Raw genomic sequence first — 71,453 nt, 5'->3', positions numbered from 1 at the left:
CCATGCCCTGCTCCCTTGGGAGTTTAGAATCAAAGTTATAGGATATTTGTCTGACTTACTAGTTATCTATTTTATATACAGTAGTGTGTATATGCCAATCCCAATCTCCCAATTTATCCCTCCCCCTCCTTTTCCCCCCAGTAACCATAAGTTTGTTTTTTACATCTGTGACTCTATTTCTGTTTTGTAAATATGTTCATTTGTACCATTTTTTTTAGAGTCCACATATAAGCAATATCATACGATATTTGTTGTATAGCACAGGGAACCCTATTCAATCCTCTGTAATGACCTATATGGGAAAAGAATCTAAAAAAGAGTGGATATATGTATATGTATAACTGATTCACCTTGCTGTACAGCAGAAAGCAACACAACACTGTAAATCAACTATGCTCCAATAAAAATTAAAAAACAAAAAACAAAACAAAACAAAAGAATCAAATTAATAGGATTTTCAAGTTGTCAAGGTCATTTGAAGCCATGTAGTACAACTTCCTCTTTTTACACATAAAGAGTCTGAGGTTTCTGTAGCCTATGTGGAAGGGCCTCGTGCAAAGACCCACATCTCGTGGTTATTGCGAGTGTTAGAGCCCATGAAACCCACAGCCCTGTTTTCCCTGGTCTTATCTTTCTGTCCAGAGACTTTGGACTTAACACGTGATACTATTCAGATTAGAGGCCTGAGGGGCAAAGGCCCCTGTGGGTAGTTTTGCAGAATGAATAGGGAGAAGAGGAATACAAAAAAGGGAAACTGTTTTTAACTCCTGTGGGAATTTTCTGAGGTGTGCTTTGAAGACTGTGCTTTACCAGGAATCCTACAACAATCCAGCCCCCAAGAATTCCTGCCACTTTTGTTTCAATAGGGTGGACATTTTCAGCAAACAGTCAGGGTGATGCATGAGGCAGGTAGCGAGAAAGCAGTTCACTTCCTCCCCTGCCTTGCTTAAGTCATGCCCAGTAAGTGAGGGCTCCAGTGGGACTCAGAGGCTAGTGTGTGCAGGAATGAGCTGGGCTTAAGCTTTGACCTGTTAGTTACTGGAAATAATCCTCTGACTGGAGCCAATAAATGTTGTAGGTTTGCTATCATTCCTTGGATCTGAGAGTTATTCATTATAATTAAAATGTATTCTTAGTGTAACATGGCTGGTCTCTGACACTAATATTTTACTTTTAAGTGTGGCAATCTCAGAGGCAGAATAGGCTTGTGACCCCCTTCAGTAAAAGAGCTGCTTCCTTAACCATTTGAAATAAAAATTGGGAATACGGAAATGGCATTCTTGTCATTTTATCTCCTTTGTTTCTTCATTTTGTGGGGTTCTTCTGTACATACATTTCTACTAACTTCAAAGAGCAGATCCTGAGATTTTTTTTTTTTTTTTTTTTTTTCTTTTTGCGGTATGCGGGCCTCTCACTGTTGCGGCCTCTCCCGTTGTGGAGCACAGGCTCCGGACGCGCAGGCCCAGCGGCCATGGCTCACGGGCCCAGCCGCTCCGCGGCATGTGGGATCTTCCCGGACCGGGGCACGAACCCGTATCCCCTGCATCGGCAGGCGGACTCTCAACCACTGCGCCACCAGGGAGGCCCAGATCCTGAGATTTGATGAGCTATTAGAAGTTAGCAGAAAAAAGTACAGGACAACTGCTTTTAGTAATTTGCACGTTTGGAGGGACATGCTTTCATACACTGTATTGGTTTCCTAGGGCTACCATAACAAAGTACTACAAACTGGGTGGCTTAGAACAACAGAAATTTATTGTGTCATAGATCTGGAGGCCAGGAGTCTGGAAGCAAGTTGTCAGCAGGGCCTTGCCCCTTCTGATGTCTCTAGGGAAGGATCTGTTTTGGGGCCTCTCTTCTAGTTTTTGGTAGCTTCTGGCATTCCTTGGCTTGTAGATGACCATCTTCTCCCTGTGTCTCTTCACATCATATTCCCTCTGTGTCTGTGTCCAAATTTCCACCTTTTATAACGACATCAGTCGTACTAGAACAAAGCCTACCCTAATGACCCTATTTTAATTTGATTATCTCTGTAAAGACCCTGTGTTCAAATAAGGTCACATTCTAAGGTACTAGGGGTTAAGACTTCAACGCATCTTTTTGGAGGGCACAATTCAACTCATAACAATACAGTCTGTTGAAATCGAATGGAAGTGATACTCAACATTGCTGAGCTACTCAGACCCAAACATTCTGACCGGGGCTTTTCACCAGCTCATCTGAGGCCCGCCTTTGCTTGGTGTGATGCTTACCGCAAGTTAGGATCCAACTGTGTGTTTAAAATTAGTGGTCTTGAGGTATGTGCTGGTGGGGCTTGCTGTTTTTCTTTCTGCCCTTTCTGAGTTTCATGTGCAAGTGAGACTGCTCAAAAATTAATGACAATGGTGTGCTTGTGTTGTACTCTAAGTCATAAGATTGTGGCTTCAGGCAGAGCTGCAAGAGTGGAAAAACAAAAATGATTGCATATTTTTGGAAATTTCGTTGTAAAATAGACAACTTTGTGTTTTGTAATTACTATATTCTTATCCAAAGTTGCTAATAATGTTTTTTCTTTTAGATTAAGCATCCTCCTTTCTTTAAAAATAAGAGCTAAAGATAATTCCTAATTATATATCTTCTAATTATGTGAAAATGTCTACGTTTCAAAAAAGGTTTTTATGGCTAAAATGCAAGAGGATACAAAAATTATAGTATTATTTAAGGACTCTGGAGGCATTTCGATCCACTTAGCCATATTCCAATGTATGGAAACATTTGCTTTTTTAGACCTGAAAAATCAGAAACGTATGAATTTGCAAAATGACACATCTCAATGTAGTTAAAACTCTGTTCGCCATTTTATAATGATCACCCAAGCAGCCCCAGTACTACTACTTATACTGCTACTAATGCTGATACTACTACTAGTAATGATAACAGTTGATGTTTATTGAGCATATATTGTGTGTCAGGCACTGTTCCAAGTGCTTTGCCATGTTTTGATTAATTTCACTTCCAGAACAACTCAGTGAGGTAAATACCATTATCTATAATTAAAGAAACTGCGGCCCAGAGCTTAACATTACACAGTAATGGCAAAGCCAGAATTCAAATCTGGACTCAGAGCTCTTCCTCTTAATCATTAAAAAAATCTTCTTGGGGGCTTCCCTGGTGGCGCAGTGGTTGAGAGTCTGCCTGCCGATGGAGGGGACACGGGTTCGTGCCCCGGTCCGGGAGGATCCCACATGCCGCGGAGCGGCTGGGCCCGTGAGCCATGGCCGCTGAGCCTGCGCGTCCGGAGCCTGTGCTCCGCAATGGGAGAGGCCACAACGGTGAGAGGCCCGCGTACCGCAAAAAAAAAAAAAAAAAAAAAAAAAAATCTTCTTGGGCAGAACATTCCAAAGTCTATGCCACAGAACACCAATTTTATTAAAAACTCCTGAAAAAAAAGAAAAAAGGAAAACATTTACATAGTTAAATACATGTGGGAATTGCTGCTATGTAGACTCATAATGTAGTCTATATTAAAAATTGTGAGAATTTTCCCAGAAAAGAAACCTGTATAACAGAATGTAAGACTGAGGTTTCAATTAAGCACAAGATAAAATAAATACAAAATTCCCAAGGGAGTTGCTAAGTCATCACATACAGACTGTACAAGCCTAGTATCTGGGAACCTAGTCCATAACTTGGATTTTTTTCAGAGAATAGAGAGGTTTTGTAAGATTTTCTTGGGAGAGACTAGTAGCTGTTCTATGGGGCCCCAAACTTTTCCACTTGGGAAAGTTGCTACCTCCTATACCAGCCTGGTGAACAAGGGCTTAATGGGACTACTTGAAGAGCTTAATGTATGTCCCCATATGCTGGGGACACTCCAGGCTAGAATTGCTTCTCTCCTGGGAAATGTAGATGCAAAAGTTGGCACATCATCACTTCGATGCCCAATCTGTATGGAGCCAAAGATGTATGGGGACAAATGTTTCTTTGCTTCCCCTGGATCAAGGGTGAGCTGGTGTGGAGTCTCCCAGTTGATGGACTAGGGGATAAGCGGGGTAGGCATCCTGAGGGAATGAGGAGTATCCTTCAAATCTTGAGAATTGATGCTGGAGAGGTCCCCTATGATGGAATGTTCAAAGAACCCCTAACATTGGCCCATATGAGTCACCTTCACCATCTCCCATGCCCAAAGGACATGAAGTCATTCAGCAAAGTAAGGACAAAAATTCCTTACCTTTTCTCCCTGCTTTCACCTATGATTGCTAGATAAAATACAAGGTCTTCAGTTAAATTTGAATTTCAGGTGTACAATGAATTTTTTTTTTTTTTTTTTTTTGCGGTAAGTGGGCCTCTCACTGTTGTGGCCTCTCCCGTTGTGGAGCACAGGCTCCGGACGCGCAGGCTCAGCGGCCATGGCTCACGGGCCCAGCCGCTCCTCGGCATGTGGGATCTTCCCGGACCGGGGCAAGAACCCGTATGCCCTGCATCGGCAGACGGACTCTCAACCACTGCGCCATCAGGGAAGCTCCAATGAATGCTTTTTATTATACATATATCCCATGCAATATTTGGGACATGTTTATATTAAAAAATATTTGCTATTCATCAGAATTTCAAATTTAACTAGGCCTCCCATATTTTTATCTGTTAAATCTGGCAAGCTTATCCCACCCCACCTTTCCCCAAAAAGCTGGTGAGTAGGTGAATGGTGAAAAGAAAGAAAGAACAGAAGTTATTATGTTTTCTGAATTAATGCTCTGATTCAAAATTTAAAGCGCTTCCCCCCAAATAAGTAGAAAAGTCAAGAGACCTGCCAAGGTCTTCAGGCAGGGGCAGGGGACAATTACCATAATGAATAAATTTGAAAAGATTAGAGAAGAATAAAAAATAAAAATTATATTTTGAGTACACCACACATCTTCTTTGTTAGAGGATCCAGGTCTATTTTACTGACTTTATTGAGCTGTTCCTCTCCAGGACCATAATAACTATTAGCTTTTCCTGGAATTTGTGCTCTTTGGAACACATTTTGGGAAATTCTACTTTGTTTTATAACTTTGTGGTGTCATCAACTAAAGTAGTATACTGGAGAATTCTGGCAAAACTGCTGGGGCAACTTTGAGATCTTTTAAGGTTTCAAAGAAAACCCAAATCAAACGGGCTTAAAACAACAAGAGAAGACAACAAACAGGCTTAGGTTCAGGTGACTGGAAAGTCCAGATGTAGGGAGGAGTTAGGGTTCATTGATTTAGCAGCTTGGCCATGCCAGTAAGAACTCAGTTTTTAAATTGGCTGCAAGTTTCAATAGAGCCCAGATGGGAGAGAGCAATGCTGAGCCAGCATTCTGAATAGCCTGGCTGGCTGGTCACAGGCTCACCCTGTGGTGACTGTGGCCAGGGGGTGGAAGGTACTGAGGACCTGAAGTCTGTGAAGGCTTTTCCATGGGGCTGAGAGTGGGTTCAACTTTTACCAAAACACATGAGCTGTGCTTTGGGAAGAAGCAGATAGAGTACTGCCTGGGGGTGAGAGTAAAGCTTGTGAATGGATTCTGGCTCAATCAACAAATGTCCAGTACAGCTGAGAATTTAAGTTTCTGTCATTGACTGCAGGCAGAGGTGATTCTCAAAACTATTTAACAGCCTGTACCCTTGTGGGCACCACTTCTGTCTGTGCAGGAGCCTGTCTCCCAAAGCCCTCCTGCTTACAAAGTGTTAACCCTTGAGTTGGTTGTTGTTGAAGGGTCCAGGAGCTCCTAGAGAAGGTGACTGAAGGCCATGATAGGTGAGCACTCAGAGTACTCAAGACAGTGGCTACTTACCACCTGGAACTGAAATATATCACTATCTTAACAGCATTTATAATTGTACCCATGTGTACAGGCTCAATGAACTTTTAAAAAGCGCAAAGGATTTCTGCTTCTGAATAAGACCCTTCACTTAATTTCCTCATTTGAAAAATGAGTGGGTGGAAGTAAATGATTTACAATTCCTTTGAAAGAAATGTTTATGTTGTATTCTATAAAAAATTATATAAATAAGCCTTTAATTTGATCTATCATGCACATTGTGATATGTCTGTATTAAACAGAATATTATAAATTTTATAATTATAAACAGAATGTTATAAATTTTAAAAGGCAGAGAACCAATTTCCATTTGAAATTTGGCACATGAAATTTAACTGACTTTGAGTCTGAATTTAACTAGATTTTTACATTGAAAATTTCAAATACATTATTTCTAAAGGTCATGCTTTCATTGTTTCTCACTTTCTGTGTTTTGCAGTAAAGCAAGGGAAAAAACAAATCATTTAACATGTTAAAAAACTCATGTTTTTTTTAACATGTTAAAACTCCTAGAGGAAAACCTAGGCAGACAAAAATAGCAGCAATATTTTTTTTGAAGTCTCCTAAAGGAAAAGATACAAAAGCAAAAATAAACAAATGAGACCTAATTAAACTTAAAAGCTTTTGCACATCAAAGGAAACCATTGACAAAACAAAAAGACAGCCTACTGAATGGGAGAAAATATTTGCAAATGATATGACTCATAAGAGGTTAATATGCAACATATATGAACAGCTCATACAACTCAACATCAAAAAAAAAAACCCGATTAAAAAATGGGCAGAAGAACTGAATAAACATTTTTCCCAGGAGGAAATGCAGATGGCCAACAGGCACATGAAAGATGCTCAACATCACTAATCATCAGGGAAGTGCAAATCAAAACCACAAGGAGATATCACCTCACATCTGTCAGAATGGCTATCATCAAAAAGAAGACAAATAACAAATGTTGTCAAAGATGTGGAGAAAAGGGAACCCTTGTATACTCTTGGTGGGAATGTAAATTGGCTCAGCCACTGTGGAAAACAGTATGGAGGTTTCTTAAAAAACTAAAAATAGAACTACCATATGACCCATCAATTCCACTCCTGGATATATATCTGAAAAAAACAAAAACATTAATTTGAAAAGATCATGCAACCCAATGTTCTTTGCAGCATTATTTATAATTGCCAAGGTATGGAAGCAACCTAAATGTCCATCAACAGATGAATGGATTAAAGAAGATGTGATATATATATATATATATATATATATATATATATATATGCAATTGAATACTACTCAGCCATAGAAAAGAATGAAATTTTGCCATTTGCAGCAACGTGGAGGGACTTGGAGGGCATTATGCTAAGTGAAATAAGTCAGACAGAGAAAGACATATATATATCACTTATATGTGGATCTAAAAAATATAACAAACTAGTGAATAAAACAACAAAGAAGAAAACTCACCGATATAGAGAACAAACTAGTGGTTACTAGTGAGGAGGGGGAAGGGGGGAGGGGCAAGATAGGGGTAGGAGGAAAAAAAAGGGTTATTATGGGATTATATGAAATCATGTGTGTGAAACTTTTGAAAATTGTAAAGCACTATAGAATTTAAAGCATCTTTCATTCAATTAAAAAAATAGTGCTGTTTTGAATTTAATGGAAAGCAGAGAGGCACAAAAACAGAAATGGCTGAAGAAAAATTAGAGTTAAGATGGAAGCCACACATTCATGTGAAGATGGTTCAGTGGCTGAAGTAATCCAATCACGGCAGCTGCTGTTGGCAGGGTTCCCCAATGGTGGAGGATAGGGAGGGAGTGGTGGCCACGAGGTCATTCCCCTCTCCCACTGGCTCAGTGCCCTCACAGTGCAGAGCTGAAGTGCAGTTGGAGAACATGAATTTTTCTCCCAGTCTTCACATGCCTGTTCTAACTCTCCCAAGAGCTAAAATAAATTTATTATTTAATAAATTAAAATAATTTATTTAAAGAATAAACGAGGATGCTGCTTTTTTGGGTCTGCATGTTTAGGTATTTATATATTATGCCTAATTTATAGAGTTATATGTAGTTTATATAACATATATATACTTCAACAACAACTTGATAAATTTTAAGTCCTCACAATTAACTTACTTTAAATTAGTTAAAATATATATTTGTGTTTATGCATATAGGATTAATAAAGAATATAAAACCAAAACAGACATTACTGTCTGACCAACCTCAACAACTCCATGGAAAACAGTGTTATTTAACAGGTTAGAAACTGAGGCAGAGAATGTCAGTAACTTGTGCTTTGTTATGGTTTCCAACTCAAATTTTTCTGATTCTAAAGCCTTTATTGTTTCCCACTACATCACATTATAGTTTTGTAGTTATGCCATTATTTTAAGGCATTCTTCCTTTAAATTTTCCAGGGAAGTGGGAGAAAGGTGCAAATAAACTCTAATAATAGCTACAATATTACTCATCATTATAGTACTGAGAACTATTACCTATTACCTAAGGTGTCATTCAGGACTTTTCTTAAGCCAGCTAATCAAGATACTTCTCAGAGGCACCCTTTTATAATTCTCTGCTTTATATATGACTTTAGCAGTATGAAAACGTATAAAATGCTTGTTATTCCACTGTGTAGAATGCTGCATTTTGACATGTCTGAAGGAAAGCATTTCCCAAAAGAATTCTTGAACCCTCAGAAAATTTATATTCTCTCAGAGAAAAAAATTTTTTTTCTTCACGTGTTAGTTCCAGTTTGCAGAGAAGCAGCCCTCATGACAAGAGTAGGCAAGAGATTTACTGGGAGATGGAAGTAGAGAAGGTGGGGAGAGACCCTAGGACTGAGATGGAGGTTTGACCCCTACGGGAAAAGAGATGGAAGGAAGGTGGACTGGATTAAATTAAATGTGATAATACATGTTAACCACTTAAAAGTTCCTTGGTACCAAATGAATACTCAGTAAACAGATTTCATTCTTAATCTCCATTTTTAAAAAGTCATTGCAATGAGAATTATAGATATTTATTACAAGTCATCTTCCCTGTGCATTTTTCTTGCTAATAGAGCCGTACCGTTACAGTGGAAAACTGACATCAGGCCAGTGGTTCTCCTTCCCTGAGAGCTTCATAAACAATTTTTAGATGTCTTCAATACTAGAAAACTTTCTAGGTAAATCTGAATGAAAGAGAAAAATGTTAAAAGTCAACATTCATCCTTTTAAGACTGCTCAAATAGAAAGTTCATTACTTTAGAAAAATTTCACTTGGAAATATTTGCACTTTTCCAGAAATATCATATTATTTTCAGATGTTTTAGAAGAGAGCATTTGGAATAAGTTGGTAAGTCCCAATTTATTCCAAACGCTATCATTCTATTGAACAAATTCTAATTTGCACTTAATTGAAAAGTTTAAATATTTAAAAATAACATAAAAACTGCATCTATGTACTCAAACTAGGCTGACATTTGACTTAATGGGCAAGTCAATTTAGCAGAAGTAAATTGAAATCTTTGAACTAAACAATGACTTGCTGCATTTGATATGAGAACAAATATGATTTGGTTGAGATTTAATTTGATAAGGCTTTGTCCAAAGTTAAATCATCCCAAAGTTACGGATATGAAATTTAAAATTGAATATGACATTTAAAAAATCCCTATTTTGCCTTTAGAGGAAGAGGCAAAGTTGTACTGAAATATTAATATGTGTTTTATGCCACATGTGACATTTATTCCAGCACTCTTTATTTTAAAGTTTAAAAAAGAAATACATATTCATTACAGGAAATGTATTCATAAAAATGTAAAGAAAAATAAATTAAAATGAAAAAGTGAATTTGTCCTTGTTTCTACTATCTAAAAAAACCATTATTAACATTTTAATATACTCCCTAAATAAAGTGAGCTGAGGTAATTATTCTTTGCTGTTAAAAAATAAATGTTTTAATACTCGAGTACCATGCTCTCTTATTCTTAAATATTATGTTTCCTTTTCTCCTTGATTGTGGGCCAGTAATTTTTAACCTTATTATCATTTTACTGCCTAACATTCTTAACTCCGCCTCCTAAAAATGCTGGATGGTAAATATTATTTCTTATTTAATGTAAATTTCAATCAAGTTTTTACCTTATGTTTGGGGCAGTTTATACTGTTCCTAATTTGAGAAACTCCTGTGCTTCTCAAAACTACATTTGGGAGTACCTACTAAAATTAGGAAGTCATTTATACAAACATGTGGTCTGAAAAGTGTAAACAAAGTTCCTGAAAGACAGGAGAACTGGCTACTGAATGTTTTCTGCACACAGACCAGTGCAGCTTCTTGGCGTAACAAATAACACTTAATAAGAAAGATGGTGAAACTTTAAACCTCTGGACCGGTTTAGGCTGCATTGCCCACAGACACACAGTCTATAGTATGAGCTTTGGCATTAGATTTACTTTTTCTTCTTGCTGTGGGTATATTCTAAGAAATCAGGAACTAGAAAAATTTTCAGGGATAAAGAAAATGAGACTATGATTCTTACTTAGTACGTATATGCTCTTGAAAAAAAAATATTTTCCTGTGAGAGCCACTGTCATAAGTGCTACTATCCTTTAATGTGGGGTTGGGTGTGAGGGGGAGTAAAATAGGTAACTGTCCATTTCTTACACGAGCACATATTTGTTTTTCTAGATAAGGATTTTAGTGACTATTGGATGGAATATGCCATTTTGGGTAGGTCACAATTAAGAGATCATGGTAAACATGTTACAAGAAAATGTTTTTCTTTTAAAAAGAAAAGTATTTTTAATAAAATGGGCTTCCTCACCCCTCAAGCAATGTTAGTCATGAATAGGCAAAGGGTTTGGCGATTTGAGATATTTGCATTGGAAAAAATAAGAAATACAGTTTGAATTTGAGAAATTATTATATAGAGAGAATAAACTAAACCAAGAGAAGGTTGTGATGTTGAGTCTGTTAAAGAGCCTGGGAATCAGAGGAAAAAAATATGATGATGTGGAAAAAGCATGAGCTTTGGAATTGCATAGACAATTCTAAATGGGTTTAATTGAAATCAGGTTTCATTTTTGGTTCAGTCCATTAAGAATTATGTGAAATTTGATTTCTTTGAATTCTATTTTCTCCATCTCTAAAATGGAGTTATTTCTCAACTATTACTTATCAAGCTCTTACTATGTACCAGTCACTTTTGCAAACAATGCTGCAGTAAAAATGCATGTATGTATATCTTTGCACTTGGCCATAATTACATTCCAGGGTAAAATCCTAGAAGTGGATTTCTTTTCAAAGATGTTTCTAAATATCCTCTAGAAAGCTTAATCAAATTATTCTCAATCAATAGTCCAAGAAGTCTTGCCCACACAGCACACCTCTTATCCTGCTCAGCTTCAGTATTTAATGTTTAAATCTTTGCCAATTTAATAGATAAAATTATATATACATATATATATATATATATATATATATATATATATATATATATATATATATATATATATATATTTGTGTGTGTGTGTGTGTGTGTGGTACGCGGGCCTCTCACTGTTGTGGCCTCTCCCGTTGCGGAGCACAGGCTCCGGACACGCAGGCTCAGCGGCCATGGCTCACGGGCCTAGCCGCTCTGTGGCATGTGGGATTGACCGGGGCATGAACTTGTGTCCCCTGCATCGGCAGGCAGACTCTCAACCACCGCGCCACCAGGGAAGCCCAATATTTTTAAATTTTAATTTGGCCATCTTTGATTATTCATTTTGCTAAATATTTTCACAAATTTACTGTCAGTATTTTTTCTATGTTTGAATTATATAAGTGAAGTTACTGTAATTTGAAATCCTAAAGATTGTGTAAATTATGCAGTTCTGCATTGACTTTTTTTCAATTCTTTACTAATTTTAACCTATTTTATATTAATGCATACAAGTCAAGTTTGCATTGCATTACCTTCAAATCCTCTGAATCTGTTTTTGTGTGTGTGTGTGTGTTTTTTTTTTTTTTTTTGCTTTAAACATGAAACCACGGGCAAGTTTCGTTTCTCGTTTACCACCTCTCCACCTGAGTTGTCAGTTTTGCTTTTGGTCTAAACTGAGGGTAAGCAAGAGGGCATCTCATTAAATCACAGTCTTTGGGCAAGGTTAGAGTAATCTACTTTGCATATCCTTTTTAGTTGTTTGAAAATAAATTTAAACCTGATACTGTTCAGTTGTGTTCTTATGTTTAAAACACACTTTTACACCCAAAAATCTTTAAGGGCAATAAAAGTATTTTCATTTGGGGATGCCAGTGTTGGGGGTGCACATTGTACATTTCTTTAAAGAAATGTGATGATATTTAGGAAATAACCCTATCAAAATGGTAGCTACATGAAGTGACTTGTGTATGGACAAATAGGGGCTTTTCCCTGAACATTGGAAAAGATCAAAGAAAGTGATTTGACTTGTTCTTGGGGGCAGTACTTCATTCTTTGATTCAAAAATAACTCGGGGCTTGTAAATTCCATGAGGAAACAAATTCTACTTCTACCTCTTTAAATCCTCCAGTCTAATAGTGCCGTATATATAGTAGTTGCTTGTAGGAATGGGCTACTTGTTCAATTTTAATAGGATATTCTCATCCATTTATGTTTTTTTTTTTTTTTAAATGTTGGGCGTAGAAGTTTAATTAATTTATTTATTTTTGCTGTGTTGGGTCTTCATTTCTGTGCGAGGGCTTTCTCTAGTTGTGGCAAGCGGGGGCCACTCTTCATCGCGGTGCGCGGGCCTCTCACTATCGCGGCCTCTCTTGTTGCGGAGCACAGGCTCCAGACGCGCAGGCTCAGTGGTCGTGGCTCACGGGCGTAGCTGCTCCGCGGCATGTGGGATCCTCCCAGACCAGGGCTCGAACCTGTGTCCCCTGCATTAGCAGGCAGATTCTCAACCACTGCGCCACCAGGGAAGCCCCATTTATGTTTTTATTGTAACTGTTGATATGTTTATTTTTATATATGCCATTTTATTTTGTATTTTCTATTTACTATATTTTTTCTTTGCTTTATTTTCTCCCTTATTGCATTCTATCAAGTACTTTAAACTGAATATTAGCAACAAGAGTCAATAGATGCTTATCAGCTGTGTTTGTACATTGTGTTTGTGTGTGTGAGACAGAGAAAGAGAGAGACAGAGATGGAGATGCGGGGTCGAGGAGAGGGGAGAGAGAGAGAGAGAGAGAGAGAAGTTTTGTGAGTGAGTGCAATACGCCTGCTTCAGAATCCAGTTATAATAAGGAACCCCTCAGTCATAATAACAAATTTGTGGCTGACATAGTGCATTGTGTACAACAGACACTTTGCATTCACAGTTTGATGGTTGAGATATTGAATATTTTCAAGGAACTCCACTGGTCTAGGCATAAGAGTCACAAGATTAAACCATTGATCTATGATGGGATGAGTAATGACTGACTTAACTAGCGGGTCAGGCCAAACACCTAGGGTTGACATCTCAATTCTGTTTTATTGTCTACACATCATGCAGTGTCTCTGAGGAGGTTAAACTTTACGAAATTCATATGGAGTAAATTATATGCTACACTGGAATTTGCAGATTTAAGAATCTGTGAAAGGGCTTCCCTGGTGGCGCAGTGGTTGAGAGTCCGCCTGCCGATGCAGGGGACACAGGTTCATGCCCCGGTCCGCGAAGATCCCACATACCACGGAGCGGCTGGGCCCGTGAGCCATGGCCGCTGAGCCTGCGCGTCCGGAGCCTGTGCACCGCAATGGGAGAGGCCACAACAGTGAGAGGCCCGCGTACTGCAAAAAAAAAAAAAAAAAAAAAAAAAAAAAAGAATCTGTGAAAGTTTTACAGTAGACAGTTTTTACATATGTCTATAAGGAAAAGAGCAAAGTTGCTTGCTGAAATTTTCTGCCACAGAAAAGTTTTTAAAAATTAAAAATAGTCTTTAGCCACACATAAGTTTTGATGCATAAAATTTTATTTGATTTAAGAACATCACACGAATACCTATGTCTTCTGCAAATATAAAGTATTCTAGCAAGAAGAACTTTTTATATTTCATTTTGAACTAATAGTAGTAAGGAAATGAAATCTTGCTAATCAGAATTGATAGAGGCTAGCAGATAAAAATTCTAAATTTCCCATCAGTGTTGACAAACACAAAGTACTCATAGATGAAGCCTAACTCTTGTTAATATGGGAGTGATAGTAAACTAGCTAATTATTAAATCTTCTTAATTAGAAAATGAGAAAATCACTGAATAATATCGGATTGATGATACCCTTTACTCAGTCTGCAGAGCATTATAAAAATTATATGAACATTGTATCATATATCCTTTAAATGGGCCACTTGCCTAAATTAGCCACAATTCAACTTAACCACATGTGGCCAACCCAGAAACAGTTCCACTGTAATTTTAAAGTGCCTTTGGATCTTAGAAATTTGGTACTCATATACGTAAGCCAAGAATTTTTTAGTTTAATAATGTCTGCCAACTAACAGAGTACCTCCTTCCACTTTTAGATTAATAAATGGACATTTCAAGTGAGTATACATTTGATTTAACTTATCATAAGAACTTTCACTTTATTAACAGTTTGGCACATTGGATATTTAAAGTGTTTTTTTTTGGTTTGTTTGTTTATTTGTTTTAATGCTGTAGGTTAATCTTAGGATGAAATTCCCACTTATCAAATACATTTAGAAAATGTAGCTTTATTAAGAAAATGACAAAGATAACAAGAGACAAGAGGAACTAATCCTAAGGTGGATTTTTGCATCTTAAAGTCAAGTTGCTGGAACTATTTTTCCCTGTACACTGATATGTAAAGTCTTGTCATAACTGCTTATTCATAGAATTGATAAAAGCAAAGAATGTTGACTGAGAGAAAAGAACTTAAAAAAAGAAAAGGCATTTGCAAGGGATAAATCCAACCCACAAGCTCTGTGGGAAGCAAAACCCACTACCCATTTCTGGTAGTTAGCATTATGTTCCTGCTTTTTCTCTGGACAGCACTGCTCTCATGGGGCTGGAGGCATCATCTTGCTAGCAGACCACACTAGGGGCTCTTTTAGAAATAAATTTGTAATTCCTTTATTATCGTTTGACTTTTGTGAATGAGCCCTGCAGGAAAACTGAGGCTCGCTGTTCTCTGTGGCATGCACATTTGACAAGTCATTTCTCACTTCTGAGATCTCTTGGGAGAATAGAGAATGATTTGAGGAGTCAAGATGAATCAGAGGAAGATTTCTTTTACTCAGCTTCCCATCATACTGTGCATTTCTATGTCTATTTTAAAATTAACTCATGACCCCTAGTAATCGTCCCCTCTCAGTCACGCACATAGCTTCCTTTAAGACTGTTCTTAGTGTTCTCACTCAGAGGTGATTTTGACTCGTTAGAGTGGATGAATTGTGGGGCTCCCAGGAATATCAGGTTAGTTTTCTTCTTTCCATATGGCCCAAATGGACTAAATGTGTGTTTGTGACTCTGTTCCTTAATTTTAAAATTAATTATAAGTTATCACCCAGGCTTTAGTGGAGAGCTTTTCTGTGGTAAGTTCTCATAGTAACATAACACTAATCACATTTTGAATTTTTTTCTATCAGAGTTATGCTATCTGTAAAATTATGCCTATTTTTCCTTTCATCACTTGTACCTTATGAATATAAAATATGCTATTTTTATAGATCTTCATAAGGCACACAAGTAGCATATCTACTTAAAGTATTAAAAAGTACAACAGTATATTTTTCTTCCATGTTAAAATGAAAAAATGAAAGGGGTGAAACAGAAGTAGGATAGATTCTAATATTTGTTAAATGAGAATGATTAAGTGTCATTTGATAATCTAGTTTGGAAACTTTTATGTAACATTCAATAATTAATGATAGAAACAGAATTGTTTTATATAACTTTTTATTCAATATTTAAAAAAACCTTTTACTTATATTTATTAGTCTTACAATATCCTTGAGGATTCTATAGACATAGATATTACCAATGACATCTAGGTATGAAAGATTAAAATGACTTGTTCAATGTCCCAACATTGAGGGTGAAGCTAAACCAAATAACGTAGGTTTTCTCATTTTCTCACAAATACCTTAGCTGATTGACTGGGCTATTTTTTAAAGGTAGCGTTTCTCAAAGGCACTGATTTTGTGATTAGTTACAGTGCTTTTGTTGATTTGTCTTAAAAAAGTGAATGTCTTCTACTTTCTGTATTTTTGCTTTTATTTAACCTTTGGAGATCTATTTAATTATATTGAATCCACTTTTGAAGTTTTCCCAGAAACTTTATTTCTTATGATTTACACAGTCTTTTTTTTCTATATCTATGATAATTTATTAAAAGTCTCTTAGAATATCAGTATTAATTGATATGTTAATAGAAATTGATACAACATAGAAGAATACTTTTATAACAAAGTTATATTTTTATTTAATAAAAGTTTAAGAGAAAGTAATATATTTACCAATTTATAAAACCAAAAACTTCTGAATAGACTATAATATAAGAAGATGCACAATAATTGAGATTTCTCTTAATATAAAAGATACATAGGATGAACTTGAATTACCTAGTCTCTGAAAAGATTCTAAGCTTTCTCTGATTTTCAAATCTAATATTTAAAAATAAAGCAATAATTCATTTGTGTAAACAGTGGGAGTAAAAACATAACCTACTTTATCTTGAACCAAAAGATATATTACAATAGTATGTTTGCTGCTGCAAAGCCTTTTGTGGTTGCTGCTAATTACATTTTCCACTTCAAATTCTTTAAAAGGAGTATAGGTACAAATTGACTCAGTAAATATTTATCAGGTAAGGAAGTCCAGAAGGTCTCTGAGTTTCAAAAAATGTATGAAAGGGGCTTCCCTGGTGGCGCACTGGTTGGGAGTCTGCCTGCCGATGCAGGGGACACAGGTTCGTGCCCCGGTCCGGGAAAATCCCACATGCCGCGGAGCGGCTGGGCCCGTGAGCCATGGCCACTGGGCCTGTGTGTCCGGAGCCTGTGCTCCGCGACGGGAGAGGCCACAACAGTGAGAGGCCTGCGTACCACACACGCACACACGCACACACACACACACACACACACACACACAAATGTATGTAAAATACCAATAACATCTTTGATATGGATTTTTCCCTTCAGCTGAATACAGAGCATCCTGTCTTCCTATGTTATTGGATCAAATCATGAAATTACACACACCAAGCGAATGATGCTACAGGGACTGTGTAGCACGGACACTTTAATTAAAATACAAAATGATAATCTGCACTAGGGTGTTGCTAAGCATTTGATGACCTCTAATTACAGTAGTAGTAGCACTTTTATTTGATAACTAGATAACTAGGTAATTAAAAACATATAATTAAAACAAAGCCATATCCTAATTTATAAAGGCAATGGAAACAAAGAGCACAGTAAAACCCCATTGAAAAGGAGTTACTACATCATTATAATAAGATACATTTTAACCGACATATCTTATAAGGAAAATAAAAGTCAAACCTTGTCCTATGCTTTCTTGTTAAAATACCCTTGAAGACCAAATGGTAAAGTAAGTCCCAAATCACAAACACAATACAAAATGATTTTATCCCAGTGAGGTTTCGCCAGTCCAAAGTTATTGTGAATGGTATCGGGTGAAAGACAATGTTGGAAGATGGTGTAGAATTACCATATAAAGTTTTAAAGATTAAGGCCAGAACCTCACTTCATTACTCAGGAATAATTAATTACTGAGCACAGGTGTATTACATTTTTTACTACCTGCACTGTCACCACATTTCTCACCAGATACAAGTGGGCAGAATCCTTTAAATGTTGTCCACTTTGGAGCCCAGTATGAAGGGTCGTGTGGATCTAGGTTCCTGAGAGAGGAAAAAGCTTGGATGTTCATTAACAACCATGAAGGAAGGAACTGGCCCAAGCAGGAGCCTTTATCTTAGAGTTCGCAGACATAAGAGTTGTATTTTGCGTGGTGAACTTGATTGGCAAGGGTCAAATAAGGCCACTCAGCTAAGAAAAAAACCAAAGCAAAACAGCATACGGCCTAATTACATCCATGAACACAGAGACTTTCTAGATGTCTCTTTAAAAATGAACACTTCCTTGTATTCATGAAGCAATATTACCACTAGCAATACTTTTCTTCTTTCCTTGTCTCAGACACAAATGAACCCTCCGATCCACCAACAGAGCTTGAAATGTCACTGTCCCTTTCAGAGTGACACAGACCTCTTCCTCCTTCTGGCAAAATCCTCTGCCTGAATGAAGTTGGAGAGAGCCTTAGTGAGGTCTGAGGTCTCGGTGCTGCTCCCAAAGTCATACTTCTTCAGACAAGGGCACAAGCAGTGCAGGATGGCCCGGCGGATGTAGCTGTCAAAGACATAGTAAATGAAAGGGCTGATGCAACCGTTGGCAAAGGCCAAGGGCCCACTCACCTCCATGCCCCACTGGAGAAAAGCTGAAGGAAAGTAGAGTTCTTGCTGCAGCCCAGAAACAATAGCCAGGAGCTTGAAAGTATTAAAGGGCAGCCAGGAGAAGACAAAGGCTGCCACGACGATAAAGATGACCTTTATGGATTTCCTCAGCTTTTTGTTGTGCTTTCCCGACTGCTGGTAGCGGACACACAGCTTCCTTGTGATACAACAGTAGCAGGTCACAATGCTCACCAAAGGGGCAAAAAACGTAAAAATTAAGGCCACCAGGCCCCAAGCCAGTTTAACTGGAGTGGCCCTCTTCTCCGCACAGTATGGCTTACCATCAATCAGGGTGAGCTCCCGGGACAGAAGAGTAGGCAACCCCAGGAGGCAGGAGATAAACCAGACACTGGCACAGACTCCATACGCACAGTCTCTATTTCTGAATTTCCTGGATACGGCTGGACACATGATGGCCAGGTAGCGGTCAACACTCATGCAGGTGAGCAAGAAGACATTGCAGTGCATGTTGACTGAGATCATGTAGGAGCTGCCTTTGCACAGGAAAGAGCCTGTCCTCCACAGTCCTAAAGATGCTTCTTTATCCACCCAGAGAGGCAACGTGATGATGAAGATGAAGTCAGAGGCAGCCAGGTTGATGATAAAAATGTCAATCAGTCTTCGGCTGCCCCTTTTGAAATGCAATGCACTCATGAGGATGACGTTCCCCAACGCTCCAGTCAGGAACACCACTGTGTAAAAGACCGGAAGGAAGACAGATGTATAAGGAACGTGAGAGTGGGTCTCTTCAATATCAGGATTTTGGCTTGTAACATAGAAATATTCCAAATAAACCGTGGTTGTTTCTGGGTCCATCACTGGGTCCAGCAGGTGCCAAATCTGGTAAATTCTCTTACCTAGGAAGTTTTTGTATGAATTTTAGAATTCTCAAGGCAGCCTCTTTTATACAGTGCCTGCCTCTTCTCCCTGCCCCACCCCCTTCCTTAAAAGATCTTGGGACACGCATAAAAACAGAGATTAAAAATACAGTTTCTACCAGTCCTCAGAAAGGGGCCACAAGGAACACCACCCTGATTGGTACTGGGTAGTTGTGGTTATGGTTTTCTTTATTTGCATTTGCCCAGGAAACTGAGGTGCTTTTTGACTTTTTTCTTCAAGATATTCAATTTGTTTCTTTAAATCTCCAGAGATTAGGAAATGAATTAACTTTTTCTCCTTACCTACTTTAAAGATATCTTTGCTTTTCTGACACTGAGAATCCTTTCGATCTAGCCTCCTGTTTCACATACAGCATACTGTTTTACTTTTAGAATTTTAAGGTGGTGATGTTGAAGATACTGTTTTCATTTACATCATTGGTGAAATGTGAAGAAAATAGTCTTCTATTGCATAAAGAGTAAATTGAAATTTCCCCAAATCATACCAGTCCACATCTATGGCAAACATAATGATTCCAATTAGGGTACTAGTTTCTTCCCATTTATTTCGCTCTTTCAGTTCATGCATAATTGATCCTGTCTTGTTCAGTAAGTTTTAAAAAATACCCCAAATGCTGGGACCATGTCTTGTGCTTTTATCATTATTAAAAAAATTTTTTTTCACTACAATTAGCTCGGAACGTGCATGTAGTACGTGCTTTGGAAACGTTACTCATGATCCAGTATAATTTAGCAAGGATGAATTCATTGGGGTTTAACTGTGGGCATTGCTGTTATTTATGCAGCTTACAAACACAGGTTCAAAAGTCACAAACTGCTATTTTTCCGCTGTTACCTGTTATTATAATTCAACCAATTAAGTTCCCTTTTGTTAGAGTTAATATCCTTGAGCAGGAGGTTTTCTCCCTACTAACCCTCAAATAACTATCCTCCATCAGTCTCTAGATCCCCTCTGATCTTTTCTTCTTTATGCCTCACCTTGATAGCAGTGATTTTTTAGCTTTTGAGCTCTGACTTTTCAGTAAGTGCCTGCACACATCAATGAACTTCACTTTTGGAATTACTGACTTGGCAACACGCAGAACTATATTAGGTGACATTACAATGGAGTGGCCAGTATAGGCACTATAAAAGGAAGATTTTGGGTTCATTCAAAACACTTGAGAAACAGGCTAATATCAAAAAGATTTTATAATATTTTTCTCTCATCTGTTCCCTTTTATTTATTTGTATTTCACCATAGTAAAATACAACAAATTCTGAAACTGACTCCTTTTATTTCAATTCTTTACTGGCCACAGTGGCTCAAGCCTCCTTCATACCCTTCTGTCCTTACTTTTCCTCCATCTCATTTCTTCATCAAAATTACAGTTTCAGGTTGATACTACTATTGCATGGATGAAAGTATGATTGTTAAACATTTGAAGTCCTTTCTACTGAATTATTTCTCCCGTAATTAATATACTGAAAAGAATGATCCTGCCTGCTGTGCTCCTTCCTTCTGTCTTCTTCCTGATGTGTTCTATTGCCACCTCAGTCTCAGGCATTTAGTCTGGGTCAGGGGAGGATGAGGGCTACCCTGATCTGGGGCAGCCCCAGAAAGTCACTTGGGAGTTGATTTACGGGCCTGGGTCTACCTTCTTTTGTGTCCTAGGCTGCTCTGTGTTGTTCCTGGAGGGGGTGTGGGAGGGTATATTCTTCACTAAGTATAGGCTGCAGAGGAGATAAACTAATTAACTTTTTGACATTTCTTGGATAGAAATCCTTCTCACTGGGTAAGCCTTAACTATTTAACAGAATATTTCATTTTGTCAAATAGTTTGAAGTAGGACAATGTTTACTTGAAAAGGACTGATGGGGTAAACACGGAAAATTTAAATATTTAAACACTGTATGTATGTGTGTGTGTGTGTGCATTAAAGAAGCAATTATATGTATATATTTTAAAATTTCTTTGTAACTGTACTTTAATTGTATTATTAGAATTTTGCATTCTGCAGCCAGAAGTTCTTCTGGTATTTGAAAAGATAAGGTTGATTCTGGGGCTAAGATATTGAAAAAAATTTTTTTAGATATGTCTCAAGAATTCCACATAAAAGAATTATAAAATGGAAAAGAGTTCATGCTCATACTCTAGAGGAAAACATCTGTCTGCACATTTATTCTGTAGGTCTTAAATTTTCTTTCAGCATTCCAAAGCTGTTAGCCTGCTGATGTAAACTATCTCAAATCTGACTTTCTCAGTAAACTTTGAAGCAGCTGTAGACAAAATGATTTGCTTTATCATATATCGTCACTTTGGATTACGGTAATTAGTGGTAGAATGCTGCAGTATGAGAATACCCATCATGGATCAACAGTATCTTGGGACCCAAGTTAGAAAATAAATTAAGTGTTTTAAGCCAAAAAAGGGAACAAACAGCATAGTACTTGTCTTTTAATAGCTCAAAGTGTACAGAGCTATTATGAGACAGAACCCACAATAAAAGCTGACTAGATAGAGTAGGGGAGGTCATAGTTCTAAATAAATTAGGAACGACAATCATTTTTAACTTTGAATGTTCTTTGAAATAAACATGAGGAAACTAACAGTAAAATAATCAGCTACGCACAGACCAAAACTCAAAAACAACACTGGACACCATAAGCATATGAAATGGCAGTATGAACAAGGTGATGACCAAAAACAAAAGAGTAAGCTGTAAATATCAGTAACTGAATTACAGCACACATGTCACCTCTCAAGAACTGTTTTTTCAGAAACAAAACAAAACAAAACAAAACGCTCAACTTTGCTCCTTCATCCCTGGCAGAGATCATTGTTTTCAGCTTGTGTTCTCTAAGAACTTTTACAACACTGCTTCTAAAGTACTTATTATCTCATTTTACATGGTAAGTTGTTTTGGCGTCTGACCTCCTGAGCTGATCATGAGCAACTTGAAGGCAGAGACCATCGATATCTTTCCATCGGCCTCTAGCTTATAGTATTTTTCTAACTAAAGTCTTTTTTGGGCTCTTAATGTCATTGTTTTGAACCTGTGGATGCCAGACCACATTACACATTAGAGTCACCTGGGATGCCTACTAAACTGTAGCTTGCTGAAGCTGGTTCCAGATCTATGGAATCAGAGCTGTTAGGAGTAGAGTCTAGGACTTTATATTTAATAAGCCCTCAACGTGATTCTTAAACACACTAAAGTTTAGAGTCCCTGTTCTAATTTATATATCTTAACCAACTTTATACATTATGCTTTGTTATTATTTTGGCTAACTTTTTAAAAAGCTTAAAAATCACCTCTAAATTTGAACTTCTTAGAAGTCTTCTGGCCTGGATCTCAGAAATTTTTAGGAATTAATTTAGACTTCTGAACCCTCTCTTATTCTGTGTCCCAATTCAGAATTGGCTCAACTGTTGAAAATGGGGAGAGAGTAGGTTTTTGTCCACTGAGGCATCTGCGCAAGTGGATCTACGATCATCATTCAGCCAAAACTGTGACTACAAACCTCCGCTGCACAGGTGGATTGAAGGCTTTATGTGAATACGGCCACCCCAACTGGCACTATGATATATTACTTCTTCTTTTTCTCTATCAACCACTCTCACCCCCATATTAGAAAGGATTCATTAGATTAGGTAGCAGATAGCACAGCAGAAAGAAACCTCTGTTCGTACATGGTCTACTGATATGTCCCAGAATAAATGGCAAAGATCATGAAGCAAACTATTTGTTTTTCATAAACCTTATCAATCAGAGTGATTATATATTCATTTGTTAGAAACACTCTCTTGAGTATCATAACATGTATAACCATTTAAATAGTCCAAATTAAGAGCTCTGTTTATAGTCTAAGAGTGATTTTTTTTTTATTCTGACAGTTACTCGGAGAGTTTAGTGCAATATAATGTAATATATCATGCCAAATTAAGTGGAACCTATTTGCTATTGTCAGTGTCCTCCCCAACTTTATTTGTTGGATTATTTCCCTTGGTACCTTATATTTATGTAAACAGCAGTGATATTAGTATTTTAGGCACACTTCAGGCTTCTTCATAATAGTTGATTTAATCTGGATTTAGGTTGTGTACAACAAAAATTGTATATTGGTGTCCCTCATACCCAGCACAGTGTCTGGCATACAATAGGTGATCAATAAATGTTTGTAGATCTGGACTGAATTATGCTTGAGTTTTTTTCTTTCTTTTGGCGGTATGCAGGCCTCTCACTGTTGTGGCCTCTCCCGTTGCAGAGCACAGGCTCCGGACGCGCAGGCTCAGCAGCCCTGGCTCACAGGCCCAGCCGCTCCGCAGCATGTGGGATCTTCCCGGACCGGGGCACGAACCCGTGTGCCCTGCATCGGCAGGCGGACTCTCAACCACTGCGCCACCAGGGAAGCCCTATGCTTGAGTTTTGAGCCATTTGCATTGAATAAGAACTTTTCACAAACTTCTCCAACAGCTTCTATTTTCCATGATTACTGTGTTTTTTGAAACAGCAAAGGTCTGAGTTGCTGCATCTTTTCTAATCAGAATGCATATAGCCTTCCTCCTTTTTCTTTGTCCATCTGCATTTCCCACTATCTCTGTCTTCTTGCATATTGCCTTGGCTGGAGGTGTAGGATACATGAATTCCCCAACGAAACTTTAATGCTGTGGACCTATGACAACCATATTTCGGAGCTACATTATTTTTCTTCCAGCAGAATGATAAGTCATAAAAGTTTAGAGCTTTAAGTGACATTAGTGATCATCTAGTACAACCATTTTACTAATGAGGACACTGGGGCCCAGAAAGAGGTCGTCTACCAAAGATTCACATTGATGATTTTAAAAGAAAGGACAATTTAAATTTCAAGTTCTCATCTACATATGGTCCATCCTCTGTCCTTCAGAAGAATGGACATCTGAACAACTATAGTTTGTTGCTCTGTGTAACATTTGACAGGAATTACTAAAAGGAAAGAGCTATTTTGGATGTAGTTTTCTATTTGCCTTGTCCTTGATTAATTTTGCCATGGTTCTATAGTGAATTGGTACAAAGAAATTCAAAGGTTGACACATCTTTTTGAGGGTAGTTGTTGACTGGAACCCATAATTTGCATATGTTTCTATTTTCCTCCTTTTTGCACTCCAAAGTTCATAAGGAAAACAACCAGGACAAAGCTCTGTGAGGACCTAGATGGGTGGGATGGATGGGGGGGAGGGAGGTCAAAGAGGGAGGGGATATATGTATACATACAGCTGATTCACTTCATTGTACAGCAGAAACTAACACAACATTGTAAGGCGATTATACTCCAATTAAAAAAAAACTATATGAGAAAAATATAATGTAGATATATCTTGCTAAACATAATTTTTAATTTCTAAAAAAAGTACAATTAAAAATAATATGTAAGTATATTAGGGAATTTGGTATTGAAGGGAATTCTCACATAAAGTGTTGTTTTGTAAGCACATAATATAAACAAGTTATAATACCTGCATGTCTAGATTTTCGGTTATTTGGTTTGTTTAAAGTATAGTGTCATGATAACACCTTCTTGCTGAAACTAGAACCATCCTTCACAAATTAAGCCAGAGGTCTAGTTCAACTTTGCTTTTAAATCTAAATTTTGTAATCTGGATTTGGTTGTACTAAATCATCTTTAATATTTGTGAAAATATGTCAGGCAGCTACTGTTTCCCAAACAGTGCAGTAAGAAATGGAAACAGATTCATTGATTCATTAAGGATTTATTTTGCCTATCCACATGACCAGCTGCACAAATAGAAGACAGAAACACCCAAGATGTAGAGATAAATCAGAAACACCGTTGTGTGCTTAGTGGTACTGGGTGTGACGAGATGGTTCAAATCCTCTGGGCTGAGTGGGTAGGATGGTCACAACCTCAAGCATGCAGACACTCCCAGGTCCATACCAAACTGCTGACTGAAATGTGTCTTGTGCGTTTCCTAGGCATTCTGCAGACTTAACAGGTGAAAGTGTCATCCTTGTTTGCAGGTCTCCCCAGGAACGTTCATCTCCTGAATCATGAGGACTTACGTATGCTATGAGCCCAGCCTGGGAATCTCCTGAGCGGAGGTAAGTAAGGATGCCTGAAATCTGGTCCTGGAAAGTCTTTCCTAGTCATCCGGCAGTTAGTCCAGAGGTTCATAAACCTCCTGATGTGAGCAGGGACCAAGATAAATGGCTTACTTCCAGCCTCCAGGGGAATTGAGAGCTTTAAAAAGGTGTTTATACAGTACTGATCCTACTCAAAGATTACAGGTGTTGAACAAATATTTGCAAACACTAATAATTTAACAATTGTTTACTACGCTCCAGGCTCTGGGCTGGGTATTTTATGAGTATTTTCTCATTTAATCCTTACAGTGATCACGCAGGATAGGTGCTACTGTCAACATCATAATTTAGAGAAAAGTAAACTGAGACTTAAAGAGGCTAAGTAAATTGTCTAAAGTCACAAAGCTAGTCAGCTCGCCCCAGTATTCAAGCTTGAAGTCAGTTATTCCCTGGTCTCAGTACCCTTGTTTGTGAACTGAGGTGCTGTCTTCCTCTTCCTTTTTTTTTTTTTTTTTTGGTGCAGTACGTTGGCCTCTCCCGTTGCGGAGCACAGGCTCCAGACGCGCAGGCTCAGCGACCATGGCTCATGGGCCCAGCCGCTCCGCGGCATGTGGGATCTTCCCGGACCAGGGCACGAACCCGTGTCCCCTGCAGCGGCAGGCAGATTCTCAACCACTGCGCCACCAGGGAAGCCCCATTCCTCTTCCTTTTTTAAACTTCTATTTAACCTGGTTTTGTTTACCAGGTGACTTCACTGGAGAGATAGTTCCACTCCACTGGAGAGAGAAGGTAGGGGATTTCTAATGAAGCCAATGGATGAAAACACTTCCTGGTGAATACATGCATTGAGGAGTCTTATTGCACATTAACAATTTGCCTGGGCACCTCCTCCATTTTCTCTAGTTGATGTCTCTGACAAACTTCTCCTATGACCAGATATTCTACATGAAAATCCAGTCATATTTGAATATTATATTCGGCTATTACTTTATTTTAATTAGGTAAAAAACAAATGATATGCCTTCAGTCTGTCAGGGGGGTAGAAATTTAGTATCCCCTTGGGCCTCCCATCTTTCTCCTGTGCTGTGGCCAAATTCTAAGGCATTTGGGGGACGAGGAAGGGTTTGAGAGCCCCTCTGCTGCTTCAGTTGGCCGCCTCTGTAGGTATCTGTTGAGAAACCAATCATTTGCTGTTCTCAGAGCACATTCATGAGTCCACACACGTCACTAAAAAGATGTCCCTGCTTCCTGTCTGTGGATTTCTATGCAGTACTTGAAGGCTTAGAATCATTTTGTTGCCTCTGTGCCATACAGTCATCTGCAGTCTCTGAGGTTGTCCATGACCTTATCTGCTTAAGGCAATATTCTCCAAATTTCAGTCTTTTTCATACTACATACATTTTTTTATTCACTTTTTTTGACATATCTGGGACCCTCAGTATTAACTTAATATTTTCTTCAACAAATTGTAATTTATTTTAAAAGGAAACTTGACTGCAATAAAGAGAAAACTAATATCACTTGCCACAAAGAGAAAGCAGCCACAAACAAAAACTACATGAAACCCGAAGAATGTCATTACATTCTAGTTGGATACCTTCTGTCAGGTTACATCCTTCTTAGTCTAAACGTAAGCAGTAAAACCAGAAAGACTATCTGCTGCAATGGGAGTGAGGTTGTGGGAGAGAAAATCAATGGGTTAATATTTTAGAAGTACAATCGCACTGCTGTTCATAAGCAGGGTGGTGGTAGGGATAGCACAGGACTGGAAAAATCTGAGTCATATTCGCCACAATTAATTACTAGTAGTGACCGGAAATAGGTTCGTCACAATTAATGACTAGTAGTGACCGGAAATAGGTCATCTTACTCGGCGGACCTTCGTCCCTTCCTTAGTAAAATATAAGAATCCATCTGCTCAGACTTACCTTTTGCGCACCTAGGGAGCTGAACTACATCTCCCAAAATGTGCCGCGCGGCACCGAGAATGCCGTCCACCGCCTCTCGCAGCTTTTCCTCTGTCCCTCCTACAACTCCCACAAGGCCCCTCGGCTCCGGGGCCAGGCTGGGCCCCGGGAGGAGGCGGAGGCGCAGGAGTTATGGAGGGGGCGGGCTCTGCAGGGAAGTGCGTCAGAAGAGGCGAGGGGAGAGTAGGGTGCTGTGGTTTGAGCTTGAGGGTGAAGCTGGCGGAGCAGGAGGATGGGCGGTGAGTGAGCGGGGCCGACGTCGCCGGGCGGGGGTCGCGTAGCCGTTCGGTGTTTCCAGCCGTTTGAAGAGGGGCCCCCTCCCCGGGGGCGGCCGGGGTTGTGCGGGTTCTGCGCGGGGGCCTGGGGCGGGGCTTTTCCCTTGGCCGAGTGGTCTGGGGAGGGGCCTGCTCGGGTACCTGAGGCCCCTGGCCGGGGACCGCGGAGGGCTGACCCGCCGCAGCTCCGGCTGGTCTCGACCACCCCCGGCCCTAGGGTGCGCCCCGCGAGGTGACAGCGCCAGGCGTCCGGCCTGGGCGAACCGCCGCTCCCGGTGCTCGGGACCTTTTAAGGTCATTTGAGAGCCACCGGGAGGAAAAAGGATTAAAAAGAATAAAAATACAAACCCAACTTCTGGAGTTATCGTTAATTATTGTAATTGCTCTGATCTCTCCTGAGTCACTTGCCGTTTCCCAAACTCAGCAACCCCAGTTTGCGAGCCCGTTTTCGTGCTCCTTTTTAAGGTGTTTGGCGCGGTCATGGTATATATACTTGCAGTATTTGACTAAGCTTGATCCGCCTTGAGTCATTTTACTGCGGCCATTTACTACTGCCAGTGAGCCCTGTCCACGCCTTGAGAGTGTTAATATTTGCCTCATCCAGAGTTTTCTTTCTGGCTGAGGAGGGATCATTTAGTTTGCAGATGAGGAGTTTCAGAAGTATAAGGAATGGGTAGAGTAGATAGGAGTGAAGACTTTGGCAGCGTAAAAGAGCTTGGCTTAGCTTTAATGGATTAGGGGGCAGATTGGTATCTAGCATTATTATATGTTGTTATTCTCTTTGCTATGCCGTGCGCCTGGGACAGCCTTTCTTTCTGGGTTAACAAACATTTTCACCTGTCTTTTAAATAGCTCCTTACTCTTAACCTTGTTTTCGAAGGTTTCCCTATGCAGAGGAAACTGGGAGGAGCCGATTTCCTCTGCTTCCTTTTCCTATGCCTTTTTCACACTCAGACCCAGAACACTTAATGCTCTGCAGTCTGTCATTAAAAATGTATGCAAGGTACATTGCTGACTCTGGGCATGTCTATTGTTTGTATCTGTAATGTGTATGTCCATTTCAGTGTTGTCTGTTTTAGTGTGCAGGTGATAGACTAGAGAACAAGACCTCTGTCTCCGTAGCATCCTGGGTATGTGAGCATTCAATAAGTACTTTCATGATAATGAGTTTTGTTTTGAACTTAATTAAAAAATGCTTGCTTCCTTTTTTTTAAAAATTCATTAATGATTATACATTACTTTAAAGAGCCTTGGGAGGGGGAGTAGGGTAAAGGGTGATTTTGACATAATTCCTTTCAAAATCTGTGTGTGTCCTTGAAGTCTAACTTTTGTTCTTTCTTCAACTTTTAAACAGAGCAGTCTGAATGCCAGAATGGATAACCGTTTTGCTACAGCATTTGTAATTGCTTGTGTGCTTAGCCTCATTTCAACCATCTACATGGCGGCCTCAATTGGCACAGACTTCTGGTATGAGTATCGAAGTCCAGTTCAAGAAAATTCCAGCGATTTGAACAAAAGTATCTGGACTGACTTTGCTAGTGATGAGGCAGATGAAAAGACTTATAATGATGCACTTTTCCGATATAATGGCACAGTGGGATTGTGGAGACGGTGTATCACTATACCCCAAAACACATACTGGTATAGTCCACCAGAAAGGACAGGTATTTCTCTTATTTTAACTTTTGTCTCCTTTACCTACTCTATAATAGAGAAAGTGATGTGATGATGGCCCAGTTATGTATAAGCAGGTTTGTGGGTTCTTTCTCTCCCCAAAGAAAGAAATCTTATGTATCTCTTTTCTCCCCGTCACTTCCCTCCCCAGCTTCCATGAATTACCATCGTACTCATTAATGTTGGTTGGATGAGTAACTGTCCTTATCTTGGGAAAATCATTGTAAATCTTCGTACTTATTTACCCACTCATTAAAATATTTGTATTAAACTCACATGTCATGAGAAAATAATTGGAAAAGAACACTGGAAGATTTCAAATACTTAGTAACTGGTAAAAAGGACTAGTATCCAAAATGAAGTCAGCACATATGAGTTGATAGTCATTTTATATGTATCTGTGTTTTAGTTGATATTATCATTTGCCCACTAAATCTTAGAGGATATAATTCGACCAGTTCTGTGTTTAAGTCTGCATATTTGAGACTGTTTTACAACAATCTTGATGGAGTTTTTAGGTTAAAATATCCATTACAGAAGTAAAAAAAAAAAAAAAAAAAAATCTAAGAAACTGCCTCTCAGGTTTATTTTGTAAGCATTCTTAACATTTAAAAATTTTAATTTCCAGTTATTAAGATGGAAGCTTAAGAGTTCTTTGTAAGGAACAGCTTTCTAAGTTGTTTCTATTTATGACTACTTCTGTTGGGCTCTTGGTGGGAAGCACTGTATTCAAATCACAGCACAACAGGCTTGAGTTACCATACATCGGAAGGCTGATAGTTGTGATTTTGTATGGAAAAAAGAAAGTAGTTTGGAAAGAGGTGAAAGTTGGTTAAATTTTATTTAAAATGTTCAATTCTATTTATGAGAGCATAGGAGCACTTGATATTTGAATCTTAGCAATCGTTTATTATTCAGTCAACAAATATTTAGTGCATTCTTTCATGTTCCAGGGCCTAGGAGCTTGGAGTACATTAGGGGAAAAAACAAATAAAAATGCCTACTCCTGGGGAGCTAACATTCTAATAAGGGCTGACAGGCAATAAACAATAAGTATAATAGTATAAACAGAATAAGTAATTATATAGTAGGAGATGACATGTGCTATGAAAAATACAGCACAATAAAGGGGGTTTGGAAAAAAATAGGGAAGGGGATGTTGGTGGGCATAAGTTATGCTATTAAATAGTAAAGGCAAGATACGCTGCAACAAGAAAATACCACTTGAGGAAAGACTTGATAAAGGTGAAGGAGTTGACCGTATGGGTATTTGTGGAGGCAGGGAGAATCATTTAGGTTGGAAGGAACAACTGCAAGGGCCCTGTGGTGAGAGCATGCTTGAAGTATTCCAGAACCAGCAAGGAATTCCCTGGGCTGGAAGGGAGGGGGCTGGGGGAAGAGTTGGGTATGTGTCAGAGACACATCCTGGGAGAGGGAGTAGGGCAAATCACGCAGGATTCTCTAGGCGTGATGAGGGCTTTGGTTTTTACTCTGAGTGTAATGGAGCCACTGGGGGGCTTTGTGCAGAGGAAAGATAATCTGGTCACGTAGGAAGATGTGCTGAAAACAGACAGGTGGTTGGCCAAGACAGAAGCCAGGAGACTTAGGAGGCTATTGCACCAATTCAGGTGAGAGATGATTATGACTCAAGACCAGGATGGTAGTACTGAGCAGTGCCTGATTCTGGATATATTTTGAAGGTAGAGCCTCTGGGATTTCCTGATGGAATGCATATGGGCAAGAATGACTCTAAAGTTTCTGGTCTGAGGAACGAGAAGAATGGAATTGTCATTACCTGAAATGGGGAACATGGCTGATGGAGTAGGTTTGGGGGAGAAGATCATAGTTTCTATTTATTTCAGTCTTTGTCCACTCCTTCTTCCTAGTCTTCCTACTACCTATTCTAATTCATTTTACTGCTCCTCCCTGAACCCATGTCTTAAGCCTGCTGCTGAGAACCATTGGTCCTTTGGGCATTGGTGAAGCCTGTGTGTCACTCAGGACCAAAGAGGTTGCTGTCTCCCCTGAGAACATTTTTCCATCTCACTTTTTATTTCAGAGAATAATTACTAAAAGAGATTTTTGTTAAATGTTTAAAATTAAAACAACAAGCAATCATTGTTATTCTCATTCCAGAGTCATTTGATACGGTCACAAAATGTATCAGTTTCACGCTAAATGAGCAGTTTGTGGAGAAATTTGTTGATCCTGGAAACCACAATAGTGGGATCGATCTGCTTCGGACCTGTGAGTAGTTTCAATGCAGCAAGACAATTGGGAAAAAAAGAAAATAATTTTATTTCCCTTTTGTTGAACTCTTTTTGGAACAGGATGACGTTGTACATTGTGTCAACTTGAAATAAGGTCTTTAACATTATCCCAGCAAACTCTGTTCTGTTGATAACACATTTTAGAAGTTAGATACGTACTTACCAAATCGCAACTATGAAGTTGAGCAACTAATACGTTGGGTGACAGAATCCAGACCATCCAAAAGATGTTATTAATGGGCCCATTTAAAGAGGAAGTTTAACAGGGATAAATAATACATTTTTATATTTAAGTTAAACACTTCATTTATTTGAGTTCAGATCGGGATATGTGAAAAAAGTTGACTGCAGGCTTTATATGAGTCAACAAGTGTCAGGCCTGCTGAAGTATTGATCCAGTCTTAGGTGGTAGTAACCAAGGTGCAGATGTCAAAAACAAATGAAAGTATTTATTACGAGCATTCTATTCCGTGATGGTCAGGCGGCCTAGGAAATGCTGTCTTCATATTTGGACCTAGTTTCTAGGCTATATAGAGAGTTACTGGAGCTTGCCTGGAAGAATGACCACGTCATGAGAAGGAACATTGAATAAATGACAAGTATTCAATTTTGCATTGTAAATGCATAGGAAGAAGTTTATTACTAACAGAGTTTGAAGGGAAGTTAGAGAAAAGGCTTTTATATAGTTCCAGAAAGTAAAACTAGCACTAAAAGGTAAAGTTTGGTTTACAGTTGATGTTACTACATTGATAATAATTAAAATCATTTGAAAATGTAATGGGATGCTTTGTAAAGTCATCAGCTTTTTGACCCATGTTGTTGAGGGAATTTATGATAATTAAAACTGCGATTTATTGAGTGCCTGGTACATACCAGATCCTCTGCTTTGTGCTTTATGTATATTCGTTTAACAGGTCTTTTATAATCTCTATTCATTTGCTTGTTATTCCTGTCTTAAGATCCTATAAAGACTTAAATTTGTTTGTATGTAGAGCCAGAATGTTTTGCTTCAAATCTGGTTCTACCACTTATTGTGTTACCTTGTACAAGTTATTTATACCTCTTGTTTCAGTTTCCTCATTTATAAAACGGAGATAATAGTAATAGTACCTACTTCATAGAGATTTTGGGGGTTTAATACACAGAGCATGTATAGAACAGTGCCTGACACATAGGAAGCCCTCAGTAACAGTTAATTGTTAGTGTCCTTTTACTTTTTTTTTTTTTTGAGGTACGCGGGCCTCTCACTGTTGTGGCCTCTCCCATTGCGGAGCACAGGCTCCGGACGCGCAGGCTCAGCGGCCATGGCTCACGGGCCCAGCCGCTCCGTGGCTTGTGGGATCTTCCCGGACCGGGGCACGAACCCGTGTCCCCTGCATCGGCAGGCGGACTCTCAACCACTGTGCCAACAGGGAAGCCCGTCCTTTTACTTTTATCAGGAGAAAGTTAACATTGTTTTGAATAATGTGCTTTAGGAAAAAACCTCAATATTAGCATACTTCATTCTCACTTTTTGGGAAAAGTTCTAATTAGAATATGACAGAAATTGCCATTGTGAGAAAACTGAAATCATGGTAACATTTCTTTTTTCTCTCTCTCTTTTTTAAAATCAGATCTTTGGCGTTGCCAGTTCCTTTTACCTTTTGTTAGTCTAGGTTTGATGTGCTTTGGGGCTTTGATTGGACTTTGTGCTTGTATCTGCCGAAGCTTGTACCCCACCATCGCCACAGGCATTCTCCATCTCCTTGCAGGTGGGTCTTGTCATCACACTTAGTTTTACCTACTTCTTGTCTCCTTAGGGATCCCATATTACTGCCCTGTTGTGTTGCCTGGAAAGCTCTTACCATGCTCTTATCTAGCTATGTTTTTTTGTTTTTGTTTTTTGCTAAATTTTTCTCCAAGGTCTGTGTACACTGGGCTCAGTGAGCTGTTACGTTGCTGGAATTGAACTACTCCACCAGAAACTAGAGCTGCCTGAGAATGTGTCTGGCGAATTTGGATGGTCCTTCTGCCTGGCTTGCGTCTCAGCTCCCTTACAGTTCATGGCTTCTGCTCTCTTCATCTGGGCCGCTCATACCAACCGGAAAGAGTACACCTTAATGAAGGCATATCGTGTGGCATGAGTGGGAAGCTGCCTGCTTTACAATTGCCATTTTTATGATTTTTTGATATTAATATTTTCCCTTATCTGCCCCCCAATTGTTTTCAATTTAACTCTTTTTTTAATGGGTATACCATTTTATCCTGAAAATCCATTTTATTTATTCACGCAGACAGTTGTTTCTTAATACCACTAAAATTTACATGGAGCCTGAGTGATTCCATCTTTCAGTCAAACTAATCTAGGTTCAGAGTCCAGACAGAAAAAAAATGGGTAAACTCTTGGCACAAATTTGTGAAAGAAAATTGGTAGTAGGAGGCTGACCCAAAGCAAGTTCTGCTGAGGTCTATTGGATAAAGTATCTGTTTAACTGGAAACTCTAGTTTGTTTGGGAAACAATCATTGTCAAAACTTAGGTTCACTTTGCTGTTGTAGATAGCCAGTCAGCCAGAGGTATTAGTGCTATTTTCAAGGACTTAGGCTATCTAAAATAAGGAAATTATCTAAGATCTTTTTCTCTAAATATTGGCATATAACTTCATCTGAGGTGAAATATCTTCAGTTGTTTATCTGTACTGTGTCTGTTTACAAGAAAGGAAGTGTTTACATGGATTTTTAACTTTGTAACTGCAAGAATTCCAGTTTAGCCAGAGAAGAGGATTAACCTTATTTTACTTTTTGTTTTTAAAACTCTCCTTAATACGTCAATAGGATTTTCAGTATCGCCAAACCATTTTGGATTTTTGTTCCTTCCCTCCTCACACACCAGACTTATTAAAGGAGTGCTTTTTTTTTAACACTACATTGGGGTCACAGAGTAAAATTCTCCAACTGCCATATGTTTATTTCATCTAAGTACCATAAAGAAGGTTACACCATAATGACCCTCTGGAGCTAGGAAAACTACCACAAGATGTAAAGCTTTGGCTGGTCATTAACTTCCAACTATGGTCTTTATTTCTTGTGGTGAAATGATGTGCCTTTCCTTGCCTAATCCCTTCCTGGTGTGTATCAACATTATTTAATGTCTTCTAATTCAGTCATTTTTTTATAAATATGTCTATAAACATTGAACTTTAAAAAATCTTATTTATTTATTCCATTACTGTAGTACTTGACAGATTTTAAAAAAATGTAACTTAGTAATAATTTCTTACAAAATCCTAGATCTGTCTTTTTTAAAAAATAAAAAAATGAGAAGAGACTCAGAATTGTGTATAGTGTCTGAGTTGATTAAATCTCAGTACCTTAGGATAAAGAAGTACAGGATTCTGAATGAAGATTTTGTGATTTTCTGTGGGAAATGCATTGTTGCACTATAGGTCTATCTTTATGTCCAGTGTTTGGGTCTCTGTTTTATCTTACAGAAAATGTGGGAACCCCTTGTCCCCATTAGAAAATAAGAGACTATTTCTTATGCTTCAGCGTTTTAAAGCATGTTTTCAAAGTAGTTTTGTGATCATTGTGTATCATACTTAACATGGCTAGTTTTTCATAAAGTCATTTAATGGCTGTGGATGTTTATGTTGTATATTAATCAAGTGGGCTTCTGACTTACAACAAAGCCAGTATTACTCTGCAGCCGATTATTGCCTGTGAAATGGCTAGTTACTCAGTTTTCTACCTCCTCCTAACTTTTTTTTTTTTTTTTTTTTGTGGTACGCGGGCCTCTCACTGTTGTGGCCTCTCCCGTTGCGGAGCACAGGCTCCGGACGCGCAGGCTCAGCGGCCATGGCTCACGGGCCCAGCCGCTCCGCGGCATGTGGGATCTTCCCGGACCGGGGCACGAACCCGTGTCCCCTGAATCGGCAGGCGGACTCTCAACCACTGCGCCACCAGGGAAACCCCTTCCTCCTAACTCTTGAAGTTTCATTGCCTTTCAGCACCTTTTGTGGAAGGTAGAAAAGCTAAGTGAACAAAACACAGCACACTTTTGGGAATGAGATTTTAAAATTATTGACCAACATGACATTTTTGGATTTGGAAGTTATTTATTTTATCCCTGCCTCTTGTCACCCCAGAATTACCTGTAACTTACTCTAACACCTGTCTTTAGTGTGCACTGAGGAAGCTTAGTCAGGATCTGACTTTTGAGCCTCACCAGTAGCACCCTTAAATATGGAAAGCTAGCACCATAAGCCCTGGTGCTGAGTATGTGTTGTTTAAGCACATTTCAGAGTAGCTGAGGTCATTCTCTCCTGCAAAGATTTTTTTCTTTGGAATACAAAGGCTTGCATTGTTTCACTTGATGTGTAAATATTACGGTTTTTCAGCTGTCTAATGATTCTAGTCAAGTAGAACCATATGAAATTACTGATATTTGACCATTTTTGATTAATACATAAAATCAGTGGCAAGGAAAGTGCTATTACTCTCTTTTCACCTAATCTTTGAAAGCAACCCCCGAAGTGTAAAAAAATAATTTTCAGATTTTTCAGAATGTGAGTTTTATGGCAACTTAAGAAACATGTTTTAAGATCTTAATTTTATGGTTCCTGATCTCATTTCATGATGTGAATAAATGTCTTCTATATCCTTTTTAGCAAAGACTCATTTTAGAAAATTTCTTAAGGATAGCCATAAACACAGTAAAAGTTAATATAATAAAAAAGGCAGAATTTATTTGTTCAGTTAATATTGTGTGCCTGCTGTCTAGGTCATAATATACTAGGGTCTCGGGAGTTTAATTGTAATGTGTTAAAAGTTTTACCTGGTCCAAGTATTGGTGTGTGTGTGTTGGGGGGGCGGAGGCAATGGATGGAGTTAAGTCACAGGTGAACTGATTGGTGACTCCAGTGAGAAGAAGGAGTTGACCATACAACAAATCAATTTAGAGTTTGTTTTTCCATTCCAGAGACATTGCTAAATTGCAGACTAGCACTGTTAAAACTTATGTAATATAATATCCAGTCATTTTCAATTATTGTAAAGTAGTGTGAGGGCATTTTAAAATTTAATCCTTCCGTAAGCTTTGACCAGAAATGAAAACAACCTGTTGATTTAACCTGATTTTGCCAGTTGTTTCCCAGCAGCTAAAGGAGCAGGTAATGTGTATAGTGCTGAAGATGCAAATTGTTATTTCACAAGCTCCACCCAGCTCTGTCCTGGCACAGATGGGTGAAGTCTCTTGTCCTCCTTTCAGCCCTCTTCTCTTAAGGGAGTAATGATTCAGACTTGAGAGAAATAAAACAAGGAAACACATCTATATATAGGAATTCTTTTTCTTTTGCTCATCAGGTGTTCCAACACACTATTGTAATGAGATATATTTTTCCCTTGGATCAAATTATGATATATGTCAGTGTCCTGCAAATCCATTATGTGAAAAGAATAGAGTAATTATTTGCTCTCTAGAAGAAGAGATTTAAATCCTCTTCAGTGTTAAAATTTCTGTTAGCAAAATTAATACATTGACATACTAACACTTGCACACTTCCAGCAAACTTGTATAAAGCAAGATCCAATTTATATTACTTTTTACCTTTGCAGAGTTTTAGAAAGATGGAATAAGGAGAGAGAGAATTCTCTTTCGTCTTCACCTTTTAAAAAATTTGAGTTATGGGGTAATGTATCACCTTTCATCTTCAGAGTCTGTCTCAGGATGTGAAATTTACCTCATGTCTCCTACAGCCTTCCAGCCCCTCCCAGTCCTCTAGCCTGTGTTCTTGTTTTTCTCTGCTCAGCTTGTATTGTCATTGGGATGTACACAAGCAGCTCTGAGTCTCTTGTTTGCATAATCTCCCATGGCACCTTCCTTCACAGTCCTTAGTCTTATCTTCACAGCAGAACTATGCCATCCAGTTTTCGTATTCTAAGTCTCAGGGTACCAAAGAGGGCTGCTCAAAACTATTCAGCTGATTCTGTTGAAAAAATTGCTGTTTGACTTTAGTTGCTTGACAGTTAACCCCCACTGCCTGTTGATTTATTACCCTGTAACACACATGTTTTTCAAATCTCTACAAATGTTAGTTGTTGGAAACTTGTATTCTTTTTCAACTTCCGCAGATGGAGTTTATGTTCTCTTTAAGGAGCACATATTGGAATGAACTCTTCCAGTTTCTCCAACACTTATCTGCTTCTCCCTACAAAAGAAGAAGAACGTATTAACTGATTGGAGAGATTGCTGGGAGCATGGCATCCACAAAAAGCAGCAAAGTGTATAGTGGTTAAGTATCCAGCTCAGGAGAGACAGCATACTAAGTTTGTAATCCCGGGTCTGTCACTTGGCCTTTCCAAGTCCCACTTCTCCCGTCTGTGAAATGCTATGCTTACCATACCCGCCTCATACAGTTGTAATGAGGATATTGCTCAGCATAAAGTAGCCACTCAGAAATGCTTGACTGGCTGCATTAAGAGTGGATGGGGTTACCCCTAGTGACCTGCCCACCCCACGGGGTGGTTCTCAGTCTATGCTGCATATTGGAGTTGCCTAGAGAACTCCAGAAAATACTTGTGCGCTAGAGATTCTGATTCAGTCCGTCTGGGGTGTAGCTAGGTCACTGATATTTTTAAACCTTTCCAAGTGATTCCAGTGAGTAGCTATGTTGGAAAACTGTGTGTGAAAGCTACATTTAAAAGCAAGAAATAGGATTCTCTCTTGGCAGATTGTTAGACAGTGGGCTTTGTAGAGTAAACAGACCTGGCATGCTGCCTGCCTTCTAGAAGCTATTTCTTTCCCGTGCTTTCAGGCACTCTCTTCTGCTGACATCTGGCTCTTTGAGATGGGCCCCAATCCATCACACCACTGCTAGCTGGTGAGGTACCAAGAGTCTACCTGCAGCCCAGGACACTCCAGTGGCTGGTCCTAAGGTTCAGATTTGGCCGGAGGTAATAGAAAGCCTCATTTGTTTTGGCTTCAATTCCAAATTGCTTTCTTTAATTCAGTACTTTCAGGGACCCTGTAGTGGGGGGGTGACTAGGCCTCCATAAAAAAGGTGAATACTGTGATCCTTGTCTGTTTATCAGTTCATTGCATTACTTCTCTTTTGATTAGAACCAGAAAGGACAGAGGTATGAGTAACTGACATTAACCTCTACACAAGCCAGAAATGCTTGAGAATGAACATATAAAATGAAGATGAACTAGGACTTGCCTTGATAGGTTGTTGTGAGGGTTAGATAAGAAGGTACATAGATCCTGAAACATCAGAGGTCAGTAAGTACTAGGTACTGTTAGGAGACGAAGGCAGCACAAGTGGAGGAGGGTAGCCTTTGCCCGGCCTGTGTGGTCAGTCTCTGCAGGAGCTGGAGCTGCTGTGGCTTGTCCTGTGGCTGCACTCCAGCAGGGCTTAGCGCAGGGCCGGAGGCTACAGTATCGGGGAGAATCTAGTTTCCTGTTAAGGTTCACTTCAAAACAGGTAGAGCTTCATTACAGACAGGCTCTTTAACCATTCTTGCATGTCATAATGGAAGGGTTTTTTTTAAAAGATTGTGTTGTTATCCTTTTTCCCAAACAGGTCTGCACCAGTGTGGGATTTTTTGGTCTTTCAATGATTTTGCTAAGCATCGGTTGGTGATTTAAGGTTAGCTGCATCAAAAATCTGTCTTTATCTTGTTTAAATGGGATCCAGGTCCACTGAGAGAACAAGAGGAACTTGGATTCCTGTGGCTTGTTCTCAGGCTCCTGAAATGAACTACTACCACATGCAATACAATTTGGTTTGGACGGTTCATTTTAAGTGCTGAGGGTAGCAGTGGATTTCAGGGACACACGTCATAGGGCCAGACACTGAGCGTTATTCATGAACACTTATAATAAGTTGCAAAGTGGCACTTTTCTTGCCCTGCCTGGACTTAAAGGAGCATTCAAAGGTATGAAAGATAAGAAATTATCTAAAAAATATCTAGAAAGAATTCAAACACTCGGGGCTAAGACTTCTTCCAGGACTTGTTTAGGGACAGCAGCATCCACTTTTATTATCATAACTATCCAACCATCCCCCATGGCAGTGGTCCCTTTCTCTTCCCATTTGAAATAAAAAGATGACAGGAGGAAGGAAAGGGAGGAAAAGGCCTTGAGTCTTTGCGTGGAGGGTGCTGCGGCCCGTCTCTGCCTCCATGGATCCCACCCCCAACTATTAGCCTCCTAGGTGGACAAGCAGAGCTACTCTAGTTAACACATGACTTTCACATCTAAATCACATGCTTCGAACTTAGACATTTGCTTATAACCCCAGCTCTTCTTTTACTGCGTGAGAACCTTTGGGAAAATTATAACACTTCTGAGGTCTCAGTGGGATAATAAAGTCCACTTTTCATGTTTGCTGTGAGGCTTAAATAACATAATACATGTAAAGCACTCAGCGCGGTGTCCAGCGCATCTCAATAAATGGTAATCAAAATTGATCAGCAGATGATTTCGGGTTCCCAGCCCTGCCTTGTCTCCTATGCTTTAGGTTTAAATTTCTAACTGCCTTCAAGGCAGCTCCATTTGAATCTTGACATGATACCTAAAACTTAATATGTCCAGATTTGAACTCATTTTTCTTTTCATCATTTCTCCAATTCCCATTTTCTTTGTTTTCCCTATCAGCTAGACTTTCAGTGGTGACGTCATCATTTTATTTATTTATTTATTTTTATTTTTATTTTTTGTGACATCATCTTTGATTCCTCCTGTTCCCTTGCCTTAACCAAGACTTAACTGATTCTATGTAATGTCTATCTCACTAAAACCCTGCTATCCTACCCTGGTTCAGGCTACTGGATGATGACACCAGTATTGCCGCCAGCTCTCTCTCTCATCCAGTTTACATATCCTGCTAGTCTGATTTGCAAAAGCATAGATCCGATCACATCAACCTTTTGCTAAAAAGCATTCAATGACTCTTCATTGCTTATAAAGCAATGATTCTAGAAGCAATCTGGAATTGTCTAAATTTAGTCTCACATCCAAGATCTAGCGTTAGCTAGTTCCATCTTTGAAACATTTCCTGTTCCCATTCTTTTACTTCAGTCAAACTCACTATTAATTGTACCCAGTTTGCACTTTCTTAGATCAGTGCTTCTTGTTATATTGTGTTTCTGGAATACTGTTCTCCACATACTCAAATCTTGTCCATATCACTTTGTTGAAATTATATCGTTTCAAAAATCGTGACCATTTATTTACCAAATAGAATAAAGTTCACCTCAAATGTATTATTCTTTTGAAGACTTATAGCACTCTGAGTAACACCCCCCCCCGTAGCTTTTGTCAGTTTCTACCTTGTTTAACACTGATTACATATTCTCTTCCCCACTAGATCTTACTGCCTATTTATTTAATCTTTGTATCTCGCAACATCTCCCACATAGCCTTGCAAAGGCTAGTTTCTCAGGACATCAGAGGGAATAACCCTTGAAATTATTAGAAAGCCCTACTGTAAAGTGTATACACGAAATTAGATTATCTAGGAAAGAATTTGAACTGATAGACAAGAGCTCAAGTTTAATATTATGTTGCTACTTTGGAGGGAAAGCTCTGCAACAGTCCTTCAAGGTAACTTTGAGATTTATAGATACAACATTTTCCCGCCTGAGCCAGCAGAGGAAGAGGGTTCATTTTTTGGTCAGTTGGGATGCCACATGTACAATTTAACTCAATCACTTAGGCTTTTGTGATTTTTGCTCATTTCATATGAAGTGCTGTACTAGAAAATATAAGTTTTCTGTTGCCTTGGTTAGGATAACTCCTATTTATTTTTCTAGTCAAGCTTAATAGTTAACTTCTTCAGCATAGTTTTTCCTGACCATCTGTCTTGAGTTAGCTCTCCCTCTTATGTGTCCACAGTGCTCTGAAGTTCTTGAATGTGGGAAACAGTAAAGTCCAAGTTTGAAAGTGACTCTGTTTAAACTCCATGGATCTGTTCTTCCCGTACCTCCGTAAAATCTCGGGTAGGTCTCGGGGTTACTTAATAATTAAGAAAGTAGTTCTTTCTGACAGCAACATGAAAGAATTCAGTCCCGTCTGATAATCACATTCCAGGCCAGTTAGTGAAATATTAAAACTAAAACACCATTCAGAGTTAAAACTCCATTCTCCCTTGGCTTAGTTTTTCCTCTGGCTGGGAGGTCTGAGACTTGAGCAGCTTCTTCTCTCGGTCCTCAGTCACTTTTTCCTGAGACAGTGACTCCTCTATGGTCAAAACCTGGGAAGAGTAGATTAGGAACAAGTACGGTTGTGTGGCTGTACCAGTTGTCCTCTGACCTTGGGGCTGCAGAGACCCATGCATGTTGCTGCTCTTTCTCTCCTAGGGGCCACTCTGGGGAGTTTCTCAGAGACCCCCTCACCCCCCCTCCCCCACAGACTTTCAGACTGCAGTTCTTTTAGCATGAGAAGTCAATGTCTCTCCTTCAGCTGTCTGCTTACCCCTCCCCGCTCAGTGCCTGGGTTGCTGGCAGGCTGGCTTGTCTCCGTTGGGGTCCTAGTGCTCTCAGGTTGTTCAGGAGTTCTCATTTACTAGGATCCCAGGTCAGCTCCTTCTGGGGGGAGGACATCTATTCCCCAGGAAACAAGAAGAGCTAATGAATAAATACCTGGGTGATGGGAATGCAGGTCTCTCCCAACTCAAACTGGGGTCTCGTTGCTTTGCTGCATCAGTCCCATCCAGCCAAGTCCTTACAGCTTTTAGCTTTTCAAGGGTGGGTCAGATATTCTTCCATAGGTTTCTCAAGCTCCAGTGGGCACGTGCCCAGCTCCCTGAGTAAAGCCCCTCTCAAGTGACTCAGCCCAGTGAGGGGGAGGCAAGCCCCTCCCACCACAGGGGGTGGGACTAGGGGAAGCCCAGAGCCTTCAGCTTGTCTCTCCAGAGATGTCTGTCTTCTATTTCTCCAAACTCTCATGAATCCCCGAGGCTCTTATAAATCTTTGAGGGGAGTGATGAGCTAAAAGTCACAAGATCTGTTTTTAGACCACCCCCTGCAAATCCTGCACAGGGGTCTCAATTTGGAACGTGGAGCTTCTGATAAAACTAAACTGAGGTAACAGTATACATTACATTTGAATCCTGTTAAACAGTATTAAATTTTAATAATTTTGTTTAACATCTTCCTTCCTTGGACAACTTAAAACCCATGAGAGCAGAAATCTTGTCAGACTTAACTCATAGAACCCAGTGCTTGGCACAGTGCCTAGAATATAATAAGATGCTCAATAAATACTTAGTGAATGATGCATGAATCAATAAATAAAATTCTTATCTTTCTTGAAATATATGAACTAATCTTGTAAGTCTGGTGAGCCACAATACTCATTTTTCAGAGGTGAGTGCATGGAGGTACACATAATTATTAATTTTTTTTTTTTTTTTTTTCGATACGCGGGCCTCTCACTGTTGTGGCCTCTCCTGTTGCGGAGCACAGGCTCCGGACGCGCAGGCTCAGCGGCCATGGCTCACGGGCCCAGCCGCTCCGCGGCATGTGGGATCCTCCCGGACCGGGGCACGAACCCGCATCCCCTGCATCGGCAGGTGGACTCTCAACCACTGCGCCACCAGGGAAGCCCAATTATTAAATTTTGAGACTCGTGTTTCCTTTAATCAGTCCTCAAGTAAGAGTTATTTTCTTGGTGTGTATTTCCTCAGGAGGAGAGTAATAAATCTATTTCAAAAATTATTATTCCCCTCTAATTAGAGGCTACATATTTAAATATGGTTAGTTAAGTAGAAGAAAAAATTGAGAGGGAGAAGGATTGTGAAGAATGACGTTCTATTTAGTTTAATATTAGTCAATTATATTAGCCAATTAATGTTAATTATAGTTACTATTAGTCAATTTATATACTATAAATAGCCTGTACCATTTTCTTTCCCTTTTTAATGTCCTGCATTAGATAAATTTCAGAGGAGCAGGGATTGTGCCTGTGTAATTCTTTTTACTGTGTGGCGCCCTATATCATTTCCCACTCGAAGAGGAAGTAAGCTCAGTACATACTTTCCTGATGATGACAGGAAGAGACGACACACTTTGCAGGAGGGGATGAAGAGGAGAGAGTGGAGCGTGTAACAGAGGAGGACAGCCCTCAGGTTGCTGAGGGAATGACGCCAAAGCTGCCATCTCTTTGGCGCTCGTAGCTTGCCCCTGCAGGAATTCTTGTCATGATAAATTTCAGGCTTACGTTTTTGTTGTGACAGTGTAAGACTAAGAGAACATTCAGGTGATGCATTCTCTGGGGAGTCACACTCCTAGTTCAGCCAACATAGCACTGACAAGATAATTTGTTTCACGGCCTTTCTCCCTGCCACGTCTAGCTGTGATTCTTCCAGTGCAGCCCGGCTTCCTCAGGCTGCCCTGGCCTTCCAGGAACCACATTTAGGGCATCATCTTGCCTTTAGTGTGCGAGAGTAATGGCTTCCTAGAATTGTGCCTCATTCTTCTGGGCTGTTTCCTGCTGAATAGCTGGTAAAATAGCGATTGAATTGATGTATGCTACTGAGATAGTAAGTCACACCTTCCAGGTAAGTTATTTCCATTTCAATACCTGGACTTTCAACACCATAATCCTAATTTTTTGCTTCTGTCCTTCTCCCTTTCTTCCTGTCTTTCTTTCTTAATATAATTTTTGAGCACCTCACCTTCCGCCAGGCATTAGAGTAGGCCCTGGGGATGCAGACTGCACCCCTACTTTCATGGCAGTCATGTGGAACATGGGCTACCACTAAACTATGGAAGCATAATATATTTCATTTTTGAATCCATGAACAGTATCCCCAGTCATTCAATCATGCTCTTACTTGCTCATTGGGCAGGAAAGATAAAATCGATTCACCATGTTTGTCTCAACGTTCTAATGGTGGAATATGTCGTTGCTATGGAGATGAAGAAATATTTTGACTAGGAGAATAGTTTAGAGCCCCTCAAATTACATTTCTTGGCCTACCCATAGAGCTAGTCTCTACATAGCTGTCTTCCAGGGATGAATAATCCAGCTTGCCCTGTCTTGTTGTCTCTAGCTGTGATAACCTCAAGCAACTCTTTTAATCTATGTTCCAGATTTATTGCAAATATGCTAAATGTATGTCCCCCACCCTCCACTTTGTAGATGACATAGCAGGAAGCTTAAGTACCTGTGCTTAGGTGCCCTAACCTGCCCATCAGAGTGTCTCAGTGTGTTCCCTCTCATTTACCCTCTCTGGTTTTATGAAGAACTAGTTCCACACAGAGGCATATCTCTCCATGGAATCATATTTTTAAAAATTCTCAGAAATTTTTTCTTTTAACAAAGTTTTGGATTTTTATTTCATTTTTTAAATTTCATATATATTCTTTTATCCTTATCTTCTAAAGGGAGTATCAAAGAAAATAGATCTGTAAGTAATATCAGGATGCAATGACTCATTTCTCCAAAAGTAGCATACTAATTTGATAATACACCCTTTCCCACATTAGCATTTGGCTTTCCTTCCTGTATAAAGGGGAGTTTACTTTCCTGTTAACACATTAAACAGGACTAACTAGTTTTTTGTTTTTTCTGTTCCCTGGGATTGATATTGATTCACCAACAAAAACAAAACATAAAATTATAATAAAAAGAGATGAAGATCATTTAAGTAAAGTAGTAAGTTCGTATTTAATAAAAAGATAACATACACTTGCTTAAAATGAATTATACTGACTACTATTCCATCATATTTATATCAAGTTCATACTTAAACTCCTGCCCAATAAAAATTTATTTTAAAAAATTACAGCTCAACAGTTATCTACTGTATAAGATTTTCCTTTTAAAAACTGAATTAATGTATTTAGCTTATTTATTGTTGGTTATTTTGCTTTTTTAATAACCATTATATATATGACTATATATTAATTAACCAATGAATTAATAAATTACCCCTTCTGGGCCTTTTTGCTCATTTCTCTTCTGTTTAACATTTTCACTATAAAAGGTGACCTGAAACAGTGAGAACTTGTTCAAATCAGTATATTTTATAGTTTATAATAGCAAGTTGGTTAATGTTTTTACTGTGAGTATGGAAATAATGAAGTATAATGAGAGGCAGTATTTTGGAATGCAAGTTACACACTCAAATATTCAGAGAGGCCAGGCAGGTGGCATAAAAAGAACTAATTGTTGCCAGATCTCCCAGTTTTTCAAGAGCAGCTGTAATTTGCTTTTATAAAATTTCTCCTGATTTTTGAATCTTGGAAATTAATGTTAAAAAATACTGTGCTGTTCTGCACTGCCAACAGTTCTAAACTGTTCTGTGCAACCCTCTGGATGATCTTTTGTGACTTATGTGATTGTTGAGAACGTGGGTTTTGTAGTTGGCTTGGGGTTCAGAACGCAAATACTACTGTGGGACCCCGAGCAAATGACTCGGCCATACTGCACTTCATTTTCTTACCTGTCACATGAGGGTAATAACTATCTCTCTCATAGTATTTTGGCTTACTGGGGGCATGGGAGTTAGGGGACATCTGAGGAGCTCCAAATCTGAAAAGCTGAATTCTCTTGGAGTTCACTGCTTTGTTCTTTGTTTCACAACTGCCCTCTTAACATTTACCTGGGGAAAACAAATTTTATGAAGAATAAGTGAGCTAAGCTGTCCTTAACATTCTCCCTTCAAACTCAGCCCTTGAGGTACCCTCAGTCCTGCCTTACCATCTTTCTCAACTCTTGTAAATTGTGCTGGCCAACACAGTATATCTCAGTCCACAAGCTCTTCTTCTTCTTCTTTTTTTAAAATAAATAAATTTATTTACTTATTTATTTTTGGCTGTGTTGGGTCTTCGTTGCTGTACGCAGGCCTCCTCTAGTTGCGGTGAGCGGGGGCTACTCTTCGTTGCGGTGCATGGACTTTTCATTGTCGTGGCTTCTTGTTGCAGAGCATGGGCTCTAGGCGTGCAGGCTTCAGCAGTTGTGGCACGTGGGCTCAGTAGTTGTGGCTTGCGGGCTCTAGAGCACAGGCTCAGTAGTTGTGGTGCACGGGCTTAGTTGCTCGGCGGCACGTGGGATCTTCCCAGGCCAGGGCTCGAACCTGTGTCCCTTGCATTGGCAGGCGGCTTCTTAACCACTGCGCCACCAGGGAAGCCCCACAAACTCTTCTTAGAGTGTGGTGTTGACACTCTTCCCATTAACTGTTCTATGTTTCCTCTCCTTAAATGAGAGTAAAATATAGTGACTGCCTACAGTAGCCATGCTGTAAGGAAACCCAGGTGTATTTGTTTCCTGGCACTGCCATAACAAAGTACCACAGAAAGGTACCTTAAAACAACAGAATTTTATCATCTAACAGATCTGGAGGCTGGAAGTCTGTAATCAAGGTGTTGGCAGGGCCACACTCCTGCCGGAATCATTCCTTGCCTCTTTCTGTCTCCTGGTGGTTTGCTAACACTCCTTGACATTCCTGACTTAGGTGTATCACTCCAATCCTCCACCTTCATAAGGCATTCTCCCTGTGTTTCTCTGCATTGTCTTCCCTCTGCATATCTGTCTCTGTGTCCCCTTTTTATAAAGGACACTAGTCATATTGGATTAGGGTTCATCCGAATGACCTCATTTTAACTTGATTACTTCTGTAAAGATCCTATTTCCCCAAATTCAACTTTTAGCACCAGATCACAAGGAGAGGCCACATGTTGGCTTAGGTCCCATCTGACAGCCAGTATCAATGGCCAGTCACACAAGCGAAGGAGCCTTTGAGACGACTCCAGTCCCAGCCACCATGTAACTGCAACTAGATGATAAATATTGAGCAAGAACTTGCCTGGGTGAGCACAGTCAACCCCCCAAACCATGACAGATGATAATATAGTGACTTTTTGTTGCCTTAAGTCATTGAGTTTTGGGACCACGCAACAATAAATAACGGGAGCATAAGTCACGGTGAGATGGTAAAGAAGTTTTGTCCCCACAGGGGCCCAATATACCCCACGGTTACAAATATCTTTTAGGACCTGTGACTGCATCAGGCCAGCTCTGCTTCTTGTCTAGGCCTGCTCTGGCATTTTTCAAAGTCCTACCATTTTTAGATGCCTAAAGGCTCATTTTTCACCTTTGGCCAACAATTCTCTTATTCCTGGTAAGCAACAATCAATATGCACCCTTCCTTTAGGTCCTTCCTTGGCATTTATGGTGTATAGTTGATTTACAGTGCTGTGTTAATTTCTGCTGTACAGCAAAGTGATTCAGTTGTATGTATATACATTCTTTTTCATACTCTTCCATTATGGTTTATCACAGGATATTGAATAAAGTTCCCCGTGCTATACAGTAGGACCTTGTTGTTTATCCATTCTATATGTAATAGTTTGCCTCTCCTAGTCCCAAACTTCCCATGCATCCTTCCCCCACACTCCTTCCCCCTTGGCAACCGTAAGTCTGTTCTCTATGTCTGTGAGTCTGTTTCTGTTTTGTAGATAAGTTCTTTTGTGTCATATTTTAGATTCCACAAGTAAGCGATAGCATGTAGTATTTGTCTTTCTTTTTCTGGCTTACTTCACTTAGTTTGATAATCTCTAGTTCCATCCATGTTGCTGCAAATGGGACACAGAGACCGAAAAAAGCTTGGAATTTCAAATGTTTGGAACTAACGTATCCTTCCTCAAAAATGCTAATTTAGTTTTCTACTATAAATGCTGGAAGTGGAAATGAGCAAAAGTTCAAGCTTAAAATAATGTTACCAATGTTTTAAAATTCATATTTTATTTTTATCAGAGTAATTTGCAGAATTTTGGAAGTCAGATAATTTTAAATGACTTAAAATGAAAAATAGCATCTGGACCTTCACCCCAATTTCTGCCCTCTCCAACCCTCAACCATTTTCAACTCTCCTAACTTTTTTTCTGGATTCACTTTTATATCTCTCAGTGATATGCTTATACTGCTATTTTATAGTTTTTTAGTTATAGACGTTTCTGTAGAGGAGTGTATAGCTCTCTCACTGTACAACAGCCTGCCTCAGAGAATACTCTTTCACTCTCCTTACCCTCTCAATAAAGTTAAATCACCATTTTGGTTAAATCAGTAGTCATTATTTCTATTCATATGGATATGTATTTATTGTTCATAGTTATGCCATGTAATGTACTATGATATCACCTTTTTCTTATTCAAAAAATTTCCCCTTAGGTTAATAAGGCCTTTTTTTCTACCATTTTGACACAAAATTGTTTGTCAGAAGTATAATCAACTAATTAATTAATTCTAACTTTTTTATTAAATAAATTTGACATCGTAACATCGTGTAAGTTTAAGATGTATAGTGTATTACTTCAGTATATTTATATATTGTAATATAATTGCCATCGTTACAATATTTATCACATTACATAATTATACTACAATACTATTGTCTATATTCATTATACTGTGCATTTGGTCTCTATATGCATTAGATCTCTATTTGTTACAAGTCTGTGGCCTTAAACACCATCACTGCCCCCGACTCCCACGCCAATCCCCTGGTAACCACCATCTTACTCTCTGTTTTTTACAAGATTGATTTTTTGGGGGGTTCTGCATATAAGTGATAATATACAGTATTTGTCTTTCTCTGTCTGACTTATCTCACTTAGCATAATGTACTCAAGGTCCATCCATATTGTTGCAAATGGCAGGATATCTTCCTTATGACAATGGAATCCATTGTGTATATGTACCACATCTTTTTTTATCCATTCATCCGTTGATGGGCATTTGGGTTGTTTCCATATCTTGGCTATTGTGAATAAAGCTGTAATAAACATTGCATTGCAGTGCAGGTATCTCGTCAAAATCCTGTTTTCATTCCCTTTGGATATATACGCAGAAGTGGAATTGCTGAGTTGGTAAATCTACTTTTAATTTTTTGAGGAACTTCCATATTGTTTTCCACAGTGGTTGAACCAATTTACATTTCTATCACCAATGTAAAAGGGTTCCCTTTTCACTACATCCATGCCAGCACCTGTTGTCTCCTGTGTTCTTGATGACAGCCATTCCAACAGATGTGAGGTGATATCTTGCTGTGGTTTTGATTTGCATTTCCCTGAATGATCAGTGATGTTGAGCATCTTTTTAAAAGTTTCTGCACATGAAAGAAACAATTAACAAAATGAAAAGACAACCTACAGAATGGGAAAACATTTTTGCAAACCATATATCCAGTAAGGGCTTAATACCTAAAATATATAAAGAACTTGTAAAACTTAATAACAAAAAACAAACAATCTGGTTTAAAAATGGGCTGAAGAACTAAATAGGCTTTTTTTTTTTTTTTTTTTTTCCCAAAGAGGACATCAGAATGGCCAACAGGAACATTAAATATTTAAATCAGAACACTTCTCTGGAGCTCTCTGTCACTCTACTCCAGTTTTAATCATTGTTTTCTTTTGTCTTAAGATTTCACTTCACAATCATCCTGGGAATTCCTCTTGTATTTATTAATACATAAATATTTTCCAAGAAGGAATTGTTTCTATGATAATTTGTTCCTATTATTTGATAGGATAATGATAACTCTTATTATTTGAATGTTGGAGCTCCTGAATATAAACTGCTGGTCTTTTTTTCTTTAATTTTCAATCATTTTGTTCCACTTTCTAAAATATTAGGTCAGCTTTATCTTTTTTTTTTTTTTTTTTTTTCCTTTTGCGGTATGCGGGCCTCTCACTGTTGTGGCCTCCCCCGTCGCGGAGCACAGGCTCCGGACGCGCAGGCTCCGGACGCGCAGGCTCAGCGGCCATGGCTCACGGGCCCAGCTGCTCCGCGGCATATGGGATCCTCCCAGACCGGGGCACGAACCCGTATCCCCTGCATCGGCAGGCGGACTCTCAACCACTTGCGCCACCAGGGAGGCCCTGGTCAGCTTTATCTTTTAACTCAATTGACTTTTAAAAATTTCTGCTATTGTAATCTATATTTTTCATGATCCTTTTGTATTCTGAATGAATACAAAAAATTGAATTTCTTTTAAGTAGCTTCTGTTCTTGTACTTTGGATGCCATATCTTTTTAATTTGCCATGAATTATAATTTTTTTGAAATTTTCTTTTGTTACCTGATTTGTTCCTTTCTTTAAAGTTTTTTTGTTTGTTTGTTTGTTTTGTTTTTTCCTATGCTTATTTTCTCTTGAGAACTCTGAACTCTTTTAGCTCTAGGGTATTTGTGGGGTTGGCACATGCTATCAGGGGTCTGTATTATATTGGGTCTCTCCCCGTGACAAATCCTTTAAAACTCTTTCTTCCACAAGAGTTGACCCCCAGGGCACTCTCTAATAAACATCCAGCACACAAAACTCCACTGAACAGACTATTTCTCTGGAAATCTAACCTGTGACAATTAGTTTTGAGAGAGATAAGTTTGGCATAAGGGGGAGAATATATTTTTTTCATTCCTGGTCTGGCCCCTGTAGTGAATTTGGGCCCCTCTAAAGAAAAATGTCAGGGGCAGAAATTAAAGTTTGCATGAAGTACCTGCTGAGATAGTGGGCAAAGACTGACGGCCACCCTGCTTATGGGATGACTCAGATATTTTAATGAGATTCTGGGTATAAGAAAAGATGCTTGATGGTCATGCCACTATTGGAGTTATTTGTGAATATATATTGGAATGAACCATGACATTGTCAATATTCTATCAATTTTTGTCCTACAAAAACATTTCACAAGGGTTAAGCTGAAATAGCTTTGCTGCTTGGGAACAAATTCTATCCTTTCAAGTCAATATTAGGTCTTATTTAATTTTTATTTCCACCCAGGATCTACCTTAGGGCTTCACATATTATAAACCTCAAAAATAGGTTGGCCAAATGCAAGGACAACTTTTGGAAAAAATTAAAATGAAAGAAAAAGCCTTCTGATTTTGTCCAGAGACAAACAGGAAATGGAAACAGATAGAAAAACAAGCAAGAGACTGTTTTTTACAGTCAGTTTTCGGTGAAAATTGGAATTGTGTATTTGTTATTTTACAGAGAAGATGAGAAGAGGCCACATGGGAAAATTTATACCATAAAATAATCTGAACTTTTTCAGCTCAGCATCATAATGAGTATAGATGGCAAAAGAGCACCAGAAACCAGAAATCAGCTGAAGACTTTAAAGGGATAAAATGAGACTGATCTTTGCTAGTAACTGGTAAACCACAGAGCACTTGGTTAGGCAGAGCTGAGAAAAGAAGATTCTTGTGTGAGCTACAGACTGTGTGTTTGATTTTTTGCTTATGTTTAATAGACATTATTTATTAGAACAGCTCTAGGTTCACAGCAAAATCAAACAGAAAGTACAGAGATTTTCTATATACCCCTTGTTCCCACACATGCATAGCCTTGTCCATTATCAACATCCCCACCAGAGTGGTACATTTATTACATTGGTTGACACATCATTATCACCCAAAGTCTATAGTTTACATTAGAGTTTACTCTTGGTGGTGTACATTCTATGGCTTTGGATACCTTGATAGTGACAAGTATCAACCATTACAGTATCATACAGAATATTTTCACTGTCCTAATAATCCTCTATGTTCCTGCTATTCATCCATCTTTTCCCCCAACCCCTGACAACCACTGATCTTTTTTACTATCTCCATGGTTTTATGCCTTTTCCAGAATGCTATACATTTAGAATCACACAGTACATTGGTTTTTCAGATTGGCTTCCTTCAAGTAATAAAATGCATGAAAGTTTCCTCCACGTCTTTTCATGGCTTTGATAGCTCATTTCTGAGTAATATTTCATTGTCTAGACATACAACAATTTATCCATTCACCTACTGAAGGGTAACTTCGTTGCTTCCAAGTTATGGCAATTATGAATAAAGCTGCTATAAACATAGGCAAGTTTTTGTGTGGACATAAGTTTTCAACTCCTTTGGGTAAATACCAAGGAGTGAGATTGCTGAATGATATAAGAATGTTTAGTTTTGTAAAAAACTCCCAAACTGTCTTCCAAAGTGGCTGTACAATTTTGCATTTCTACCAGGAATGAATGAGAGTTCCTGTTGCTCCACATCTTTGCCAGCATTTGGTGGTGTCATTCTTCCAGATTTTGACCATTCTACTAAGTGTGTAATGGTGTCTCATTGTTTTTTTTTTTTTTTTTTTTTTTTTTTTGCGGTATGCGGGCCTCTCACTGTTGTGGCCTCCCCCGTTGCGGAGCACAGGCTCCGGACGCGCAGGCTCCGGACGCGCAGGCTCAGCGGCCATGGCTCACGGGCCCAGCCGCTCCGCGGCATATGGGATCCTCCCAGACCGGGGCACGAACCCGTATCCCCTGCATCGGCAGGCGGACTCTCAACCACTTGCGCCACCAGGGAGGCCCTGTCTCATTGTTTTAATTTGCATTTTGCTGATGGCTATGAGCACCTCTTCATAGGCTTATTCTTCATCTGTATATATATATATATATTTTTACATCTTTATTGGAGTATAATTGCTTTACAATGGTGTGTTAGTTTCTGCTTTATAACAAAGTGAATCAGTTATACATATACATATGTCCCCATATTTCTTCCCTCTTGTGTCTCCCTCCCTCCCACACTCCCTATCCCACCCCTCCAGGTGGTCACAGAGCACTGAGCTGATCTCCCTGTTCTATGCGGCTGCTTCCCACTAGCTATCTACCTTACGTTTGGTAGTGTATATATTTCCATGCCTCTCTCGCTTTGTCACAGCTTAACCTTCCCCCTCCCCATATCCTCAAGTATATTCTCTAGTAGGTCTGTGTCTTTATTACTGTCTTACCCCTAGGTTATTCATGACATTTTTTTCTTAAATTCCATATATATGTGTTAGCATACAGTATTTGTCTTTCTCTTTCTGATTTATTTCACTCTGTATGACAGACTCTAGGTCTATCCACCTCATTACATATAGCTCAATTCTGTTCCTTTTTATGGCTGAGTAATATTCCATTGTATATATGTGCCACATCTTCTTTATCCATTCATCTGATGATGGACACTTAGGTTGTTTGCATCTCTGGGTTATTGTAAATAGAGCTGCAATGAATATTTTGGTACATGACTCTGTTTTTTTTTTTTTTTTTTTTTTTTGCGGTATGTGGGCCTCTCACTGTTGTGGCCTCTCCCGTTGCAGAGCACAGGCTCCGGACGCGCAGGCTCAACAGCCATGGCTCACGGGCCCAGCTGCTCCGCGGCATGTGGGATCTTCCCAGACCGGGGCACGAACCCGTGTCCCCTGCATCGGCAGGCGGACTCTCAACCACTGCGCCACCAGGGAAGCCCACATGACTCTGTTTGAATTATGGTTTTCTCAGGGTATATGCCCAGTAGTGGGATTGCTGGGTCATATGGTAGTTCTATTTCTAGTTTTTTAAGGAACCTCCATACTGTTCTCCATAGTGGCTGTACCAATTCACATTCCCACCAGCAGTGCAAGAGGGTTCCCTTTTCTCCACACCCTCTCCAGCATTTATTGTTTCTAGATTTCTTGATGATGGCCATTCTGACTGGTGTGAGATGATATATCATTGTAGTTTTGATTTGCATTTCTCTAATGATTAATGATGTTGAGCATTCTTTCATATGTTTGTTGGCAGTCTGTATATCTTCTTTGGAGAAGTGTCTATTTAGGTCTTCTGCCCATTTTTGGATTGGGTTGTTTGTTTTTTGTTATTGAGCTGCATGAGCTGCTTATAAATCTTGGAGATTAATCCTTTGTCAGTTGCTTCATTTGCAAATATTTTCTCCCATTCTGAGGGTTGGCTTTTGGTCTTGTTTATGGTTTCCTTTGCTGTGCAAAAGCTTTGAAGTTTCATTAGGTCCCATTTGTTTATTTTTGTTTTTATTTCCATTTCTCTAGGAGGTGGGTCAAAAAGGATCTTGCTGTGATTTATGTCATAGAGTGTTCTACCTATGTTTTCCTCTAAGAGTTTGATAGTTTCTGGCCTTACATTTAGGTCTTTAATCCATTTCTAGTTTATTTTTGTGCATGGTGTTAGGGAGTGATCTAATCTCATACTTTTACATGTCCCTGTCCAGTTTTCCCAGCACCACTTATTGAAGAGGCTGTCCTTTCTCCACTGTACATTCCTGCCTCCTTTATCAAAGATAAGGTGACCATATGTACGTGGGTTTATCTCTGGGCTTTCCATCCTGTTCCATTGATCTATCTTTCTGTTTTTGTGCCAGTACCATACTGTCTTGATTACTGTAGCTTTGTAGTATAGTCTGAAGTCAGGGAGCCTGATTCCTCCAGCTTCGTTTTTCTTTCTCAAGATTGCTTTGGCTATTCAGGATCTTTTGTGTTTCCATACAAATTGTGATATTTTTTGTTCTAGTTCTGTGAAAAATGCCAGTGGTAGTTTGATAGGGATTGCATTGAATCTGTAGATTGCCGTGGGTAGTAGAGTCACTTTCACAGTGTTGATTCTTCCAATCCAAGAACATGGTATATCTCTCCATCTATTTGTATCATCTTTAATTTCTTTCATCAGTGTCTTATAATTTTCTGCATACAGGTGTTTTGTCTCCTTAGGTAGGTTTATTCCTAGGTATTTTATTCTTTTTGTTGCAGTGGTAAATGGGAGTGTTTTCTTGATTTCACTTTCAGATTTTTCATCATTAGTGTATAGGAATGCCAGAGGTTTCTGTGCCTTAATTTTGTATCCTGCTACTTTACTGAATTCATTGATTAGCTCTAGTAGTTTTCTGGGAGCATCTTTAGGATTATCTATGTATAGTATCATGTCATCTACAAACAGTGACAGCTTTACTTCTTTTCTGATTTGGATTCCTTTTATTTCCTTTTCTTTTCTGATTGCTGTGGCTAACCCTTCCAAAACTATGTTGAATAACAGTGTGAGAGTGGGCAACCTTGTCTTGTTCCTGATCTTAGTAGAAATGCTTTCAATTTTTCACCATTGAGGACGATGTTGGCTGTGGGTTTGTCATAAATGGCCTTTATTATGTTGAGGAAAGTTCCCTCTATGCCTACTTTCTGCAGGGTTTTTATCATAAATGGGTGTTGAATTTTGTCGAAAGCTTTCTCTGCATCTATTGAGATGATCATATGGTTTTTCTCCTTCAATTTGTTAATATCATTTATCACATTGATTGATTTGCATATGTTGAAGAATCCTTGCATTCTGGAATAAACCCCACTTGATCATGGTGTATGATCCTTTTAATGTGCTGTTGGATTCTGTTTGCTAGTATTTTGTTGAGGATTTTTGCATCTATGTTCATCATTGATATTGGCCTGTAGTTTTCTTTCTTTGTGACGTCCTTGTCTGGTTTTGGTTCATCACTTTAAATATGTCCTGCCAGTCCCTTCTGGCTTGCAGAGTTTCTGCTGAAAGATCAGCTGTTAACCTCAGGGGGATTCCCTTGTGTGTTATTTGTTGTTTTTCCCTTGCTGCTTTTAATATGTTTTCTTTGTATTTAATTTTTGACAGTTTGATTAATATGTGTCTTGGCATGTTTCTCCTTGGATTTAACCTGTATGGGACTCTCTGTGCTTCCTGGACTTTATTAAATATTTCCTTTCCAATATTAGGGAAGTTTTCAACTATAATCTCTTCAAATATTTTCTCAGTCCCTTTCTTTTTCTCTTCTTCTTCTGGAACCCCTATAATTCGAATGTTGGTGCGTTTAATGGTGTCCCAGAGGTCTCTGAGACTGTCCTCAGGTCTTTTCATTCTTTTTTCTTTCTTCTGCTCTGCAGTAGTTATTTCCACTATTTTATCTTCCACCTCACTTATCCATTCTTCTGCCTCAGTTATTCTGCTATTGATCCCATCTAGAGAATTTTTAATTTCATGTATTGTGTTGTTCATCATTGTTTGTTTCATCTTTAGTTCTTCTAGGTCCTTGTTAAATGTTTCTTGCATTTTGTCTATTTTATTTCCAAGATTTTGGATCATCTTTACTATCATTATTCTGAATTCTTTTTCAGGTAGACTGCCTATTTCCCCTTCATTTGTTAGGTCTGGTGGGTTTTTATCTTGCTCCTTCATCTGCTGTGTGTTTTTCTGTCTTCTCATTTTGCTTATCTTACTGTGTTTGGGGTCTCCTTTTTGCAGGCTGCAGGTTCGTAGTTCCCGTTGTTTTTGGTGTCTGTCCCCAGTGGCTAAGGTTGGCTCAGTGGGTTGTGTAGGCTTGCTGGTGGAGGGGACTAGTGCCTGTGTTCTGGTGGATGAGTCTGGATCTTGTCTTTCTTGTGGCAGGTTCACGTCTGGTGGTGTGTTTTGGGGTGTCTGTGGCCTTATTGTGATTTTAGGCAGCCTCTCTGCTAATGGGTGGGGTTGTGTTCCTGTCTTGCTAGTTGTTTGTCATAGGGTGTCCAGCACTGTAGCTTGCTGGTCGTTGAGTGAAGCTGGGTGCTGGTGTTGAGACGGAGATCTCTGGGAGATTTTCGCCATTTGATATTACATGGAGCTCGGAGGTCTCTTGTGGACCAGTGTCCTGAAGTTGACTCTCCCACCTCAGAGGCACAGTACTGACTCCTGGCTGCAGCACCAAGAGCCTTTCATCCACACGGCTCAGAATAAAAGGGAGAAAAAGTGGAAAGAAAGAATTAGTAGAAGTAGAAAGAAAGAAAGAAAGAAAGGAGGGAGGGAGGGAGGAAGGAAGGAAGCAGGGAAGGAAGAAAAAAAGAAAGAAAGAAGATAACGTAAAATAAAATAAAGTAAGATAAAATATAATAAAGTTATTAAAATAAAAAATAATTATTAGGAAAAAACAAAGAAACAAACAAAAAAAAAAAACAAAGAACAAAAAAACCTGATGGATAGAACCCTAGTGTCCTAGGGTTCTATACAGACAAAATCTCACACAGAAGCATACCCATACACACTCACAAAAAGAGGAAAAGGGGAAAAAATCATAAATCTTGCTCTCAAAGTCCACCTCCTCAATTTGGGGTGATTCGTTGTCTATTCAGGTATTCCACAGATGCAGGGTACATCAAGTTGATTGTGGAGCTTTAATCCGCTGCTTCTGAGGCTGCTGGGAGAGATTTCCCTTTCTCTTCTTTGTTCTCACAGCTCCCAGGGGCTCAGCTTTGGATCTGGCCCCGCCTCTGCGTGTAGGTCGCCGGGGGGCGTCTGTTCTTCGCTCAGACCGGGGTTAAAGGAGCAGCTGCTTCGGGGACTCTGGCTCACTCAGGCCGGGGGGGAGAGGGAGGGGCACGGAGGCGGGGCGATCCTGCGGCGGCAGAGGCCGGCGTGACGTTGCACAAGCCCGAGGCGCGCCGGCAGAGGCCGGCGTGACGTTGCACCAGCCTGAGGCGCGTCGTGCGTTCTCCCGGGTAAGTTGTCCCTGGATCCCGGGACCCTGGCAGTGGCAGGCACACAGGCTCCCCGGAAGGGGGGTGTGGATAGTGACCTGTGCTCGCACACAGGCTTCTTGGTGGCGGCAGCAGCAGCCTTAGCGTCTCATGCCCGTCTCTGGGGTCCGCGCTTTTAGCCACGGCTCGCGCCCGTCTCTGGAGCCCCTTTAAGCAGCGCTGTTAATTCCCTCTCCTCGCGCACCAGGAAACAAAGAGGCAAGAAAAAGTCTCTTGCCTCTTCGGCAGCTCCAGACTTTTCCCCGGACTCCCTCCCGGGTAGCCGTGGGGCACTAGCCCCCTGCAGGCTGTGTTCACGCCCCCAACCCCAGTCCTCGAAGCCCGAGTCTCAGCTCCCAGCCCCCGCCCGCCCCAGCGGGTGAGCAGAGAAGCCTCTCGGGCTGGTGAGTGCCGGTCGGCACCGATCCTCTGTGCGGGAATCTCTCTGCTTTGCCCTCCGCATCCCTGTTGCTACTCTCTCCTTAAACTATGGTAGTTTATTATTAGACATGGATTAATTGTGATGCATCTCATAACTGATTGTGACACATCAAGGCGTTGAAATCGTCTGAATGCTGCTGATCTTGATAATCTGGTTTATATAAGTGGGTTAGTCATTCTGTCCTTAGGGTTCCCTATAGCAAGGCGTCCTTACCTATCCCTAAGTCTACCTCTGACAGGCAGATTTCGTCTTTTCCCAGTTACCTGGAAATTTAGGCATGGCTAAACCCCACTAGATCTATTTCTAAGAATGTGAGAGACAGGAGCCCCCCTTCTGTTCTTTTGTCTGAGGACTTAGTTCTTCCCCTTGAGATTGACATTAGGAATTCCCAACCCTTAAGGGAAGCTTCCAACCTTAACCACAAGAATAGAGCCACATCTTTAACAGAGAAATCATATTAAAATATCCTACGATTAGGCTCACTGTCTCTATAAGAAATACACACACACACACACACACAACAAAAACAGTTGGGGGTATTTTATTATGGATTACTCAGGAGTGGACATTTGACCCTGGCCTTGAAAGATATGTAGACATTTTCTCAGCAGAGAATGTTGGAAAGGGAATGATAAGTTAAGTATCAGAGGCATGAAAGCTCTTGAAGTGTTGGAGGAATGGAAAGCAGTCCCCAGACTGGCTGGAGTGTAGGGTGTATTAGCGAACTTCATTCTCATAATTATGTTATAGGTGGATTACTCAGTGCTTGATCTGGTTTTGACATCTTCTACCTGAAATAAATATTGAATGACTCAGCTATTCATAATCAAGTAATTACTCAGAAGTTCTAAAGTCATTTAGTACAGACCAGACAGCCTCTCTGAATTTATTCTTATAGTCAGAAGGCTTCCTAAGACAAATGTAGAAATTAAGAGATAGAAAGTGGTATACTGAGCTGTGCTCAATGGAATAATCCATAACTGGAGACATGGAACTTGCTTTCTTTTTCTTTCCCCCTCCCTCCCTCCCTCTTTCCCTCCCCTATCTTCCTTCCTTTCCTCTTTCATATATACTTACAACTGTTTTTTATCATTTTATTCACATATATTGTGTGTCTACTCTATGTCAGCCACAATACTCAGCACTAAGGTTAAGCGATAAACAAAAGCAGATGTGGTATCTGCCTCCCCTAACCTTATAGAATTGGGAAGAAGTGACGGGAGATAGACATTAACCAAATAATCACCCAGATGAATTGAAAATTACAACTTTGCTATTATGAAGGCAAGGTTGGAGATATAAGACTTACAATAGAGGGGTTTAGCCTAGTCTGAAAACGCAAATAATGTAGTAGTTAATCCTGTGGGTTTTGAAAACAGGACCTAATTTTGAATCTTGGCTATGCCACTTTATAGCTGATAGTGGGAAAATTACTTAACCTCTCTGTGCGTCAATTTCCTCATTAGAATATGGATATTATAATAGATTATACTCTGAAAATTGAGACTAAAAGGTAGGTTAGAAGACTTAGTGAATTATGTGTAAAACACCAGAAGAGAGCCTAGGTTATAGTAAGTGTTCAATAAATACTAAATGCTATCACTACCACCACCACCACTGGCATTATTACTTGAGGTAGGGAGGAGGTGACAGAAAGATTTCCTAAAGGAGTGATGACTGAACTGAAATTTGGTAAACAGAATTTTCAGGGAAAGGTGGATGGGTGAGTTGTGAGGATAACAGATACAAAGGCCCTATTTCTGGAGGATACATGACAATTTCAAGGCACCGAAACAAAATCAGTGAGGCAGAGAGAGTTAGGGGGAAAATGGTCTAAGGGAGGGTGGAGAGGTGGGCAGGGTATAGATAACACGGGGGTATTGTAAACAATATTAAGAAATTGGGTCTTTATTCTAACAGCAGTAAGAATCCATGGGAATTTCTTATAAAGAAGGTTGACGTGATCAGATTTAGATTTTATACCTTAATTCTGGATGAAGCATGAAAAATAGATTGGAAGCTGGCAAAACTGGATATGGGCAAACTATTGAAACTGTCCAGGAAAAAGATTATGGTAGCATGGATCAGGTGGTGGTGATGAGTGAAATGGAGAACTCAGAGAATTCTTTAGAATGTAGAGTGAGCAGGATTTAGTGATAGATTGAATGTAGGGTTTAAAGACAAAGGATCTAAAATTCTGGCTAATGCAACAGAATGATGATGACCCACTGAGAGAGGTAACCCTGGAAGAGGATCAGGTTTGGGGAAAGAGGAGAGCAGGAGATAAGTTTGATTTTACAAATACTTAGTAAGAGGTGCTTTTGAGACTTCTAGAAAAAGGTGTTTAATTGGCAATTGAATACAAGGGTTTGAGGTTCAGAGGAGAAGTCTGAACATAAGTTTATGAGAGGATGTATATTTATGAGTCAATTGTCTAGAGGTGGTTTGCCGGAGTCCAGCTCCAGCGAGTCCAGGGATACCCAAGGGATGGATAGCGTCGGCAAAGGAAATAAATCTATTACACTTCTTAAAGTATCCGCATCGTATGTCTGTCTGTCTGTCTGTCTCTCTCCTTTATTGTTTACAATCACAGGTTTATATATTGTAGTTGATTACATTACCAGGTACGTGACCAAACAATCTTAGCACAATCTGACCTCAAAATGTTCTATAAGGATTTTTTAAAAAAAATATCCCCTAGTTCCCATTAAGCACACGTTATTTCTTAGTAATCAAGCCAAGCAGTTATATAATTATTTTAATTGCAGAAGTTGGATCTATTTGTTCCTATTTCTTTCTTGCATGGGCAACCTTTTACAATGGTTCCACGAAAATATTTACAATATACCCTGCATGCCCTTTCTTGTTGTTACCTCCAACTGAGACAGTGTTTTCTCCCTATCCTAACAACCAATTCTGCTCTAAGCATTTTCTTCCTATAATTAATCTTCCTTTATAATAGAACCATAAATTTCCTACGTCATCAGGAACTCCGGTCCATGGCCATAACTCCATACTAGAGGGTGTTTTCCATAAAAACATCTCCTTAGTTCCAGGCTCTTAATTCTTTACCCATTTCCCCGGGGCTTTAGTGGGTACTTCCCATTCTGTGGTAGTTTCAGGAGGGGGAGTCCTTAGAGGAATTTTTCTGTCACGTGGAGCAACATCCCCCTAAAATTGACCCTATATGTAAATTTATTATCATAAAACATAACAACAGAGCTGTAGTCCACCCTCTTGGCATGGCGCTGCCTTGCAGTTTCGCCTTCCGTTGATTCATGACTTTGTCATGGTGCAGTGGCTCCAGGATGGCTTCCGACAGTGGTTTCTGAAACCTAGAGAGAAGAGATAGGTAAGAAAGCCTAGAGTAATGCTGTGCAATAGAAATATAACATGAGTTACATATGTGATAGAGAATTTTCTAGTAACTTCAATACATTAAAGATAGTAAAAAGAAACATATAAATTTAATTTTAAAAATAAATATCTTATTTAACTGAATATAAAATATCATTTCAACATGTAATCAATATAAAATTATTAATAAGATATTTTACATTACTTTTTCACACTAAGTCTTCAAATCTGATATGTTTCTTTCTACTTATAGCACATCATAATCTGGACTATACATAGTTCAAGTACTCAGTAGCTATCTGCTTAGTGCCTACCTACTGGAGAGTACAAGTCTAGGGGTAGGAAGAGAAGTGAGGAAAAAAGAAAGGAAGTAGAGATAGCAAGAGGGGAAGGAAGAGAGGATAATGTACAATAGTAAAAGCCAAGGAGATAGTATTTCTAAAAAGTAGTGGTCAAAAAATTCAACTGACTTCAGACTTTGCCACTATAAAAGGTGTTTTTTCCTGAAGCTGCATACTTCTGCCCTATTTTGGAAAACCTTAACTGACCTCAATGTCAACTCTTTAGTTCCTTTCTCATTTCTCTTAATTTTTAGCACCAAACTTTAAAAAGCATCTACACCTACTGTTTTCATTAACTCCCTTTAATTGTCTGCAATCTAGATTTTTCATTCCCATTATTTTGTAATAATCATACTCCCCAGTGACCTGTCCATCAAGTCCAATTATCTTTCTTGAACCTTTGTTCTCCTTGACCTCTCTAAAACATTTGAAAGATTAAACATTCTTTCATTCTTAAAACTGTTACTTTCTATCTCATCATAAGCATTTTCTGAAGTTCCATTTCTGAGCATTGCTTCCGCCTTCAAAATTATTGATTCACAGCTGGATGCAGTTGGCTCCCAGATTTTCATTTGCAGCCTTAATCACCCAACTGATATCTGTGGGATATTTCCATAATATCTAATCATCCCCTCAAACTTGCCATACTTGAAAGGAGAATTACCTTGTACCAGGAAGGAATTTTTCCTCCTAACTCCCCTAGGCTGTCACAGCATGTAATAGAGATTAGTCAGGAAAAGCATCCCTGAAAAAACATCATATAAGCTGAGGCCTGGAGGTATATAAGAGTTAACCAGGTGACAGGGGAAGAAGAGAGGGAAACAGTATTCCGGGTTGTAGATACCATTTGTTCACTCAAATATCCTTTCATGGCTTTATCAGCAGTGTCATCTGATTAATATATGCCACACACTGTGCTAGTCTTTGGGATAGGCAGTGAGCAAGTTAAACATGGTCTTTGCCCTCATGGAGCTTGTCATCTGCAAATCAGTACAACTGAATTAAGTGCTATAAAGAGCAGAAAACTATGGATGAATATAACAGTGATCTTACCCTAGTCTGCGGATGTGGGCAGGAAAGAATTCCCAGAGAAAACAGCACATGAACTGAAGCCTTGAGAGTATATGAAGTGAGACAAATGACACTTATTCCACAGATAGCACTTGGAAGTAGCCTAGTGGATTCTAAGAACTGAGAAGTCAGTGCACTGTAGCACAGTACATTAGAGGAATAGTGATGGTAAGTGAAGCTAGAATGGGAGTCAGGAGTCAGATATCACAGGGCCCTGTGGGCCAGGGTCAGGATTCTCAAGTGTATCCTAAGAGCAACAGGAAGACATTTGACATCCCCAGGTTCAAAGCTTCAGGATCATCTAAGACACTGCTATTATCCTCACTACCCACATCCAGCTTGTCGTCAAGTTGCCATCAGGTCCCACGGATTCTTCCCTTATAAAATCTCTCACATCAGTTCCTTCTACTACACTCAGGACTGTATCCCATGATTCTCAGCTCACATGTTTCAGGCTCTGCACAAGTGGACTATAAACTTGAGATCAATGAGGTCAGTTTTGATCAAACTATTTTCCATATTTTGATTAATATGTACAACTTAGTTTTTCTAAAACTGACCATGTATACTGAGATGGTACTCTCTTGTCAAATGGAGTATTTATTGAGTGGGTCCTGAGAAGAATAGAGCACGGTGTTGCTGGCAGCGAATAGGTGGTCAGAAGTGTACCATAACACTGAGCTGGTCCCATAGAAAAATGTGGAAATTTTGTCTCATGAATATGTAAGAGGGCTTGGTCAAACCAGTGAACAGTTCTTTCAAATTAGAAACACTGTATAAAGGGCAGCCAAGAAAAGCTTTCATTAATAGTGGATACTTTTGCACTTTATGCAGACATTATGAAATTATATTATACTAGAGTAGTAATTTTATTGTAATTACTGCTGTCTTATGTAATGCTTTTGAGTCTTTTCATTTTTTAGAGTATGCTGCTAAAATTATTTATGCCTGTGTAACTTGGTTAATTTTAACTTTAGGTAGCTGGGGGAGAATTGCATGAATTAATAAAATCTAGTGAAATGTTTAGTAAACCTGAATGTCTTCACTGGAGACTTTATTAAAAGTTTGGCCCTTAGAGACTGGGAATTGGATAAGTTCCATAGCTGCAAATGAGATTTGTTTCATTTGCAAGCAATGCACAACGGACATTATTAGGAAACAGGGATTTCCAGTAAAGGTGTGACAGAATGAGAAAAGAGTTTGTATTGAGGTAGCCCTTTGGTCCAGAGACATCATTAGCAAGGAGGGCTGAGTTTATCCGTCAAGAATTGCACTTTCATTGTATGAAACAAAGAGCCCTAGAAAATCTCTCCAGCAGGCTGATAACCAATCCTTTTATTGAAAAAAACAGCAATAAGCCAATCGCAGGCAAATCACTCTAGTGCTGTGTCCCCAGATAATGTATATCAGAGGTTTATTTCATAAAGGATCTCTACACTCTTCAGCTTTAAAATGGTATGGCTTCTCTAATGAAGGACCTTGAATTGCTGTTGGCTTGAATTCCTCCTGGCACCATCAAACCACAATAATTTAGTCAACAAATATTTCTTGTTCTCTTTCTCTTGTAAAACGTTGCAAGGGCTTCCAACTACAAAAGAACTCAGTAACAATAAAAATGGCTGCTCTTATTGAGAACTTAAGCCTTTTTAATTTAATACCACCAATAAAACCTCAAAAGACAAACTTTCACCTTCAAGGAGGCGTTAATAATTTTCAGGGAATATAATTTCTTTATCCAAGAGAATCTTCAGTATTTTCTAGTCTGAAGCTGAAAAAAAAAGCAGCATCTTTATTTTTTTTAAAAAGGCAAAAACTTTGTTTAATTTTCAGGGAAATACAAGATGCATATAAACATAAACAAAATACAAAACAACCCAAATCTTACAGTCTAGAAGCATGCCAAGGCAGAGTATTTTCTGCAGACCAAAGAATCCCGTCAGAATGATAAAGAACACCTGGAAAGCAGCAGGTCAAGGGGCTGAGTCCCTTCCCAAGGATGCTGTATTTTTGTGATGAACAACTGAAAAAAAGCCCACTATTAAAAATATTAGAAACATGGAGAGAATTTAGCACCACGATTATATATTCTTGCCTCCTTTGTTGTAGATTAATTACCCATATAACTGTGGGTTCATTTCTGGGCTCTCTATTCTATTCCATTGATATATGCATCTGTTTTTGTGCCAGTAGCATACTTTTTAGACTGTGGTAGCTTTATAGTATAGTTTGAAATTAGGGAGCATGATACCTCAAGCTTCATTCTTTCTCAAGATTGTTTTGACTACTTGGAATCTTCTGTGTTTCCATACAAATTTTAGAATTATTTGTTCTAGTTCTGTGAAAAAAAAAAGCCATTAGTATTTTGATAGGGATTGCATTGAATCTATAGATTGCCTTGGGGAGTATGGTGTTTTAACAATATTAATTCTTTCAATCCATGAACACGGTATATCTTTCCATCTATTTGTATTGACTTCAGTTTATTTCATCAGTGTTTCATAGTTTTCTGAGGACAGGTCTTTTACCTCTTTAGTTAGATTTATTCCTAGGTACTTTATTCTTTTTGATGCAATTGTGAGTGAGATTGTTTCCTTAATTTCTCTTAAGTTTGTTGTTAGTGTACAGAAATGCAATGGATTTCTGTGTATTAATTATGTATCCTGTAATTTTACTGAATTTGTCGATCAGTTCTAGTAGTTTTTGGTGGTGTCGAGGATTTTTTTATGTATAGTATCATGTCATCTGCAAACAGTGACAGTTTTACTTCTTCTTTTCCAATTTGTATTCCTTTTATTTCTTTTTCTTCTGTGATTGCCGTGGCTAGGACTTCCAAAACTATGTTAAATAATAGTGGTGAGAGTGGACATCATTGTCTTGTTCCAGATCTTAAAGGAAATGCTTTCAGTTTTATATATTCATATATATATTCAATATATTGAATATATTCTCAGCCCCTTTTTCTCCCTCTTCTCCTTCTGGACCCCTATAATGTGAATATTAGTGTGCTTGATGTTGTCCTAGAGGTCTCTTAAATTTCTTTTCATTCTCTTTCCTTTTTTCTGTTCAGTGTTAGTAATTTCTACTACTCTGTGTCACTGATACATTTATCTGTATCACTTAATATACTGTTGATTCTTTCTAGTGTATTTTTCATTTCAGTTATCGTATTCTTCATCTCTTTCTGGCTGTTCTTTATATTTTCTAACTCTTGTTAGAAACTTTTAACTTCCTGCTTTGTGCGTCCATTCTTCTCCTGAGTTCTTTCATCATTATTATGATCACTACCCTGAACTCTTTCTCAGGTTGATTGTCTCTCTCCACTTCACTTAGTTTTTCTTTTGGGGCTTTATCTTGTTCCTTCATTTAGAACATGTTCCTCTGTCATGTCATTTTGCCTAATTTGTTTTTTTATTTCTATGTGTCTTGTAGGTTGGTCACGTTTCCCAACCTTGGGGCATTGGCCTTTTATAGGAGATATCCTATGCATACCAGCAGTGCACTCCCCTCTCATCACCAGGGCTGGATGCTGTAGGGGTGCCCCTATGTGGGCTGCATCATTCTTTCTGTTGTGGTAGGCTGACTACTGTGGGCAGTCTGGTAGGCTTGGTTATCTCCTGGTCCATGTTGGTTGCCAGGTCCTGCCTTGTATGGAGGCTGCTGTGGCTGGCTGGTGGGACTGGGTCACAGGGATGCTTGCTGCAGAACTCCAGTGAGCCCCATAGCTAGTTCTGGCTCACTGGTGGGCAGAGGTGGGTTCCAGGAGACCCCAGGGCTGGTGACACCCCACTGGTGGGTAAATCCAGTTCCTGAGACTAATCCTGGCCCACTGGCAGGCAGAGTCAAGTCCTGGGGTCTGGCTGTAGGGGCCCAGGTATCCCAGAGTTGGTGTCAGACAACTGTTGGGTGGGGACGATTCCTGCTGGCTGTGGGGTCAGGGCTGTTTCAAAGCTTGTTTTGGCCTGCTAGTTGGCAGGGCCAGGGCCCAGCTGGTCCTGAGCTACTGCTGGCCCACTGGTGGGAGGGCTAGGTCTGCAGGTTGCAGGGATGTGATTGTCCTGCGGCTATTGTCTGCCCACTGGTGTGTGAGCCTGGTCGCAAGTCTAGAGCATGCACACTGGAAGTTGGGGCCAGGAATTCTGGGGCTGGTGCCTACCCACATGTGGGTAGAGCTGGGTCCTGGGGTCTCTGGCTGCAGGGCTCTGGGGTTCCCTTGTCTAATTCTTGCACACTGGTGTATGGGGCCAAGTCCGAGTGCCTGGGGGCTCAGGCAGCCCTTCCCCTTGCTCCCCGGCCCGGCCACAGTGCAGCTTCTGGCTGGGATGGCCCCCTGGTTCCGTGGAGCCTGCAAGTTGCTGGTGGGACGGAGCGCCCGCCCGGGGAAGGCAACGGTGTGAGGGGGAGGTGTCTCCGCCCCTGTGTCCCCTCCTCTCGCCCTTCCTCAGACCTGCCCTCTTTGGAGATCACCTCCCCCATCCCCCAGGAATATGGGTGGGGAGAGAGAATCACAGTCCTGGACTGAGGGGCGAGGACCCCCGGGTCCCAGGTTGGGGGGTGCTGCCACACTGGGGGTTAGCTTTGGGAAGTCTGGGGTCTGGGTGTTGTGGGAATGACAGGTGGTCTGATTAGGGGGTGGGGTGCCCCCGGGGGGAGGGAGGCCAGTCTGGTGGAGGGCATAGTGCCAGCAGGAGGGGCTGTTAAGCTAGACTCTGGGTTTGTTCCTGACAAGGGCCACAGAAGGCATCGTGGCCCAGGCTGAACCCTGTACCTGCACCCCTTGGGGCTTGGTGCTGGTGGGAGGGGCTGCAGGCAGGGAGGGAGGAGCTCACCCGCCTGCCAGCTGGCTGGAGGCTAAGGACTTAGCCAGGATTGGCTGATACTCCCACTGGCCCAGCCTGGTCAGCCCCGTCTCCAGGCCCTGACTCCAGGACCTTTGCAGCTTCTCTGTGGCTGACCATTCTCTCACCCAAGCCTCTGCCCCCTCTCCCAAGCTCCCACCTCCTCACTTTCCATCACAAGATCTATAGCTGCCCCCCTGCTCCCGACTCCGCAACATGCCGAGATTGCGCCCTCCGCCCAGCACATCCTCTCCTGCACCGGCTGGCTCCCTGGGTGGCCCTGAGCCTGCATGGCTCCACCCATTACACCTCACGCCAGCCCCACCACCTGCGATTGGGCCACACCTCCCCCAGCTGCCTCTCCTCTCTGGGCCTCCGCCAGGCCCTCTCCCACCTTCTCGTGGGGCCAGGGAGACCCTTCTGCTCCCCACCACTCCAGCTCAGCCCTCAGCTACGCTTGCCCCTCACCCTCTCTGCCTTCCCTTCTCCTCTCCCCTCATTTCTCAGCTCTACTCAGGCCCTGACTTCTCTTTGGCTTCACAGCACCCAAGGCTGAGACCCCCCACCATGGCCAGCCCCGGGGAGCCTGGGGCTGGGGAGGCTCAGGAGAAGGAGGGGTGGGGCGAGGGGCGCGCCCCAGAGCCACTGGCAGCGACGCTGGAGCAGGCCCAGGAGCTGTTTCTGCTGTGCGATAAGGAGGCCAAGGGCTTCATCACCCGCCACGACCTGCAGCTGAGCCCCCAGCCCCAAGAGGCCGCCCGCCCCAGGGCTGACCTTGGCTACTCAGCCTTGCCATCCTTGCCCGGCCAAGGCCTGCAGAGCGACCTGCCCCTCACGCCCGAACAGCTGGAGGCTGTGTTCAAAAGTCTGGACCAGGCACACACCGGCTTCCTCACGGCTCGGGAGCTCTGCCTTGGCCTGGGTGAGCCCGGCCCCTGAGCCCCACCCCCTACCCCGCTGCTCAGACACCCTCCGCTGGCACATGTGGGACTCTCTGGGGCCCACAGCCCACGTGGGTGGCAGCCCGTGCTTCTTCCTGGCCTCCCTCTGGAGCACAGGCTGGTGTCTGTACACCCAGGCACCACGGGAAGCCCCCCAGATGCTGTGGCATATGTGGAGATGACCTGCTGCCCGAGCCGAACCCAGGTGGGGCTGGGAGCCAGGCATGCCTCATTTTGGCCTGAGCCCAGCTGTCACCTCCCATTCCCAGGACAAGAATCGGACCAGAATAAGGAAGAAAAACAGGAAACTGGGCTCAGAGAAAGGGCAGGATATGTGTGTGGAGGCGGGGGGGTGGGGGGGGCTGCGGTGGTAACCCACAGCCCGGTAATCTCTCCCTCCCATGCCCGCAGGGAAGTTGGTGGGTGTGGAGTCCGTCCCGGGTGCCCTGCCCTCCCCGGCTCCAGAGGAAACCTTCAAGGTGGGCTGGTCGGATGTGCAAGGCACGGGGGGCTCCCTGGAGGAGGAGGAGGAGGAGAGATTCTGCTCTGCGCTGGAGCAGCTGGGGGTGGCCCGGGTCCTGGGTGAGTGAGTCGGTGCTGGCCCGGCTCCCAGCATCCTCATCTGCCCTCTGTCCACTGCATGCTGCCTGTCCGTGTCGCCTGCATGTTTGTTCCCAGGCAGGGTCCCTAGGCCGGGTCTGGCCCAGTCCTTCCTTCTCAGCTGCAACTACTGCGTGCCGGGCGTGATTTCCCACAGAATTTGCATTTCAGGAGGCAGCAGCCAGGGCTGCGCCCAGCACAGGCACAGCCGTGTGTACACAAGGACACAACCCCATGCACACACACCTCCTGGCCACACAAGCCCCGCACAGGCACAGACTCCCGCAGGGGTGAAAGCACCCAGGAGAGGCATGCCCTGCTTGTGCAGGACTACAGGGGCCTCTGGGGGCTTCTTACCCTGCAGGGTGGGGTGGGGAATCCCCGCTTCAGCTTCAGCCTCTGCCCTCCCCCGCCCCGCCCCTGCAGGCCGTGGGCAATTCAGACGCTCTGGACCCGGCTGCAGCGTGAGCGACCCGAACTGCTGGGCTCCTTCGAGGACGTTCTGATGCGAGCGTCGGCCTGCCTGGAAGAAGCGGCCCGAGAGCGGGAGGGCCTGGAGCAGGCGCTATGGCGGTGAGGGCGGCCTGAGGGCCAGGCGGAGGGGCTCCGCGAGGTGGTAGAGGCGGGGCCGGGGGCTGTAGTGCTAGCAGGTTCTAAGCAGCTGTCTCACCCCCGGTTTCCCGAAGGCGGGAGAGCGAGTACGAGAGGGAGGTGCGGTGTCTCTACCAAGAGATGGAGCAGCAGCTTCGCGAGCAGCGCCAGCGCCTGCGCAGTCAGGTGGTCCCGCAGCGCCGCCCCGCGCACGGCCCAAGCCCGGACGCGCGGGCGTCCCTGGCCCCGCCTTCTCCCAAGCGGACCCACTCGCGCTAGAGATTTCAGAGGTAAGAAGACATATGAAGTTAATGGAAAGTTTATGAAAAACTCTAACTGGGGCTTCCCTGGTGGCGCAATGGTTGAGAGTCGGCCTGCCGATGCTGGGGAGGCGGGTTCGTGCCTCGGTCCGGGAAGATCCCACATGCCGCGGAGCTGCTGGGCCCGTGAGCCATGGCCGCTGAGCCTGCGCGTCTGGAGCCTGTGCGCCGCAACGGGAGAGGCCACAACAGTGAGAGGCCCGCGTACCGGGGGAAAAAAAACCGCAAAAAACAAACAGAAAGCTCTAACTGTAGACTCATGTACCCTTAAGGTTTTGGATCAAGGATTTGCTTTCTTAGCAGAGAATTATAAACCATTCAGAAACAAAACAAAACAAGCAAAAAAAAACCCCAAACCCAAAAACTCCCTGGTGTACTATGAAACATGCTAGAGGAAGTGCTCCTGCCTTTGGGACATTAAGTGACCAAAACCAGAATTGCCTTCATGAGCTGGAATTTGTCACACTAACAAGTATAAGGTTGAGCAGAACCAGGAACAATTCATTAGAAGCTGAAGGTGGCAAATTCAAGGATCTGGCCTAAGCAGGGCAGAGAATACCATAAGCCTCACCAGCAGGTGACCCAGACCCTCTTGTCATCTACCACCATTGCACTGACGTCTTTCCCTCAGCTCACACATCTGGCCTCAGAAAGCCAAGTAGGTTCTTGGATGGTCATCTTGGTGTGTTGATGTCAAAATGTACAGATGTTGAACTATAGCTCCACCCAAGGTGACCGTGAAAGGCATCACTAAGGGGAAATTCTCCCTTAGAGCAGTGGAATGATCATCTATTTCCATTGTATAGAAAGAGAAGTGGTCCAACCTAAGAATATATAGACTCAGGGTAGAGGTGTAAAGTTTGGATAGTGGTCAGTGTCCTGTGGGGAGAAACATGAGAAGGTCAGGGACCAGGAAATCTGAGGAAGAGGCATAGGAATGGATTTACTAGAGTGGATACAGGGTTTGGTGATCCTCATATTCCATATAAATGTCCACCAGAGAGCATCTACCATGGAAGAGCTGTTAAACAACCAAATAGACAGAATTATTCAGCCAGTTGAGGTCATCCTGCTTTGTTCACCTGCCATGCCAGTGCTGGCACAACGGGCACATGAAAAAAGTGCTGTATCGGCTGGGATGGAGGAATGCATATGCATAGGCTCCAGCATTTCCATGCTGATCTAGGTAATGTTCCTTCCAAATG

General features: G+C 40.7%; 3 protein-coding genes across 6 annotated transcripts; 2 read left to right on the top strand and 1 right to left on the bottom strand.

Moving 5' to 3' along the window:
- Positions 1 to 16,384: 16,384 nt before the first annotated feature.
- On the bottom strand, positions 16,385 to 27,355 carry GPR15 (G protein-coupled receptor 15). Of its 2 annotated transcripts, none has more exons than XM_060098651.1 (2): positions 27,202 to 27,355; positions 16,385 to 19,166 (listed from the first exon to the last, which is right to left on the bottom strand). In XM_060098651.1, the coding sequence occupies exon 2, from the start codon at positions 19,123 to 19,125 to the stop codon at positions 18,049 to 18,051; it is 1,077 nt and encodes a 358-aa protein (XP_059954634.1). In that variant the 5' UTR covers positions 19,126 to 19,166; positions 27,202 to 27,355; the 3' UTR covers positions 16,385 to 18,048. The 2 variants fall into 2 exon arrangements, 1 of the variants encoding a protein (XP_059954634.1); XR_009532563.1 differs by lacking the exon at positions 16,385 to 19,166 and adding an exon at positions 24,947 to 26,441 and having other exon boundaries at positions 27,202 to 27,290.
- A 4-nt stretch (positions 27,356 to 27,359) lies between these two features.
- On the top strand, positions 27,360 to 34,355 carry CLDND1 (claudin domain containing 1). Of its 3 annotated transcripts, none has more exons than XM_060098648.1 (6): positions 27,360 to 27,479; positions 28,595 to 28,645; positions 28,870 to 29,179; positions 31,326 to 31,436; positions 33,073 to 33,210; positions 33,362 to 34,355. In XM_060098648.1, the coding sequence occupies exons 3-6, from the start codon at positions 28,888 to 28,890 to the stop codon at positions 33,580 to 33,582; spliced, it is 762 nt and encodes a 253-aa protein (XP_059954631.1). In that variant the 5' UTR covers positions 27,360 to 27,479; positions 28,595 to 28,645; positions 28,870 to 28,887; the 3' UTR covers positions 33,583 to 34,355. The 3 variants fall into 3 exon arrangements, with proteins under 3 accessions (XP_059954631.1, XP_059954632.1, XP_059954633.1); XM_060098650.1 differs by having other exon boundaries at positions 27,411 to 27,479; positions 28,602 to 28,645; XM_060098649.1 differs by lacking the exon at positions 28,595 to 28,645 and having other exon boundaries at positions 27,364 to 27,479.
- Positions 34,356 to 68,363: 34,008 nt separating this feature from the next.
- On the top strand, positions 68,364 to 70,207 carry LOC132490437 (EF-hand calcium-binding domain-containing protein 4A-like). Its single transcript, XM_060098800.1, has 5 exons — positions 68,364 to 68,524; positions 68,603 to 68,718; positions 69,149 to 69,323; positions 69,764 to 69,910; positions 70,024 to 70,207. The coding sequence occupies exons 1-5, from the start codon at positions 68,364 to 68,366 to the stop codon at positions 70,205 to 70,207; spliced, it is 783 nt and encodes a 260-aa protein (XP_059954783.1).
- Positions 70,208 to 71,453: the final 1,246 nt, after the last annotated feature.

Source organism: Mesoplodon densirostris, chromosome 5 (genome assembly GCF_025265405.1).
Source record: "Mesoplodon densirostris isolate mMesDen1 chromosome 5, mMesDen1 primary haplotype, whole genome shotgun sequence".
Classification (NCBI taxonomy): domain Eukaryota; kingdom Metazoa; phylum Chordata; class Mammalia; order Artiodactyla; family Ziphiidae; genus Mesoplodon; species Mesoplodon densirostris.
Note: the sequence above shows the minus strand (reverse complement) of the source record. Positions and strands in the feature narration are given on the sequence as shown.

Excerpts from the sequence above, each read along its gene's own strand:
- GPR15 (XM_060098651.1), bottom strand. The coding sequence starts at position 19,125 with ATGGACCCAGAAACAACCACGGTTTATTTGGAATATTTCTATGTTACA.
- CLDND1 (XM_060098650.1), top strand. Across the intron at positions 28,646-28,869 it reads CTGTCTCCGTAGCATCCTGG|AGCAGTCTGAATGCCAGAAT; the intron begins GTATGTGAGCAT and ends ACTTTTAAACAG. Across the intron at positions 33,211-33,361 it reads CATTCTCCATCTCCTTGCAG|GTCTGTGTACACTGGGCTCA; the intron begins GTGGGTCTTGTC and ends TTTTTCTCCAAG.
- LOC132490437 (XM_060098800.1), top strand. The coding sequence starts at position 68,364 with ATGGCCAGCCCCGGGGAGCCTGGGGCTGGGGAGGCTCAGGAGAAGGAG. Across the intron at positions 68,719-69,148 it reads GGAGCTCTGCCTTGGCCTGG|GGAAGTTGGTGGGTGTGGAG; the intron begins GTGAGCCCGGCC and ends CCATGCCCGCAG. Across the intron at positions 69,324-69,763 it reads GTGGCCCGGGTCCTGGGTGA|GCCGTGGGCAATTCAGACGC; the intron begins GTGAGTCGGTGC and ends CCGCCCCTGCAG.